Source organism: Homarus americanus, unplaced genomic scaffold (assembly GCF_018991925.1).
Source record: "Homarus americanus isolate GMGI-L3 unplaced genomic scaffold, GMGI_Hamer_2.0 scaffold23598, whole genome shotgun sequence".
NCBI classification, from domain to species: Eukaryota; Metazoa; Arthropoda; class Malacostraca; order Decapoda; family Nephropidae; genus Homarus; species Homarus americanus.
In genome coordinates, this window is record NW_024731054.1 from 4,694,919 (window position 1) to 4,761,226 (window position 66,308).

The 66,308-nt window shown below is 41.4% G+C and overlaps 1 protein-coding gene across 7 annotated transcripts; it reads left to right on the top strand.

Moving 5' to 3' along the window:
* Positions 1–22,195: 22,195 nt before the first annotated feature.
* LOC121867540 lies at positions 22,196–45,551 on the top strand. 7 transcript variants are annotated; one of them, XM_042367543.1, is made up of 5 exons: positions 22,196–22,267; positions 26,228–26,350; positions 27,001–27,070; positions 33,384–36,180; positions 43,496–45,551. In XM_042367543.1, exons 4-5 carry the CDS (start codon positions 33,434–33,436, stop codon positions 43,644–43,646), a joined length of 2,898 nt encoding a protein of 965 aa, XP_042223477.1. In that variant the 5' UTR covers positions 22,196–22,267; positions 26,228–26,350; positions 27,001–27,070; positions 33,384–33,433; the 3' UTR covers positions 43,647–45,551. The 7 variants fall into 7 exon arrangements, with proteins under 7 accessions (XP_042223477.1, XP_042223474.1, XP_042223478.1 ...); XM_042367542.1 differs by lacking the exon at positions 22,196–22,267 and adding an exon at positions 22,420–22,582; XM_042367540.1 differs by lacking the exon at positions 27,001–27,070.
* The last annotated feature ends 20,757 nt before the right edge of the window (positions 45,552–66,308 follow it).

Genomic DNA, 66,308 nt, shown 5'->3' on the forward strand with positions numbered 1-66,308 from the left:
CCATGGTGGTGGTGGTCCATGGTGTGGTCCATGGTGGTGGTGGTCCATGGTGGTGGTGGTCCATGGTGGTGGTGGTCCATGGTGGTGGTGGTCCATGTAGTGGTGGTCCATGGTGGTGGTGGTCCATGGTGGGCCATGGTGGTGGTGGTCCATGGTGGTTGGTGGTCCAGGGTGGTCCATGGTGGTGGTCCATGGTGGTGGTCCATGGTGATGGTGGTCCATGGTGGTGGTGGTCCATGGTGGTGGTGGTCCATGGTGGTGGTGGTCCATGGTGGTGGTGGTCCATGGTGGTGGTCTGGTGGTGGTCGTGGGTCCATGGTGAGGCATGGTGGTGGTTCATGGTGGTGGTCCATGGTGGTGGTGGTCCATGGTGATGGTGGTCCATGGTGGTGGTCCATGGTGGTGGTCCATGGTGATGGTCTGCTTCTACTAAGTACTACCATTTTTGGAAACTCGCGCACTGTCACCATCACCACTACTACAACAACAACAACAACAACAACAACAACAACAACAACAACTACTACTACTTCTACAACAACAACTACTACTACTACCACCATTACCACCATTATGATCACTATTACCACTCCTGCTAGAACCACCACTACCACTACAACCACAATCGACTTTAGAGGGAAAATCCACACAAAATATAGACTTGGTAGAGAAATGGGTTAGGTAATGGGGGGGGTCGAGTGGAACGCCAAACCCACGTTGGTGTGGGTCAGGGAATAGGGTGTATGGGTTATAGGTGGAAACTTACGTGACAAAGAACCAGGATTAAGCTTATATTATTTCCCAATCAGAAAAAAGCTTATCTCACTTCACAACCAGAAAGCTTACCGCAGCCATTTTGGGGGTGAAAGATGGCGCCACTGTACAAGAAATATGGATCACTCAAACAGCTAGAAACATGGGGTGGTGAGGGGGGGGGAGGAGGAGGAAGGATGGAGGGAGGAAGGATGGAGGGAGGGAAGGAGGAGGGAGGGATGGAGGGAGGGAGGGAAGGATGGAGGGAGGAGGGAAGGATGGAGGGAGGGAAGGATGGAGGAGGGAAGGATGGAGGGAGGGAGGGAAGGATGGAGGGAGGGAGGAGTTAAGGGGATGAGGGCGGGTTGTGTAGGGCTGACGGAGAGAACATACATAAGAACATGAGAAAATAAGGAGTCAATAGGCCGGTTGGCCTGGCTGGCAGCTCCTGTCGAGAGTTACTACCACTCTCTATCATCCATGGATCTATCCAGCCTCCTTTTGAAACTTTCCAGCGTTCCAGCACTTACTACAAAGTTGCTGTTGTTCCACTCGTCCACCAATTTGTGAACCAGTTCCTTCCTACTCTCCTAAACCTAAACTTATCCAACTTAAATCCGTTGCTACAGTCCTATCCTGCTCGGATATTATAAGAACTTAATCTATATCTCCTTTATTGATTCCCCTATATTGATTCTCTCTTTCACAAGTCACTTTAGGCTGATGTTGTTAAGGCTGTATACATTACAGTATTTGTTCTTCCATTGGCACGCACTTGCTGGTGTTGAATTTCATTTGCCATTTTTCAGACCACCCCTGCAGTTTATTTGATCCTCCTGTAGTGCATTTGCATCCTGCCCTGAATTAATCTGCCTGCCCTATTTTGGTGTCATCCGCAAACTTGCTTATGTCACTGCTGATCCCAGTATCTAGATCGTTTATGTAGATTATGAACAAGAATGGGCCTAGTACTGACCCCTGGGAACCCCACTGTTACATGGCCCCACTCATATTTAACACCATCTACGCTGACCCTCTGTTCTATCGGTGAGCCATGATTTTATCCAATTTAAAACTTTCCCTCGATACCATGAGCTACTCTTTCCAGAAGCTTCTGATGCGTACTCTGTCAAATGCTTTGCAAAGTCTAAGTAAATAATATCGTAATTTTCGTGAGGGGTTAGTGGGGAGAGGTTACTGGGGGTGAGGGGTAACTAGTGAGGGGCTGGGGGGTGAGGGCTGTAAGGGGTGAAGGTTACGGGGAGGTTATGAGTGAGGGTAACTAGGTGAGGGTTACTGGGGGAGGTTACTGGGGGATTGGCACCGGGGTAAGGGGTTACTGGGGAGGTTACTAGGGTGCCTGGGGGTGAGGTTACGGGGGTGAGGGTGAGTGAGGTTACTGGATGAGGAAGTTACTGGGGGAGGGGTTACTAGGGGATGAGGGTTACTGGGGGTGAGGGGTTACTGGGGGGTAAGGGTAGAGGAAAGAGTGATGAGGGAATTACGATGATCAATGGGGGTGAGAAACCGCTTACGGGTGAGGGGTGGCGGAAGGGACGAGAAGGGAGAGAGGATGAGGAGAGGAGGAGGAGTAGTGGGGTGGGGTGAGGAGGGGGTAGGGATAATCAGAGACGGGGCTTATGGACGAGAATGGAAGTGTGGAGACGAGGGGGGCTGGGGCTGGAACTGAGGTGTGAGGGGCGAGAAAGGGCATGGGGTGGAGGCAGGGGGAGAGGGGGGGAGGGACACATTAGCCCAAGTTGCAGGTGCTGACAGGGCGGCACGCCACGTTACCTGATGTTAAGATAAGCCACCGAGGCTCCCCACAAACTCCTCCCTTTCTTCCCTCCTTCCTCTCCCCTTCTCTCATTGCTGGCCAAACCCACCCTACCACCACCCCTTAGACTCCATTATCCCTCCACCCCTTAACCGCCATTGTTACTCTTGACATTATGGTGACTCCGAAATTGCCTGATGGGGGCTCTAATTACCAAGGGGACCCTGCCCAAGGGTATGAGCGTACGTTTCGACACTTATGGTGGAGGGTAACGGAGGCGGGTGTAGCGTTTACCCTCAGGTGGGGGGTTAAGGTCTGTGTTAGAAGGGGAGGATGTGATAACGCTAGAGTGGTATAAATTAACTCCCAGTGCTAGCTTGTGTATTGTTGGGTGGTCGCACGGTCGGCTGGTTGACTTCACCCCTCTTGTCGCATCTGTTGGGGAGAGGAGGACTGTTTGTGTAGGGGGAGGTTATAATACGTGTGTGGGGAGGATGTACAGTATGTGTTGATATGGGGGGGAGGTGTGTCAATCTTTACATACGAAGACAAAATATATTTAGGTATTTTTCTTCTCGTTCTACATTACGTGAGTGAGGTAATGTAGTCTCTTTGGAGGGACTACTGAGAGTGCACGAGTGGGTGGGTGGGTGGTAAACACTGTTGGTGGACGTTGTGGGTTGTGTTGGTGGGCGGTGTTAGTGGGCTGGTTGGTGGTGCTGGTGTGTTACTGTTGGTGGACGTTGTTGGTGGAAGTGGTGTGTGGGTGGTGTTGTGGTGGTAAACACTTGTGGGGTGGTGGTGGGTGGTGTTGGTGGGCGCTGTTGGTGGATGGTAAACACTGTTGTGTTAAGAACATAAAAACATAAGAAATAAGGAGTCTGCAAAGCATCGGTTGGCCTGTGCATGGCAGCTCCAAGAGTTACAACCACTCTATCATCCATGGATCTATCCAGCCTCCTTTGAAACTTTCCAGAGTTCCAGCACTTACTACAAAGTTGCTAAGCTTGTTCTACTGTCCACCAATTTGTGAACCAGTTCCTTCCTATCTCCCGCCTAAACCCAAACTTCAACCAACTTAAATCCGTTGCTCCGAGTCCTATCCTGCTCGATATTATAAGAACTTTATCTATATTCCTTTATTGATTCCTTTCACCCACTTAAATACTTCTATCATATCTCGCACTCTTCGTCTTCTAGGAATGCAAGTTTAGTTTCTTTAACCTATCCTGATATGGAAGGTTTCTAAGTCCCGGAATCATTTTCGTCATTCTTCGCTGCACCGACTCCAGTGAATTGATATCCATTCTATAATAAGGGCACAGAACTGAACCGCATAATCGAGGTGCGGCCTGACTAGCGCAAGATATAGTTGTAATAAGACCTCTGCACTCTTATTACTTACACTTTGAGATATAAACCCAATACTCTGTTTGCCTTATTTCGAACATTAACGCACTGTTTAGGCTAGGTCCGGGCTAAGTACCCTAAGTCTCTTTCACAAGTCGACTTCAGGTTGATGTTGTTAAGGCTGTATACATTATCAGTATTTGTTCTTCCACTATTAAGTCGCTGCACTTCCTGGTGTTGAATTTCATTTGTTCTTTCAGACCACTCCTGCAGTTTATTTATATCCTCCTAGTGCAATTGCACTGAATTATCTTGCCCTATTTGTGTCATCTGCAAACTTGCTTATGTCACTGCGATCCCAGTATCTAGATCGTTTATGTAGATTATGAACAAGAGTGGGCCCAGTACTCCCCTGGGGAACCCTACTGTTACACAGCCCCACCTCAGATTTAACACCATCTACGCTGACCCTCTGTGTTCTATTGGGAGCCATGATTTTATCCAATTTAAAACTTTCCCTGATACCATGAGCCTTAACTTTTCTCAGCCTCTGATGCAGTACTCAAATGCTTTGCAAAGTCTAAGTAAATAACATCGTAATTTCGTCATTATCTACTACCTCGAAGACTTTCCTAAAAACCCTAGCAGATTTGTTAGACAAGATTTTCCTTTGTAAACCCATGTTGAGAGTCAGATTAATTTGCTTTTTCTAAATGCGATAGGATGCTATTTGATGATGAGTAAAACACTGTTGGTGGGCGGTGTTGGTGTGTGGTGTTGGTGGGCGGTGGTGGTGTTGGTGGGCGGGCGTGTGGTGGCGGTGTGGTTGGCAGGCGTGCTTGTAAACACTGTTGTGGGCGGTGTTGGTGGGTAAACACCTTGTGGCGGTGTTTGTGGGTGGTGTTTGGTATGTGGGTGGTAAACACTGCTGGGCAAGCAGGTGGGCACCTGTGGGCGGTCAGGTGGAAACACCTTGTGGCGCAGGTGGTAAACACTTGGTGGGCGGTTGGTGGGCGGAAGCAGGGGCGGTGTCTGGGGCTGGTGGTGGTTGTGGGCGGTGTCGGTAAAAATCACCTGGTGTGGTGTGGTGGTAAACACCTTGTGGTGGTGCTGGTAACACCTTGGTGGGCGGTGTTCGGTGGTGGTGGGCGATGTCTGGTAAACACTGTTGTGGCGTTGGTAAACACCGTTGGTGGGCGGTGTCGGTGGGTGGTAAACACTGGTGGGCGGTTTGGTGATGGTAAACACTGTTGGTGGGCGGTGTCGGTGGTGGTAAACACTGCTGGTGGGCGGTGTTGTGGCGGTGTTGCAGGGCGGTGTGTGGGCGGTGTGGTAAACACTTGGTGGGCGGTGGCCAGGTGGAAACACCTGGTGGCGTTGGTGGCGTGTCGGTGGTGGTGGTGGTGTTGGTGGGCGGTGCTGGGTGGTAAACACTGTTGGTGGCGGCGGTGTTGGTGGTGTTAAACGCTGGTGGCGGTGTTGGGTAAACACTGTTGGTGGGGGTGTCGATGGGTAAACACTGTTGGTGGGCGGTGTTGGTGTGGTAAACACTGTTGGTGGGTGGGTGGTGGTAAACACTGTTGGTTGGGCGGTGTCGGTGGCTGGTAAACACTGTTGGTGGGCGGTTTGGTGGGCGGTGAACAGCATGGAAAAGAGGAAATACACATACGAATATATAAACTCTTGCCATCATTATATGCGGGTTGTGGTGCCATGATCATGTTATTCCCCAACAGTGCAGCCGTCGGGTAAGGGGTGGGGAAGGTTGGGGAGGGGGAGGGGGAGGGTGTGGGGAGGAAGGGGAGAGGAGTGAGGGGAGGGGGAAGAGGGTGGGGGAGGAGGCGAGGAGGGGAGAGGGATGGAGAGGAGTTGAGGGTAGGGGGAGGTTAGGTGGGTGGGAGGAGGTGGGTGAGGGGGGAAAGATGGGGAGTGAGAGGGGTGGGAGGGGAGGTGGGGAGGAGGGGGTGGGGGAGGGAGCAATGCTGCATATAAGAGAACTTCATCACCTGTACCAACAATGGTCAATTACTGTACTGTTTAACCCATGACAAACCTATCACAGATCCGGTAGGTGTACTACAGATCCCGGTATACGACAGGTCCTGAGTGTGCCACAGACCTGGGTAGTACCAGGTCCTGGTAGGTGTACCAGGTCCTGTAGGTGTACCACAGTCCTGGTAGGTGTACTGGTCCTGGTGGTGTACTACAGATCCCCGGAGGGTGGCACCACAGGTCCCAGGTAGGTACGACAGGTCCTGGTAGGTGTGCTACAGGTCCTGGTGAGGTGGCACCACAGGTCCTGGAGGGGCACAGGTCCCGGTAGGTACCAGGTCCCAGAGGTACCACAGGTCCTGGAGGTGTACCATGTCCTGGTAGGGCACAGGTCCTGGAGGTGTACCACAGGTCCCGGTAGGTACTACAGATCCTGGTAGGTGCCTACAGGTCCTGGTAGGTGTACTACAGGTCCCAGAGGTGTACTACAGTCCCGGGTGTACCACAGGTCCTGGTAGGTGCACAGTCCCAGGCTCACAGTCCCAGGTGTACCACAGGTCCTGTAGGTGTACCAGTCAGGTCCTGGTAGGTGTACTACAGGTCCTGGTAGGTGTACTACAGGTCCTGGTAGGTGTACTACAGGTCCCTGGCACTACAGATCCTGGTAGGTGTACTACAGGTCCTGGTAGGTGTACTACAGGTCCTGGTAGGTGTACTACAGGTCCTGGTAGGTGTACTACAGGTCCTGGTAGGTGTACTACAGGTCCTGGAGGTGTGACAGTCCCTGTAGGTGTGCTGGTGTCCTGGTGAGGCTACAGGTCCTGGTAGGTGTGCCACAGGTCCTGGTAGGTGTACTACAGGTCCTGTACCACAGGTCCCAGGTACGACAGGTCCCGAGGTGTGTGCCACAGGTCCTGGTAGGTACTACAGGTCCCTGGTAGGTGTACTACAGGTCCTGGTAGGTGTACCACAGGTCCTGGTAGGTGTACTACAGGTCCGGTGTACCACAGGTTGGTGGAGGTGTACTACAGGTCCCAGGGCCACAGGTCCTAGGTAACACAGGTCCCAGGTGGGCTACAGGTCCTGGTACCACAGGTCCTGGTAAACACAGGTCCTGGTAGGTGTACTACAGGTCCTGGTAGGTACCACAGGTCCCAGGCCACAGGTCCTGGTAGGGCCACAGGTCCTGGGTGGGTACTACAGGTCCTGGTAGGTGTACCACAGGTCCTGGTAGGTGTACCAGTCCCGGTGACAGGTCAGGTGCCACAGGTCCCAAGCACAGGTCGTGCTACAGGTCCTGGTAGTGCACAGGTCCGGTAGGTGTACTACAGTCCTGGTAGTGTACCACAGGTCCTGGTAGGTGTACTACAGGTCCTGCAGTACGACAGTCCTGGTAGGTGTGCTGACAGGTCCCTGTAGGTACAGGTCCCAGGTGTACTACAGGTCCTGGTGGGTGCACTACAGGTCTGTAGGCACGAGTGTCCCAGGTGCCACAGGTCCTGGTAGGTGCTACAGGTCCTGCAGGGTGTACTACAGGTCCTGGTAGGCACGTGTCCGGTAGGTGCACTGGTCCGGTAGGCACACAGGTCCTGGTAGGTGCACAGGTCCTGGAGGTGCACCAGGTCCTGGTAGGTACTACAGGTCCTGGTAGGTACTGCAGTCCCGGTAGGCACACAGGTCCTGGTAGGTACTACAGGTCCCTGGTGAGGAAAACAGGTCCTGGAGGGTACACAGGTCCTGGTGTAGGCATGGTCCTACAGGTACCACAGGTCCTAGTGTAACACAGGTCCTGGTAGGTGCACTACAGGTCCTGTAGGTGCAATGGTGGTGAATGACAGGTCCTGTAGGTGTACTACAGGTCCTGGTAGGTGTACCACAGGTCCTGGTAGGTGTACCACAGGTCCTGGTAGGTGTACCACAGGTCCTGGGGAGGTGCAAGCAGGTCCCTGGTGGTGTACCACAGGTCCAGGTGTACTACAGGTCCTGGGGATGTACTACAGGTCCCGGTAGGTTACACAGGTCCTGGTAGGGTGTACCACAGGTCCTGGTCAGGTGTACTCACAGGGTCCTGGTAGGTGTACCATGGGTCCTGTAGGTGCACTGTCACAGGTCCTGTAGGTGTACCACAGGTCCCGGTAAACACAGGCCTGGTAGGTACCACAGGCCTGGTAGGTGCACCAGGTCCTGGCAGGTGCACACAGGTCCCAGGTGCAGGTTCCGGCGTAGGTGCACCAGGGTCCAGGTAGTGCCACAGGTCCCTGGTGGTGTACCACAGGTCCTGGTAGGTGCACACAGTCCTGGTAGGTGTCACAGGTCCTGGTACCACAGGTCCTGGTAGGTGTACCCAGGTCCTGGTGTACTACAGGTCCTAGGTGTACTCACAGGCCTGGTAGGTGCAATGACAGTTCCTGGTAGGTGCATGACAGGTCCTGTAGGTACTACAGGTCCTGGTGAACACAGGTCCCAGGTGCACTACAGGTCCTGGTAGGTGTACCACAGGTCCTGGTAGGTGCACAGGGTCCCAGGTACTACAGGTCCCAGGTGTACCACAGGTCCCAGGTGCACAGGTCCTGTAGGTGTACTACAGGTCCCGGGTAGGTGGCCACAGGTCCTGTAGGTGTACTACAGGTCCTGGTAGGTACTACAGGTCCCAGGGTGTCAGGTCCTGCAGGTGTGTACCCAGTAGGTGTACTACAGGTCTCTGGTAGGTACCACAGGTCCCAGGTGTACTACAGGTCCTGGGGTGCACGACAGGTCCCTGTAGGTGTAATGACAGGTCCGGTAGTGTACTACAGGCCCTGTAATGCAGGCTGTAGTACCACAGCCCAGACAGTCCTGGTAGGTACCAGGTCCCAGGTGCACCACAGGTCTTGGGTGTACTACAGGTCCTGGTAGTACCACAGGTCCCAGTAGTACCACAGGTCCCGGTATACTACAGGTCCTGGTAGGTGTACCATCCCAGAGGTACCACAGGTCCTGTAGGTGTACTACAGGTCCTGGAGGAGGTCACAGGTCCTGGTAGGTACCACAGGTCCTGGTAGGTACCACAGGTCCCTGTAGGTACAATGAGGTCCTGGTAGGTGTACTACAGGTCCCGGAGAGGTACCACAGGTCCTGGTAGGCACTGACAGGTCCGAGGTGCCACAGTCCCGGTTACAGGTCCTGGAAGTTCTGGCAGGTGCAACAGGTCCCTGGTAGTACTGCTGGTGGTGAATACAGGTCCTGGTAGGTACCACAGGTCCTGAAGGTCTGTACCACAGGTCCTGGTAGGTACCACAGGTCCTGTACCAGGTCCTGGTAGGTGTACCAGGTCCGGTAGGTGTACTACAGGTCCTGGTAGGTGTACCACAGGTCCCAGGTACTGTGTCCTGGAGGGCACCACAGGTCCTGGTAACACAGGTCCTGGTAGGTGTACCACAGGTCCTGTAGGTGTACTACAGGTCCTGGTGTACTACAGGTCCTGGTAGGTGTAATCACAGTCCTAGGTGTACTACAGGTCCTGGTAGGTGTAATGACAGGTCCTGGTAGGTACCACAGGTCCTGTAGGTGGCCAGGTCCTGGTAGGTGACTACAGGTCCTGGTAGTGCACCACAGGTCCTGTAGGTGTACCAGGTCCTGAGTACAGGTCCTGTAGGTACCACAGGTCCTGGTAGGAGGTTCGTAGTGGGACGACAGGTCCAGGAGTACGGAGGTCCTGGGGTGTGCTACAGGTCCCCGGAGGGTACGACAGGTCCTGGTAGGTGTACTACAGGTCCGGTAGGTACCACAGGTCCTGCAGGTGCACGTGGTCCCAGTACTTGACAAGGTCTGGTAGGTGTACCAGGTCCCTGAGGGGTACCACAGGTCCTGGTAGGTGTACAGGTCCTGGTAGGTACGACAGGTCCTAGGTACTACAGGTCCTGGTAGGTGTACCACAGGTCCCTGGTAGGTACTACAGGTCCTAGAGGTACTACAGGTCCTGGTGGTGCACAGGTCCTGGTAGATGTACAGGTGGTAGGGTACATGGGTCCCTGTGGTGCAATGACAGGTCCAGAGGTACCAGGTCCTGGTAGGTGTAATGACAGTCTGGTAGGGCACTACAGGTCTCGTAGGTGGGTGTACTACAGGTCGATACAGGTCCACAGGCTCCTGTAGGTGTACTACAGGTCATGGTAGGTGTACGACACACACACACACACACCAGATATTGATGGTATTTCCTCTTGTATTCGTCACCAATAACAGTTCCGTTTTCTGTCTATTCAAACAAGAGAGAAATTACAATAGTCTGCCATAAATGAGTCTACATATGTGGTTTTCTCTCATAGTGGTAATGTAAACAATAAATGACTTACTGTATTCCTTGGTCTTGGTCAACTTGGCCCTACCTCCCTACCCATATCCCATCCCCATAACCATCACTCCCCATCCTCACTGGCCCTCATACATGAACCGGAAATTCATAGGTTAGAGTTTCCAAGGAAGGGTAGAAGGAAAGGGGCATTAGGAGTGGGAAGGGGGAAGGGGGGAGCTAGGAGTGATGTTGGTGGTGGGGAGGTGGGATGAAATTGGCGAATAGAGGGAGAGGGGATTTAGGGTGGTGTCGAATAGGGAGGGGGGGATTGGGGGGGAGCATGAGAGAAGGCTGATGGGGGATGGAGTGATGACGAGGGAATTTAAAGGGGGAAGGTGGGGAATGAAATGATACTCATGGAGATTCCATGGAGCAGGAAGAGCTTGAGTGTGTGTTTTCCCAGAGAGAATGTTGGAGGTGGTGGGTGGTGTGGAGATGGGGTAGTGGTGGTGGTGATTGTGTGCTGTGGTGGTGGTGATGGTGGTAGTGGTGGTGGTGATGTGTGTGTGGTGATGGTGGTGTGTAGTGTTGGTGGTAGTGTGCAGTGTGTTGTGGTGGTGGTGATGGTGGTGGTAGTGTGTGGTGGTGGGATGGTATGTTGTGGTGTTGTGGTGATGGTGGTTGTGGTGGGGTGGTGGTTGGGGGTGGTGGGATGGTGGTGTTGTGGTGGTTATGTGTGTGGTGTGTGTGTGGTGGTGGTGGTGGTGATGGTGGTGGTGGTCTGTGGTGGTGATGGCAGGTGGGGATGGTGGAGGTGTGTAGTGGTGGTGATGTGGAGTGGTGGTGGTGGAGGTGTGTAGTGGTGGCATGTAGTGGTTGGTGGTGGTGGTGATGGTGTGTAGTGGTGGTGGTGGAGGTGTGTAGTGGTGTAGGGTGGTGTGTAGTAGTGGTGATGTAGTGGTGGTGTGTAGGGGTGGTATTGTGTAGGGTTGGTGGTGGTGGTGGTGTCGTGTAGTGGTGGTGTTGTTGTGTGGTATGCTGTATGGTCGTGTGGTGTCGTGATGGTATGGTGTACTGCTGGTTGTTAGTAGTGGTTGTAGTGTGGTATAGTGATGGTGGTACATTAGTGTATTACGCATTGAGGCGGGAAAATATATATAACTCATTACTCATTACTTAACAAAATATTATAACTTAACATCGTCCAAGAATCAGCTCCTTAAAAACAAGAGATGAAACGTGTTGATAGTGGGCTGATTTATTTCCACCGTGTATAATTACCCGGTAGAAACACAGGTATTCCCCCCAAATGATTCCCACAGCCTCACACAGCAGCAGGTGCACCTAACAAGACACTTTTTTGTGCACTTATGTAGCTGCCAGATATAAGAATAGGGCATTGAAACAAGTCACTGAAAGGTGCTGGACATGTTTGTTAATATTATGCTTAAAGTTGCTAGACACACACACACACACACACACACACACACACACACACACACGCTATAGTCTACTACACAGTCACACTCATAATACACACTACACAATGATTAAATACATTATGAAGAGTCATTTATATACTGCTGGGTCCCGAGTGTGTGTGTGTGTGTGTGTGTGTGGCCTACCATGATTATACTGCACCTCACACTACCTATTAGTTAAGGGTGAAAATAGTAGGTAATAGCAGTCAATACCAACTGTGTTTCAGCCCGATTATGTTTGTCGTGGCAACACAATCATAAAAAATTACATGAAGGTTTTACTGAATACATACCTAACTATCTATCTACCCATCTATCTATCTTTTTATTTATATATCTAACAGGTATAATTATAACGTTCAAACTAAACTAAACTTGGAGTACAAACGGTATAGTCACTTCGAAAATTCAAGAGGGCAGCTGAATAATTTAGGGAAGGTAACAATTGGATTTCCTTGTCGAACACATAACTCAATTGAACAGAGAGCAATACTATTATAGCCCGTTGGAACATGTGATACGGCTCCTTATTAATGTTACGACCTTAACTTAGATGCATCCTTCTATATTTCGTAGTGTTGAATCTTAAAAGCCAATCTTGTGATCACTTTTGAAACCGACAGAGATTATTTTTTTTTATTGGGCACCTCCCTACATCCTTGTGTAAGGTGAAGCGCAGAAGCGTTCACAGTGCCCAACAGGGAAGCATGCTAAGTTCATGCTTGCCTTTATGTCTCATGAGTTAAGGGCGTAGAAGCCTGAAGAGTCAATGGTTTATGTCGTCAAGTTATTTGGAAGCTCCAACAACTTGTCCCTGAATACGAATTCGCAACTTTCGACTTACACCAGGTACCTACTGTGCTGCTAGGTGAACAGGGACTAATGGGGGCTAGGAAGTATGTCCAAACAACTTCCACCGGCCCGGGAATCGAACCCGTGACATCTCGCTTGCGAAGGCAAGAGCGGTACCACTCTACCACCAGCACCCCCGACAGAGATTATCAAGGTGAGATTCGGACAAGGTCAAACACGAAACTACACTGTATTGATTTGTATATAAAGAGATGGAGCAAAACAAAAATATTGTCTGGTATTTTCGTCGGATATTTATATTTTTCGAATTTCTCTGACTTTTCGTTTTCAGGTTTGATTCTTTAGGTTTCTTTGTTTCTGTCTTTGTCTTGTTGGGTTAGGTTAGTCTTACTCATCGGGGAACACCTCTTCTTAAATATATTTTTGTAAAGTTTCCGGTGATAAGTTTGGTTAGATATCGTTACGTCACTTTTTCCATTGCATGTTTTTACCTACAATTTCCCTTTGCTTCAAAGCCCTGCCCACTTTGTGTGATAAAAATTTGCATTTTTAAGTGAAATCGAAAAGTAAAAAAAAAAAATTCGAAATATATAATTTTTTAAGGAAAACGATGTAGAGCAGTGGTCCCCAACCTGTAGTTCGAGCCCGCGGAACTATATTATGGAGCCCACAAGGGTTTATTAGAAAATTGTGAATTAGGTGGGATTCTTTGTGAGAGTGAAATTAATGAAAATGTGTAATTACTTGATACAACTGTCGTGTACAGGACGTGTGTATTAACCCCAGACCGGGCCCAGAGAGAGCCAGCCTTCTCACTGGGGTAAATAATTTAATACATACGTCCTGTCCAAGAGTAAATGTAAAAAGTATGTAAATGGTAACAGTTAGACGTGTAAAATTTTAAATAACTGTACAGTATATATGATTTTTTCTTCAATGTAGATCTAAAGTTTGGGGCCCTGAAGATGTGAATTACACGAAAGCGCTTGGGAACTTCGTGTTTTCTTCCTTCCTTGTGGTTATCAACAAATACCTAGATCACGCACTACAGTCACTGGGGGGGCCTGGGAAAATGTAATAATAATAACAATAATAATAATAATAATTAGTTCATAGTCAATAAAATGTCTAATACAAAATACAAAATTAAAAATAAATTAATTATAACAATAATAATAATAATAACAACAATACTGATAATAATAATAACAACAATACTGATAATAATAATAATTAATAATAATAAAGAAGCATAAAGGAAAAAAAGATCGGTAGTGAGAAACGATATATGTACAGGGTATATGAATATGTTGTGTTGTCAAAGGAAGAGAAACAATTGAGACCCTGCAATTGTGTGTAAATGAGGCAGAAAGTCAGATCAGCAACCTGGGACTTGGTCACAATTTTCGTGATGCCATATGGCAGCAGGGTCTACCATTAAACAATAAATTATGTTTCCAATAGCTTCCATTTACAATGATAATTGTGGCCCAGAGCTTCACGGAACCCCTTGCCATATTAAATAGAAATTAATTAATTTGATATCTGCTACCAAGGAAAGCAACGTTTTTGAAGAGTCCTGTTGGAATCTTACGTGTGTTTTAGGGGGGGGGGGACGTGAGAGGGCAGGTCGGTTGTAAACAAACAGGCAGACGACAATACGTCGACAACGGCTGATATCTAACCTAACCTAATGTTTGAGGGTAAATATATAAAAAAGTAAGCATTTGCACAAGAAACGTTGCTTTTAAATAGCGATTAGTAATTAAAAAAATTACATATTGCCTGTAACTGCCTAGCTTATACTACAGACGGGCAAGGGGTGACCTAATTGAGGTGTATAAACATCTTAAAGGGCACTACTCAGTCGAGTGTCCTTACCTGGAGCTGGCGGACGCTCGCCCCACAAGAGGTCACAGCTCAAGGTTGAAGAAGGGCAAGTCCAGAAAATTGTGAGGGGTATCTTTTTCGGAGGGAGAGTTGTGAACTCTTGGAACAACCTGCCAGAGAGCGTTGTGACGGCACCGAGTGTGAGCCTTTCAAGACCAGACTTGACAAGCATTGGAGCAGGTTCAGATACACTTAGGAGCCAGAGAATGCCCAGTACTTGCCAACAGTGCGAAACAGAGACGTGACCGATCGCCCAAGCGGCTAACGAGCCGATCTGTGGTGGAGAGGATAACAGTATATTGAGGGTAGTCAGTAACACAAGAAGAGGAATGGGTGAAAGACGAATATTAACCGCAACATAGCTATCACATAGGCTTACTGGTAATACGTTTAAAAGTTAAAAGAGAATCATAACTATGACAATTTGTAAAACGTTTGACTTCTAATTTGCATTAGGTACCCCAATTTTATTTCAATAGAGAAAATGGATTATATAGTTGCACGACAAACTATTATATTTTAAATCTCCTCCAACAGTTTCATTTATGTTGGTAGTGAGCCAGCTGGTAACGTTCGTATGTTTCCAATTAAATTAAAGGGATATTACCATAACCTATCATAGATAGGTAAATATACAGATAATTAGATACACAAATATAGATTAAGATTACTGAATAATATTTATTCAGTTAGTATTATAATACGAAGTCAATCAAAAAACTTATTCATCTGCAGGTATACGGTGTACCTATCTATCATTAAAACCTACAGTATCTATCATCGATACAAATGTGTCGCTTCCACAGACTGAGAAGAAAACGGATACTTTTGCCATGACTCGCTGCTATCCACACATCTCAACACCGAGATCCTCTACCTAGGGAATTTCAATGTCCATCACAAAGAGTGGCTTCCCTCTGCAAGGGATGACCCAGGTGGAGCTGAGGCACTCTCTTTTTCCTTATTTAATGATCTGGAGCAAATAATTAAACACCCTACACGTGTTCTAGATCGACACGATCAACTTCCTAACATTCTTGATCTTTGTTTTACCTCTAACCTCTCAGATTATTCATACTCAATTTCTGCCCCTTAGGGTCTTCTGATCACAATCTTATGTCTATTAAATCAAACTGGGCACGACCAACCCCACCCCAAATGCCAACCATGGCACTATCGGAGGGCAAGCTGGCAATCCTTGCGAGAATACTTCTCCGACTTTCCTTGGGATGAATGATGCTTTTCCACTCAGGAAGCCTCGTTATGTGCTGATAGCATTGCTGGGGTCATACAGGGTGGTATGAGTGCATTTATCCCATCTTCTACCAAAACTTTCACTATACAATCATGGTTTGATCGCTCCTGTTCTCTTGCATGTCGGGAGAGAGATAGGGCATATCAAGTTATGAAACTATCTCCTCCTATTACCCACACCTCATTCATTACTTCTAGGAATCGTTGTAAGTTTATTCTTCTTAGGGCCAAGCGGAATTTAAAATAAAGAAAGACCTCTGTCCTGACTAACTCTTCTTCCAGGAAATCCTTCTGCACCTCCTCTCTTCCGACCTGATAATTCTATAGCCAACTCATCCCCCGGATAAAGCCAATCTCTTTGGCACCTTATTCTTCTCTTACTCCACCTTAGACGATTCCAACTTTTTCCCTCCTACTCCTGCTCCTCCTACTGAACTTAAGCACTTTCCTATAATCTCCACTCGTAGGGTTGCTGGAGTGTTATCCAAGTTGTATGTGAGTAAGGCGCATGGGACGGACGGAATATCTCTCGTGTTCTGAGGAAGTGTGCTAAAGTTCTGGCCCCTGTGCCTGCTCGCCTCTTTCGCCTTTGCCTCAAAACCCAAACTTTTCCTTCTTCTTGGAAGCATGCCTCGGCTCAGCCCAACCCGAAGAAGGGTGACCATTCTAATCCCTCTAACTATCGCCCCGTTGCCCCAACATCATCTCTCTTTAAGATTTTCCAAATTATCTTAAATTTAATTTTTTCCATCACCTTGAACGCCTTTCTCTTTTGTCGAAACTTTCGTCGTGGCCCTCGACATCTCCCTCTTATGGTTTCTCCCCACTTTGTTTTCTAATTTCTAGCTTCCTTGAGAACCGATCCATGGCAGTTGTTGTCGAGGGAACGTTCTCTCGCTCTTTCTCTACCAATAGTGGTGTCCCACAGGGTTTTGTTCTTCCACCTACTCTCTTCTTTCTTTTTATCAATGATTTATTTCACACTACGACTAATTTTATCCATTCTTACGCTGATGATTCTACTCTTCACTCTTCACAATTTCCCCTTCCTCCTAGCTCTCAAACTAGATCTGTTTCTAGAGCTGATATCATGACATCTATCAATGCGATTCTGTACAGCATCTCCGAATGGGGAGGTAGAAACTTTGTTAAATTCATTAGTAATAAAACTCAGTATTTACCAATTACACTTTCCAAATTAAATGATCTCCCACCAATCACATTTCAGGACGCAATAATTCTGCCAAATTGTAAAATAGATGCGCTAGGCCTCACCATTTCCTCTAAAATGTCATGGAAGCCACACATCCACAACATTGCTAAAGCTGCCTCCCGAAAGCTGGGAATGCTGTACAGATGCCGTAGCTACTTCACTCCTGAGCACTTGCTTCAAGTTTATAAGGGATTCATTCGTCCTAACTTTGAGTTCTGCTCTCATATCTGGGGTGGCTCTTCTTCTGTCCAACTGTTGATAATATTTCTTTACTTTCTCATCGCCGCAATGTTGCTTCACTCTCTCTCTTTTACAGGTACTTTAACAGGCATTGTTCGGTGGATTTGGCATCCTGTGTACCGCCGACAAGGCCGTGGGCTCCTAACACACGTCTTGCCCGCAGTGCCCACAGTTTCTCTGTGGATGTCGGTCACACTACAATAACCCGTTATAGTAAATCCTTCTTTCCTCACACAGCCAAACTGTGGAATGCTCTGCCTTCTTCTGTGTTTCCATTCTCATACAATCTGTCTCGCTTTAAAAAAATGGTTTTCCGGCATCTTTGTGGTGTAGATAAATATGGTCTTTTTCTTTTCTATTTTTAATTTCATTTTACTCTTTATTTTTTTGCCCCCCAGACCCCGTTGTGGGTCGGTGACCTGTGGACCGGGTGGGCTATTACCCGTACATCTAATACAATATATATACAGAGAGCGCATTGTGAGTTTCCTTTCTCCAACCCATCCTGAGTGTGAGACAACATCACGAAACCCCACACTCCCACAACACCTCCCACGTAGCTCCATTTCTCACCCAAATTTGTGGGAGACTCCCACGAAGTGGCAACATTGCTGCTTCGATCGTACAAAAAGTTGTGGGGTTATGAGATATTGGTTCTCACTCAGGATGGGTTGGAGAAAGGAAACTCACAATGTGCTCTCTGTATACATATTGTATTGGATGTGCAATGCAGCTTGGTGCTGGGAAGTGGCAGTGTGGTTACAAGCGTTGAGTAGAGAGAGCTGGTTGGTGAGGGTGCTCAGAGGAGGACACGCAGCTTGTGGGGCTCCATAGTCGCCGGCGGGAGCGGGAGCCACCAGGTAGGAGCAGAGGAGGTGTTGCTTGCTGGTGGCTGCAGGTAGAAGAAAGAGGGAGGTCACGGCGGGGTGAGATCTTATATAGCGGGATAGGCGTGGGTTGATAGTTGACCTCCTCCTTGTTAGGCGGCGCTGGTTGCCGACCTACTGTATACCACTAGGCACAGGCTGGGGAATTCGAAGAGGGTTGGCTAGTCATCGACAAACGGCGGTTGTAGGGGAGGTATCCACTACAAAGTCTCCTTTAATTTTTATAACTATATCTCATTGTCTAGTTCTGCCCTTATGTTGGCCATACCGGTACCTCTTGTCACAATTTTTTTTTATTTACTAATGCTACAACTGCCAGGTCTCTCTGCATTTTCAGTTCTTCTAGATCAGAGACTTTCAGAGTTCATGATATACCTCCAGATTCTGGGGTCACTAATTCTAAGGGGAATAACTTCACTATATTCTTAATTTTATAGGTTGCTGCCACCAGACCCTCTCTGGGCAGTATGTAGCTCGTTAGGCAGCGGGCAGAGTGAACTAGGCATTGGGTTGGGTTTTTCATTGACCAAATCGGCAAGGGGAAGAAGGGTGAAACAATAACATGCCTTAACTAATTTATTCCTTTTAAAACATATTGCATTCCGTCAAAATACCAGAAGAGTTGGCCATCCTCAGAAGAACAACTATGATTTTGTTACACTGTCTTACAGACGTCTTACATTAATTGCATGTCATTAACATACTCATTCCTCATAACGATCATTGACCTCCTTACCTCGGTCATCCCGTCTTACAATAACACTCAACACATCAGACTGCTCCACCTGTATGGAATATAGCACCTTAGGTTATCATACATAGTAGCACCACCTCACCTCCCTGTAGCACCATCTCAACACACCTGTTACACTCCACACCTGCAGGTATGGGACTCCTTGTAATTTCTAGGTACACATATCAGGCACCTCGTTTGCACACCGCCCTCGGTGGGTAGAGACGAGAGCTTAACCAAGAGACATGCCAGTACTGTTTCTGCGCCTGGTATTTTAGGTCGCTCCAGGTGACGACCGCGGAGTTTCTCAAGCCTTCCATTATGTATTCCTACTCATTTGTGGTGGTATGCCGGGAATCCACAGGTTCACAGTGGAGTAGTATAGCTGTGAGTAGTCATCTTGTAGTGGATTCCTCCCCTACAAGCGCCGTTTGTCGCTGAGTAGCCGAACCTTTTCGAATTCCCCAGCCTACGCCTCCAGCGCTGCCTGACGGAGCGGGGGTCAACTATCAATCCACGCCTACCCCCGCCTTATAAGACCTGACACCGCTGTGACCAGCCTCTTTCTACCCACGGCCACCAGCAAGCAACACCTCCTCCTCCGCGCCAGCCTGGCGGCTCCTGCTCCGGCCGGCGACCTTGACGTCCCTCAAGCTGCGTGTCCTCACTCTGGGCACCCTCACCAACCAGCTCTCTCTACTCAACGCATGTTATCATGCTGCCTACCCAGCAACAAGCTGCATTGTACATCCAATACAATATGTATACAGTGAGCACATTGTGAGTTTCCTTTCTCCATCCCATCCTGAGTGTGAACCAATATCTCATAACCCCACAATCTCACATGGTGGGGCCAACACGAGGTAATGGCCGCCGTTCTGGTGAGTTAAAAAACCCGGGAACCTGTGTTGATGAGAGAATAGGTGCCACCAGTGGCGGCTCGTGCATAGGGCTGCAGAGCTGCAGTCCCCCCAGACACTCACTGCCAGGCGTATGATTCCTTTAGAGAGACAGCTGAATAATACACTACCAACAAATATATCATTTTATATGTTATTTAATTATTTTCAATAAGGTTGCTAAGTGAATTTTCATTAAAATCAGACCAAAATTTAAGTTACTTTCATAGTTGCTGTCAATGCTGTACGATTCATGTCTGTTATTAATTGGCGCCGCCGCTGCACTTGAAGCAGCTCAGTCTCATACAACGTGTGGACGGTGTGGTTAAATCGTGCTTTCTTTAATTACCCTTTGACCATGGCAAATCGAGTGAAGTATTTGCAAAACATCAACTTTTCCCAGCTGACATTAAATGAAAAGACTGAAATCAAAGCAAGAGGAAGACCTACACCAGTTTTATCCATTGAACAGAACAGTACAAGCAGGAACAAAGAATATACACGCCAGTTTAACATGAGTGTTTATGGCTCTGTGGTTGTGACGAGGCAAATACTTTATTCTGCTTATTGTTTGGTGGGGACTCGGCATGGACGAAAAGTGGTGTGACTGACTTGAGGCATTTGCCACAGAAAATAGTGAAACATGAGCAGTCAGCCAAACATGAATAACATGATTAATTTATCGTTGCTGGGTAAAGTGAACATTGCAGCTCAGATTGACACAGCATACAAGCTCTCAGTTGCAAAACACAATGAACAGGTGAAAAAAAAACAGATGTGTTATCCAAAATCATAAACTGTGTAAAATTTTTGGAAAATTTGAACTCCCTCTTAGAGGACATGATGAAACAATGAGCTCTAAGAATCCGGGAGTATTTCGTGGATTAGTTGATTTTGCTTGTGAACTGGATTCTAGCTTAGCTGCTCATTTAAAGACCGCTACAGTTTTTAAAGGAACATCTAAATCAATACAGAATGAACTTTTAGAATCTATGTTGGAAATTTGCCATCCCTTCTACCACCAACACTACTACCATGCCCTGGGAATTCGTGGACATCAACTACAACTCATACCTGAGGTAGGTCAAATTTGTGTATCCTACTGTTGTGTGAGGCTTGCAGTCCCTCCATTTTATTTTTCACAAGCCGCCACTGAGAAATAATGCCTGATGGGCCGTTATCACCCACCCCAACACATTACTATTTCACTTTATACATCAGGCAAAGTTTTAAACTGTAATAACTGCTATATAAGTCTCTTTTTTAGGGCTGAATACAGCCAAATGAAGTTAACTGACCTGTGTTGATGAGAGAGTAGGTGCCACTGAGGCTGGAGGTCCTGCGCCTCTCACGGACGTAGGCCTACAGTTTCCAATCTTTAATTTTTACTTTGATTTCTTATGGTTCTCACATGAACACTTTCCCGTTTATTGTGACCTGGTGTCTTATAAATACATATCTTAATCCTAACATACATACTGTACTAGAATACGGTTCGGGTTTGACAGTTCCTGGGAAATTAATTGGGCTATATCAACAACTCACACCTGTAGGCCGGGCACAAAGGACGCTACCCTGAAACAAAAGCCGAATGTTCATAGCGTGGGTATATCCACTTCATTTAAAACTGTAATTAGGGATCCTCCTCTCACACCTTGCACTACTTGAACACAGACATAAGATTCTCTGATCACTGTACATGTCGTGGGTATCAAGTTCCCACCGATGCATACAAGATATTTCCTTTCAAGTATAGTTTCTGGGTCACTGCCAACACCTCACAAAGTTCTGATACATTTATCCTTTTTCCAGATCATTGTTCTCGTGTATTTTCATATGTTATCTGCTGAAGTTATGATCGCTAAACGTTCACAGACGTAAATAGTATGACCTTCAAACCACGATCTACACTTAGTCCTACAGTACACTAGTCCGACTCAACTGGACTTTCCCAACCATCCTATATATACCTTGAGTTGTCCTTAATGCTATGAGTATATACAATTACTATTATATAGCCGTACCTGGGTACAATTCAACAAATGATTCAGTAACATTGAGTAGGTGAGTTATCCCTTATCAATGTTTCCCGTTTTCTGATATTCTACAAGCACGGTGGATTTGAATGTTATATAGCGTAATAAGAATTAAAGTTTTTTTTTTTTAGGAATGACTATGATGTGCGCAGTACAATAATTCTGACTTGAATGTTTTTAAGAACAGCATTGGACAGGCCAAGTCCACGATTGGACCCTTCACCGAATCCCGATCCCGTACCCTTCCAGTTTAATTTTTAGAATTTCATGAGGTTAAACGGCCGCCGCCTATAGGCAAAGGCCCGTGATGGACTACGGTCTCAACAACACATCATGAGGGTACGCTGTCGAAACCCTTGGCAAAAATGTAGGTATATACAGTATTGTTGATATTGCCATCTTTACAAGGTTATTATTATTATTATTATTATTATTATTATTATTATTATTATTAGTATTATTATTATAAGTATTAGTATTAGTATTAGTATTAGTATTATTATTATTATTATTATTAGTATTATTATTAGTATTATTATTATTATTATTATTATTATTATTATTATTATTATTAGTAGTAGTAGTAGTAGTAGTAGTAGTTGTTGTTGTTTACTAATCCATATATAGCAGATGCGGCGCAAAGAGCCAAGACTTGGCTTCCATAAGCATTGTCCAGGTAAATTCTTGTACAGTATTTTCTTATACAGAATAATTATGAAACACGATACAAAATACACAAAAAGAATGTATTGCGTTGTTCATAAATATATATTTCATAAATTTCATCATCAGCGGTTTATTTCTCATGTGATAATTGTGTGTGTCAGGCTATAGAGGTTGAATTGCGTAGTGGGAATGGGAAGGTGTTTCTTTCTGTGTGTTTTGGCTGTTCCTTGGTAGAAAGGCTGTTGCTGATAGCCCCAACACAGATATGTTTTCAGTAAACTGTAAAATAGATCACAGTGGTTCAGGAATTACATATAGAGTTCAGGTATGCAAAGAAGGTAGACAGAAAGTCGACCCAACAGAGAATAGTGTAACAAAGGGTGTTAAAAAATATATTTCCTGTAGGATCTTTACTAATGATGAATTTGTTTTCTGTACAAGACGTTATCAGGACCAACCAGGATCCGGACAAAAGCCCCCTAGGACAAAAACAAAAAGGGGTCAATTCATGATAGTACCCATGTTTCGATTTTTCCATAAAAAATACCTTTTTCCTATGGTTCTTTTTGTGATTCAAACAAATCTGACCTTCGTTTCTGGTGCTAACCTAACCAAAACCTGGCTGCTATCCTAAATTGATCCCCCAAAAGGTAAAAATTATAGTTTTGGTCATCCCTGTATTAAGATATCCAAGCCTACCTAATCTAACTGATAAAATTACAAACAATGTTTCTGTAAAATTTGCTTTTAATTGCCCAACTCCACAAAGACAACAAAATTATGTTTTTCCGATGGTTTTTGATGAGTTTTGGACGATTATGACCTCCATATCCACTGGAAATCACTCGTTTCAGAGGGATACACCCCATTTTGTCGTCAATCCACATCGTCACCGACCCAACTCGTCACCAATATCAATTCCGTTTCGTCATCACTAACGGTCGCTGGTATTGGTGACAAAGTGTAAGTTATTATTTTACACGAACAGAAACTACATATCCATACAGACGACTCGAGAAGTATTGTGTTATTATTATACATGAATATTAGTTGTTTAATAAAGAAAACGATTCAAGATTGGTAAATAAACAAAATACAGAACAAATGAAGGTGATTTGGCACGACCACATGAACCACTGAGCAGGGAGATGATTGCAGACATATTAACAATGTTTTTATTTTATTTTTTCGTCATTAATAAATTGTCTGAGTGTTTTTTATTATTTTCTATCACAAGTAACAGTTACTTTCGTGTATATAATGATGGGAATGAACGGGGTGACGAAAGGGGTAAAGCAGTGGTTACGAAACGAGTTAAAATAGTGGTGACGAAGCGGTTTTTTTTTTTTACGGGAATTAGCCCACCCGGGCACAGGCCAAACGACCCACAACAGGGCCTGGGGGGCGAAAAAAAAAGAACAAAGAAATTAAAAATAGAGAACAAAAGGTTATATTGTGTTAATCTATACCACAAAGATGCCTATCATAGCTATCTTACAAACTTGGGGGGGGGGACTCATGGGGAAGCAAGGTTTTGTTTTTTTTGGGTGGGGAGAGGGGGTAAGCAGAATTTGTTGTGAAAAACTAACCTAACCGGTAAATTTTCACTTGTTGCCACTATACAAAATTGAAGTTGAAACTTTTTCCAATGGTTTTTGATGTGTTATGAACTAATTTTACCTTCATTTCTGGTACTAATCAATAGATTCTGAGACTGAATGCAACTATAAAGTTCCAGAGATTCATTTAATGGCAACAAGTGAAATAATACCACCTAACCTAACTTAGTTTTTTTCAGACGATTTTTTAATAATAATTGAGCTGTTTCTCAGTATTCCTTTGTTTCTGGTGAAAATTTCATAGAAAAAAGTGTTTTAAAACTGTGTAAACTACATGATAGGTATATAAAAAAAAATTTGCCAAAAGTTTTGGGGCAATTAAAAGCAATAATACCATATTACTTGTTCAAAGTGGGCAGGGCTTAGAAGTAGAGGGAAAATGTGGGGTAAAATACTGAAAAAAAAACACTAAACAAACTTTTGAAAACCTTACTTAACCTTTAAAAATCCTAAGACTATAAAAACCTTACCTTACGCATGTTTTTGGTGTTTAGTAGATGATGGTGATGTTTTAGGTGCTCAGATGAGGAGCAGTCCATAAACTCAAACGTTTACTTTTATCCTCTTCGCCACTGATCAGCTCGTTAACCGCTTGGCAGGTCAGTCACGTCTGTATTACGCACTGTTGGCAAGTACAGTACTACTGGTCTTGCACTGTTTATCAATTCTTAACATTTATACAAGTTAAGAAAGGTTAACCCTCTTGGCCTCGCACGACGCCATTGTGGTGTCGAACATTAAAGACGAAAAAACTTACACTCAGCCTCATGACGCCAATGTGGTGTTCAATGTGCTATGTTTTCAAATAACTCAAAACTATTCAGTGAACCTGACTGAACTTTGGACGCCATTTGACAGACGTTTTCTTTGTGTGGGTCTTATCACCTTCCCTGAGATGGTCTTGGTCATCGTGTGAGTGGCAGTGCAGCATGAAGCCAGTGTCACTATGGCCATTAGGGTGTGCTGCTTGGCCCTTTAATTATTCCATGAGTTTTTGTGTTATATTATTTTTCCTTATACCATGATATTCTAAATGCCTTGTTCTTTATTTTGGTATATAGTACATATCAATGAACACCATTATACAAGGAAAATGTGAATGGAAATCGAGATGTTACTAAACAATTTCCTACTTTTTCAACTTATACTCGAAAAAAGTGGCTTAAATTTCAAGAATTTTCATTTTTTTTATGGTTTCATACAAATTTTCCTAGAATTTTATGCTAGAAGAGACCCCATTATAATTAATAAAACAATTCCATGGCAGTGAAATGAGCCCTAAAAAAATATATATATTTTTTCAGCGATTTTTTGGCTAAAACCTCCGAGGCTGAGTGTAAGTTTTCATGCACGTATGTGTCTCAGGCTGCGAGGCTGAGACGGTTAATTAAGTTTTCAAAGGTTTTTTTGGTGTTATTTTTAGTATTTTAGCCCACATATTTCCTTCTTCTTCAAAGAACAACCCTCTTTGAACAACTATTATTGAGGGTAATTTTATCAGGTAGAATACTCTAAAAATATATGTTTGTGATGGAAACACTACAGAATAAATTATTTTTTTTCACTTCCTCTTTATGAGACTCAATATATATGTAGGTGTTGGAAACTTCTAAATATTAACCTAACACCCTTCTCACGTGTATCCAGGCCGAGGCTCGAACCCTTGACATATTGGTGAGAGTGATGCTCATTACCACTGTACGACCAGTACCAACCACTACTAAGACTATGAGAAGTTCATATACAAACGCTACTGTATTTCAAGACACCCATAGGAGTCAGCAGGGGTGGGTTGTCCGACAAAAAATTAGAAAACATTTATAATTTGATGAAAGAAAAACAGAATACCTGAAGATTTGCACCCAGTTTATTTCATCTGAGGATTAACTACCCTAATGGTAATCTAAACTAATCCTTTCAAGCAGTGGTAGGGTGGTACAATAAGGTGGGGGTGCATGTTATTAATTACTGTCAAATTTGTCACTAGATTTTGCAGAAAATACTTAAATATTTGCCATTATGTCAACTTTGTCCCGGTGAAAAATCCTGCAGACATTCAGGGCTAAGGGTGAAGGGAGGGAGAAGAGTGCAGTTCAAAGCAGAGAATTTTTATTTACGGTACTTTTATCATCTTTGCCACTGATCGGCTCGTTAGCAGCTTGGGTGGTTGGTCACATCTCTTTTATGCACTGTTGGCAAGTGCTGGGCATGTACTGGCTCCTGAATATATCCTGACAGTAAGTTTATTTATATACTACAAGCATATAAGACTTACTACTGTACTATGATCCTATCAAATCAAACCAGGGAATGTTCACTTACCACAGCTGTTTTATCATTTTCATGGACAGGTGTGTGTGTGTGAGGGACATTATCCTGGTGGACAAGAAGTTACCCCACCATGTGATGATATGATAGAGCTACAAGAGGCGACAAATATACAACTTTTGACTGTCAGCGTTTCAATAATTATGGTGGGTGTTTTTAGATGCAGTTTTGAATGCTGATTACTTTCAGTTCTGTTCATTTTCTTTTGTAAATGCTTAGTTTTCTAGACATAGGCAAGTTAAGATAGAGGTTTGGTTAGGTTAGATTAGCACATGATTTCAGCCATTTTTATATTTTTCCACAACATAATACAGTATCCCCTTATAAAATCAGTGGAAACTGGGCCCTGTATTTCTAAACCCATTTTCAATGAAAAATAGCAAACGGTCGCAATCCAAATAATTACCCAAGAAGCTATAAGCATATGGCTCACAGTAATGGATGGAAGTACAGTATTATTTGTACTGTAAATTAGATTATCTGAAATTAGAAATCACATCTCTTTCCTGCTGAACCACCAGCTTCATCAGGTAAAATACTTCAGATCTCATGAAGATTAGGAACAGTCTCTTATATTTTACTTGGTATTAGTTTACTAGAGTGCATGTCATTATGAGCCACTTAAGGAAAAATTTTATAGAAGTAAACTTGTTTGGAGTACCTACGTAGCCGGGTATATTTAACGAAATAACTTGCTTAGCTCGGTGCCCTGACGTAAGTGTACAGTATAATGCACAGCTGATGTCCACAACTGATACTAAACCTCATTGATATGTCTTTTATGTTTATGGTGTAGGTAATCCTGGAGGAGTTGGCTAACACCAGAAGGCGTTGTTCATTTTTTCACAGATGTTCATATCATTATCGTAAGTATTTTAAAAGAGGCGACATTTACTAGAACCTAATAGAACCTGACCTAACCAAACAACCTAACGAACTTCATAGCTTGGGGGCTCTGTCACCTGACCCCCCACTATATTAAGCATAAAATACTTGTATGAAACCTTCAATAACTCTGCACATATGGGGCTCTGACTTTGCCGAGTCATCCCAAAGTCTGACTTATCGAGGCACTCCCCCTCCTACAAAAATACAACAGTAAAAAATTATCAACCCATATATATCTACATGTAATTACTAAATGTAAAAAAGCACTTACCAGCACTGCAGGCGAAGAATGAAGCATCATAGTAGGTGACACAGATGCATGGTAGGTGACAGAGGCATGGTAGGTGACACAGGCATGGTAGGTGACACAGAGGCATGGTAGGTGACACAGAGGCATGGGAGATGACACAGGCATGGTAGGTGACAGAGGCATGGTAGATGACACAGAGGCATGGTAGGTGACACAGGCATGGTAGGTGATGCAGGTGGCCAGATATACTGAGATTTTCCCAGATAATTGTACATATCTCGGCATATCCCGAGTTATACTAAAACATTCCGAGACCATATCCTTGCCGAGTTATATGAAATTCCGAGTTACCAAATGCCGAGTTTTCGAGGATTTACTTTTTTTTTTATATCTGGTATCCATGAAAATAACTTTGTTGAAGCGTCTTGGTGTAATTTTACTTTTTTGTGGATGTGAGAGTACGCTTGGACTGAACGGGTCGGTTGTAAACAAACTGCGCAGGCAATAACATGCACTGACTCGGCAGAATTTTTGGAGGCGTATCTACGGTAAATAATAATTTTCTTCGCGTATAAAGCACGTAGAGACGTCATTTTAGTGTCATATGATCAGTTTTCACCGTGTTTTACCCACGCAATTTCCCTCGTCATTCATGTCCTGCCCACCACAGGTGATTTATGAACATCGATAGAAAAAGGTAAAATATAAATAAATACTTATAATTAAAATAAAAAGTTGTCGCTTTTTTTTAATACTTACTATGTAGTATAATGATAACATCTGTGGAAAAAATTAACCAAATGGAACAACATCTGGTGTTAGCTATCTCTACTACAGGTATTACCAGGGTATGATTTTACCAATTGGGTTCCTGGTTCCGTGTCTGAATCTGCTACATTTGTTTTTATTTTTGTTTTAAAACAATTAGAAGTGAGGGTTAGGTTAGGTTTAGTTTCCTTTTAAAATTATATTTCAATAAAGATTACTGGAGACCTCAGATACTATACTGTACTTGCATTGTTATTTTATGTGATGATATTGTTGGGTTAAAACAAAGGATTACTAACATAACATAAATGTTGTGAAAGTGGGTACCCGGTTATGTAAGCTCTTCAGAACTTGTTTCTTACCTTTCAAATGTGATTAAAAGTTTGGAGGAATTGTAACTTTACTACTTTTGTTTTCTGAATTTTGCCATGAATATGAACCTTGATGGACTACAAGAGAGCTCAGGCTCTCAACTGACTCAGCCATGTTAATACAGGGACCCCCAAGTTTGCGGATTTTTATTTCACGGTCCTCTATTATTCGCGGATGACACCCTGGATGTTCCATTCTCATGTTTCTTTATGATTTCTTTCTTAGTTTCAAGAGTTATGAGCTTTCTCACTCGCTTTGGACGATTCATTGTTACAATTGTACACTTGTATAACAAAATATTTATACAAATAACTCGTATTTCCACATCAAAAGACGAAATTTCAACAATAACAGTGGTGCACTGGCTACACAATGAGACAAAGATGGCACCTGACGCTCTTGTTGTGGGTCGCAGTACAACAATATTCATGCGCCAGACGAAATAGTCCTGTATTCAGCCACGTTCGTTGTAGGAGTTGCTTTCGTTATAGCATTCTCAATTTTATAGGTAAAACCGTTCGTTATAGGAATATTCGTAGTAGGATCCGTTCGTTATAGCATACCCCACTGTATGTATATGTATATATATATATATATACATATACATATACATACAGTGGTCCCTCGGTTAACGAGCACAATCCGTTCCAGCAGGTTGCTCGTTAACCAAAAAACTCTGTTAACCGAAACCATTGTTTCAATGGGTTTTTGGGTAATTGGTTCCAGCTCACCGAAAATTGCCTAAATTCAACAAAAAATGTAGAAAAGTACACTTACTTTGAGGTGTGTATGTAGAAGGCTCCTGGATGTTGATGATGATGATGGGAATTAGAATGGGGGTGGAGGAGAAGGGAGAAGAGAAGGCATTGGGGTGGAAGAGATGTCACCCCATGGCACCATTTCACCCATAAAATTTTAGTTCTCTTGGTTTAATTCAAGATTATTTTATTTAAATCAACACTGCACTGCATTATATATTGTCAATATGTAAAACAAATTTCAAAATGACCAATAATTTGCTGGAAACACAGAAAAAAAGCATTTAGTTGAAGAGAGTCTCAAGCAAGGTTTTACCTCCACTGAAAACAGAGAGAGACTAATGCCTGTCTGGTGTGTTAACAGGCTGGATGGCACGCCAGAAACTAGTTTCTTTACCTTCAATTATGTTCAATAATTGTTAAAATGACTAAAAAAGTTAATATTAAACTTTTAAAATTATTGAATAGTATAAACTTCTTGATATTTACTAAAATAGTAAGGAATTTAAGCCCTAAAACCGATTACTGTATTGGCAGACTAATACTACAGCTGGTGGACCGCCAAATGCAAGCGAAAACATGTTGAAGTCGGCTCGTAAAAAACTCGTTAATCGAGGGATTGCTCGTTAACCGAAGTTAAGAATCTTATGGAAGGTAAATCGTTAACTGAGTTAACCGAGGGATCTGATATATATATATATATATATATATATATATATATATATATATATATATATATATATATATATATATATATATATATATATATATATATATATATATATATATATATATATATATATATATATATATATATATATACATGATGCAGTATAAATAAATTAATACATATTACAATAGAAAGAATTGCGTAAATACACAAAATAGATATAACACAAGCCTTAGTGTTCAGTGTCCATTCTTCTTGAGATCCAGTAGGTCACGGTCATGCAGGTTTATAATATATACTACAGTACACTGTACTGTATATACCATAAAGCAAGTATCTCTCGCTTAATGAATGGGGTAGGCTCCTTGAAGACCATGTGTGAGGTATATTTTCATATCTCTATATCAGAACAAATGGTAAAAATAGGCTTCAGTTCCCAACGACAAGGAAAACCCAATATTATTCCCCGAAAACATGAAATCGGTTCACAAACAACAACAAAACCTACAGTACTTAAATAATGAAAAATAGCCCCCAAATATTGTAATTTACTACCTAAGACATTTAAAACATTAATAAAATACTATCTATACAGTATTAAAATATACTGGCGGTGTGGCTGCAACACTTGCCCTAGCAATGCAGTCCAGCTGTGATGCTTCCTCTGCCGACCCTTAACAATGGGGCTCCATCCTGCTGTCATTGGCACACAAAGAAATGTTTATACCCTTTATATTTTTGACCTAATGATAGTTTTATTTTATTAATTTTTTTTTTTTTTATATGTATGAAGTTTTTCTTTTATTAATTTATTTAATTTTTCACATATGTATGAAGCATTATGTGTGCATGTAGATGAGTAAATAAGAAAGATAAGAGTATCTACCCAAAATTACGGGTTGAAAAATAACCATAATGTAGTTCTCCTGCTCAGTCTGCTAACTGTCATTGGCAAACAAAGAAATTTTATTCCCTTTATGTTTTTGACCTTATGATATTTATTATTATTTATTATTATTATTGTAAACGCCTTAGTTAAGGACGTTCAGGTGACGGGCAAGTCAAAGGGAATGATTGAAACCCGTCTTTTGACGCATTAAATATTTATTGATGTGGTCAAAACCTGGAGACAACAAGGCGTTCATTAGTATTACATGGTGATCTATCTGATACATAATTAGTTGGTCTCAGACGATTTCATCTTAATTACAATTGATTATTAAGCATAGTGACGTGATACAAAGTTCATAACTCTATTAATCTTAGCTACACTTCATTTCGCATTGTCTTAATTCTCCAGATAAGGCAGAAACGAGTAGGCATAATTAGTCCACAATATTTCAGTACTGAGGGGTATGTCATCACTTTGGCTGTACTTACAAGTGCGGATCAATGCGAACCAGTATGGTGTTCCAAGGGACAATAGTACTGTGTAAATTGTTCCAGCACAAAAACTCGGCCAGAATTGGGAGTTGATGTTTACCACAGAGGGCTGGTGGTTGCATGGTCCTCACAGCATCACTTAAGAAGGCGATCTGCATCATGGAGGCCAGGTGGCCACGCTACCCTTTAAACCATACACTCAGCAGAATCAGAGCATCTTGTTTGTGCAGGCCGCGTGTGGGGAGGGGGGGGGCACGTGGTCGCAGGTTGATAGATTGAATGTTTGTTTGGGTAAGGCAATGCCAGCACTGTAGTTACTGTGTGTGCATGTAAGTGAGTTAAAAAAAAAAGGTGAAGAAAGTTGTAAATATCTACCAGAAATTATGAGTTGAAAAATTACCATAACATAGCTCACACAGTAAGGTAGAATATATCTCTGTGAATCTCTCCAAGATGGCTGCTCAGCTGACTCCCGGTGGGCACACAATATAAATTTTTGCTTGGACCAAAATTCATTAAATAAGAAAGAAGTGTTAAATTAAGAAATTAGTACAGGCGAATTTTTGTTTCTTGTACATTCTTAAAGCGAGGGATATCTTTACTGTGCAACACAACACTATCACTCACAGTTGAGGAAACATGTTTCCTATTAGAGGATTTTCCATTTACTGGTGATTTAGGAGTGCAGTATTGTTAGCCATCATGAATAGTTGGTGGGTGAAAATGTTGAAGATAAATAAAGTGTAAATGCTCAGGCACTAGATCCAAGTACTGTACTGTATTGTACTGTACTATACAGTACAGTAATGGTGGATGCTGACTGATTTTGGTAGGCTCACTGGCTGGCTAGTTAAAAAAATGGATGATTGAAGTTTTGGAATGTTTGAGTCTGGATTATTGAGACCCTTCTGTTTGCTGAGGCCCTTGGGTTTGCTGAGCGGTAAAGTACTGTAAGCCAGGCTTGATCATGTGGCCAGCCGCATTGGCACAGAAAATGAGCGTCACTCTGCCCTTGGCTACCTTGAACCCAGAGGGACGCCTTTCCTGCTTGTTTCTGTGTGTTCTACCAGGCATTGTCTTCAAATATAAATCAGATTCATCAGCATTAAACACTTACTCTGGTCTATAGCCTTTCTCTTCTATTATTTTCTTCAACTAGGTGGGAAATGCACCTACGGCTGTGTGGTCAGCTGATGCAGCCTGCCCAGTCAGCTTCAAATTAATGGCACTAAAATTGGTTCAGTCACTGCACTAGCCCCTTCACCACCTGTTGATTCGTAAAAATGATCATAATGACTTAGCCTTTTCACAAATCACATTGCTGTTGATTGTAACATTTTTGTGGTGCTGGTCCTCAACCCAAATGTTCAGTGCTTTCTCAGTTCTCACTATGTTCCTGTCACAAACAACCTGCACCACTTTAGCACTTGCAGGAGCACTTGCTTGAATAGTATCACAAATTACTTGCTCATTTTTCTTGATATACCGCACTGTGGATTCGTTCACAAGAAACAACCGACCAACTGCGGCAGCACTCATCCCCTCCTTTAACTTATCTAATGATTCAATTTTCTCTGCTAGGGTCATCGCTGACTTTTGCCGTATATGCTTCACTCCACTAGCATCACTAGCACTGATACTAGGCAGTCTTTTAGGGGCCATTTTCACGAAGAAACACAAAAGTTTTGAGAGTATGACACGGGATGCTTGGTCACAGGTACTGGGTGAGGGCAAACAGAGGGAGATGAGACGCTGCGGGTGCATGAGGTGATTCGTTGCACTGCAGGAGAAGACTCGCATGCTAGCTACCCGAGTTGCCAGCTGCTTACCGTGAATCGCCGAAATCGCGAATCGCAAATCCATGAATGGAAAGGGTCTACTGTAGATAACTAGTAATTTTTATCATAAACTAATTTAAACTGCCCTTTTCTCTTTCTAATACCTACTGTACAGTATTGCATTTTTTGACTTATGAGTAAAACTGTCTCATAATTGTTTGTATTGGTTACTTAAGTACTTTAGTTATATATTATTGATCATCCTGCATAATGATATTGTTAATTAAGTAAGATTATTTTAACCCTTTTCAGTGAGTGGATTAGAATAATGTACAAGGATTATCGAGGAGCAGCTGTGCAGGATGGACACTTGTAACATGATTACAAAGAAGATTGGGACCCTCTTAGCCCCCTTCATCCTTACAGTGATGATGCCAACCAATTTACCCTCAAGCAGGATGCCCCGAGGTTTCACACAGGAAGACCTTGAGTTTGGTAAACTTCTTAAGGGTATCTCAAAAATAGGCCAAAATGTTATGATTGATATTGTGCGTACAATGTATTCACATCCAACTGTGAAATCTGAAAGAGGGACGATGCATTTTCGAGTTTATTTAAAGACGGTTTTGAGCTGGAGCTCAGGCAAGGTAAAGTCCAAATTTACAAAATTGGATGAGCCATTTCTTGATGAAAACTTAATGACTCAAGAATTTGATATATCATTTGGCTTTAGAGTGATCACTGAGGTACTTTTTGACGTTTATCCATTGAGTTGTAATTGTAAAGATCAAATCAAGTACCTGAAGACTCTGAGGAATAAAGTAAGCCATAAATACAATGATCCTGATTTAAATTTCGAAACTGAAATTGACCAACTCAAAACATCCCTCAGGGAAATTTATGAAGGTGTTGGTGAAGTTTTGAAAGTAGACTTCACAAAAAATATTGCAAGCATGGAAAGATTTCTTCATGATATCTGTGATTCTCACTTTCGTCAAGATGACATGATAAGTTACGAAGAAGACATTCGAGAATTTAAAGAGAGCAACGAACATAAGTTGACTGTCATTGGCTGTAAAGAATTTAAGGAACAGTACTGTAAATGCAAAGTACTCAATCCATGGACTTGCTTGACCGAACCTAATGCATCAGTTTATAAGCGTGATATTGGTGGAATATTTACACCACTTACAATTAAAGACTCAAACACAGAAATTGATCTGAAAGAGCTTCTGACAGTGAAGAAAAGGATAAATGGTAAATTGAAAGTTCCTAATGCTTTGTTACTCCTTGGTCCAGCTGGCTGTGGCAAGACCTCTATATGTCATTATATTTTGAATGACTGGTATGGAAAAGGAGAGAAAATTGCAGAGTTAAAGAACATTCATTTAGTAATTCTTGTAGAAATGCACAGAGTAAGATCGATGGACCTACAGGAATATCTTATAAAGCAACGTATTTACAAGAGAGACAAAGAAATTGAACCTGAATATATAATTGACTCGGATAAAATAATATCAGTGTTGCAGGGCTTGAATGTACTATTTATCATTGATGGTTATCATGATGGTAATGAAAATTCAAAGTACATAATGGAAGAGATCTTTGCAAAATTTGGTGATCAGCGTATAATTTTAACAACACTCCCCGAATTTTGTGAAACTGCAGCTATTCTGTCTAGAACTTATAGTGTAGAATATCTCTCTGTTGAGATTAATGGCATTGATGGTTGCAGGCTAGAAGAATTTACTGAAAACTTTTCCAAATCAATTGTGGTTGATGAAAGTGACTACAAAAATGAAAGTGAGGAATTTTTGACACTCATAAAAAACAGTACAATTCTGAAAGAATACCTTAAACTTCCTCTCACACTTGCACTTGTAATTTATCTCTGGCGATACGATTGTGACATTCTAAAGAGAGTTAAATGTGCCACAAGCTTATATTTTCAACTCTTCTCACTTTGTCAGAAGAAATTGGTAACATGTTTACATAATCACGAGACAAACAACAACTGTGTCTGGGATCTTATGAAGTGTCTGGGTAAACAAGCTTGGTCCTCACTACAATCACAACAGTCATATGGTAGTTTTCTATCGGGGTATCAAATAAAGGAGATCGAAGAAATGTGTGAGAATCAAAAAATTGATAAAAAACAATTTATGTCTGCATTTCTTCTGAGTGAATTTGATGAGGATAGCAGCCCTGATGAATATAGTTATTCCTTCTTAAACAAAACTCAAATGGACTTCCTTGCTGGTGCATATTTGGTGGATCAAGTGAGAGAAAAGAGAAGTATTTTGAGAAAGATTAGTGAATGGCAGAAGTATCATGAACTCATCTTCTTTTTAACTGGTCATATGGCCAGACAGAAGATATTGGATGATAACATATCAATCATATTTGATTTAATAAATGAAGCAGAGGTTGATGATAAAAATTTTAACTTCTGGTGGAGAATTCTTCTAGAATCATGCCACAATAAAAGTTTACGACGCATTATTTCTGAAGATAAGTTAAGCCAAGATCACTGGGAACTAGATCAGTACCAAGTTGTGTCAGGGCTCAAACTTCTCGCCCACACTCCAGTAGAACTAGAGAGTCTCAAGATTGAGATACCCGGCGATGTTGAGCCTTATGATATTCCAGAATTACTTGTTACGATGCAAGAAATGTGTTGCTATCGTAAGAAACGGAATCCCACAAAAGTAGAATTACACCTTGTGCGACATAATGAATATAGTTGTGATAAACTGTCTGATGACTTTATTGGCGCTCTTTTAAAATGGGGTCGCCTCACACATTTTACTGGCAGCCTCGGAGAGCAAGAGAAGAATAAGGAAACCTTGGTTACCGGTAAATGCTTCAAATTGAAAACTGCCAGTGTCAGAATAACAACTCCCAGAGCCCTCAGCTCTCTAAGTAACAGCTTGTCCAACATATATAAATCTCTCAAGCGCCTTCACATTATCCTCGCCTTCTCCCAAAATTGTGACCCTAAATCACTGCCAAAACTAAAATTTAGTGGTGACTTGGAAATCACTGTGCCAAACCTAAAGGATGAAGACAAGGAGTGGTTAGCAGCAGTTGTCCAGCAAGTGTGTGGTTGGTATGTATAACAATAATTCTCTGTACTGTAGCTCATTGACCTTACTGCACACATAGTTTAATTGACCTCAGAGTCAAGTGTTAATGCTGATAAGTATTTGAGGCACGTATGACCAGAGTGGACAAAATGCCACTATGGTCAAAATCAAGATTTATTCACAAAAGTATAGGGATTTTGCTATTAAGTTAAACTACCCACTCATCATTGCGTGCGGGGCTGGCAGTGAGGGTGGTGGGCGGTAGATCAGAGAGAGGAAAACACCAGAGGTCTCTTTCTTTTCTTTTTTCCCACTCTGGTCGTACAGGCCTCATTATAGATACTTGTACTCAGGGCAATGCTGGATTAAGGTAGGTGGAGGCCCTGAGACAAATATGCTTGTGGAGGCCCTTTCATATAAATTAAATTAAAATATCTTTACTTTTTCCTACCAGCTACACGTACAAGTGTATGTGTTTATGTATGAAAACAAATTTTACGGACTAAATACAGTATTAGTGGTGGCAGGTTAATAATTGAAATATATCATTACAAATTGTGTACTTTATTAATATGTATTAATCCATTTTTTTTTTTTTTTCGGGAATTAGCCCACCCGGGCACAGGTCAAATGACCCACAACAGAGCCTGGGGGGGGCAATAATAAAAAAAAAAAAGAACTGAAAGAAATTGTAAATACAGTCAACCCTCACTTTACGCGGTTAATGTAACCCACAGGGTACCGCGGAAAGTGAGAAACGCGTAAAGTGAATAACATAACATATGGGATTAAATGAAATAGAGACCAGCTGACCCCCAAACTCCACTTTTTCCAACACAATACCTATGTTCTAGTAAAAATAACATCTTAATTTTATGATGGTACATGCACACAATTAATACTTAAGAGAAATAGAGAAATACAGTCGCCAAGTTAATGTCAATTCAAATAATGGACACGACTCCCTCCCCCTCTTCTCACACTACACTGCTGGCTCTTCCCTCTGAGAAATTTTGGGGGGAAAACCAGGTATAGTAATAAATAATACCTCAAACTAAAGTTAGGATAATATAATTGACATTGCTGGATTCCTTGTAAGACCAGGAATATTTTGAATATAAATGTCATATATTTTTCACAAAAGATAACATATTTACTCAGATTAAACATTACATCTAAAATTTGTATGTCTAATGCAAAATCTATGATGTTTATGTTCAAAATGATCATCAAATTGTAAGAATTCCAGCAATGTAAATTATATTCTGGCCGGGTAATTTGTATGAATTTTATGAGCTAAAACAAATATCTTCAGTTAATAAAAAAAAAAAATATTCTTCACGACACTATCTGTCAATCAAAGTACCCCACCTTGCCTCCCCCCCTCTTCCAACCGTGCGGTCAGTCCCAACCCTCCCCCCCACCTCCCACCAATCCTCCCTTCAAGAGAAAGAGTGGGTGAAAAAAATAAATTTTAACATTTTGTATTAAATAATACCTCAGATTAAAGTTAGGATAATATAATTGACATTGCTGGATTCCTTGTAAGACCAGGAATATTTTGAATATAAACGTCATATATTTTGCACAAAAGATAACATACTTACTCAGAGTGAACATTATATCTAAAAATTTTATGTCTAATGCAAAATATATGATGTTTATATTCAAAATGATCATCAAATTGTAAGAATTCCAGCAATGTAAATTATATTCTGGCCGGGTAATTTGTATGAATTTTATGAGCTAAAATAAAAATCTTCAGTTAATAAAAAAAAAATATTCTTCACACGGTAACAGATGGTCGGTCGCCGGTCCCTCCCTCCCTCCCCCCCACCCCCCACCAACGTCCCTACTAGATAAATGTGTGGGAATACCAGACTGTTTACCTTTTTAGTAATAAATAATAAATCAGACTAAAGTTAGGATAATATAATTGACATTGCTGGATTCCTTGTAAGACCAGGAATATTTTGAATATAAATATCATATATTTTGCACAAAAGATAACATATTTACTCAAGAGTAAACATTATATCTAAAATTTGTATGTCTAATGCAAAATCTATGATGTTTATATTCAAAATGATCATCAAATTGTAAGAATTCCAGCAATGTAAATTATATTCTGGCCGGATAATTTGTATGAATTTTATGAGCTAAATAAAAAAATTATACTTCACCCGTGTAAAGGGGTACACCCACCGCGGAATGTGAGCATCCTGGGTTCTGGCAGGGCACCGCGTAAACGTGGAAACGCGGAATGTGGGACCGCGTAAAGTGAGGGTTGACTGTATAGAAAAAAGGTTATACTGTATTAATCTACACCACGAAGATGCCGGAAAACCAGATTTTTAAAGTGAGACAGATTGTAAGAGCATGGAAACACAGAAGAAGGCAGAGCATTCCACAGTTTGGCTGTGTGAGGAAAGAAGGAGGTACTATAACGGGTTATTCTCGTGTGACCGACATCCACGGAGAAACGATGGGCACCGCAGGCAAGACAAACATAATGTACATGAATTAAACTTTTTTTATTTGATATCACATTAACTGTATACAATATTCTAACTTAGGTGCATTGAAACCTTATACAGTGGTCCCTGTATTTCAGTTTGGAAAATGACCTCTCTCTCTCCAGAGCAATTTGTTACCACAAGACTCAAATAGAAGTACGTCTATGTTTGGAAATGTTGAATCTAGTTTCTGATCACAAATTATATTGAATGTGAAGTGTTAAAGGCTCATCTCTTTTTTCTTGCCAGGCAAAAGTTCTCTTACAATATAGCGAAATTGAAGTAATTCTGTAAGAATGTTTCTCACCAGGTCTGATGACCTGTAAGTTTCAGTTACTGTACTTTGACTTATTGTGTTGACTTTTGTGGTTTGGTGTACAGTACAATATTGTAATGACAAGTGTGCAATATACACTGTACAGGGTCTTTTTTATACAACTTACAGTGAAATATTTTATAATGAGGAATTTTCCCCCTAAGAATTAATGAAATTAGGGCTACTATATGTATTCCACCATGTACAATAGTACCCCTTGAAAGCTCAGGATATGTTCCTAGATAGAGAGGTTTCAGCAAATTTTATAGTACAGTGGTCCCTCGGTTAACGAACGGTTCGATTAACAAAATTTCAGTTAACCAATTAGCTCCCATAAGGTTTTTCAGTTCGTTTAACGAAAGCCTTACAAGAAACACGTTTTTTTGTGCACTTCAGCTGATCGGCTAGTCCGCCAATACAGCAATCGGTTGTATGTTTACATTCGTTTCCAGTGGAGTAAATATCAGGAAGGTTGTACACCTTAATATTTTTGCATTTTTTATATTAAAATTATTAGTCATTTTAAAATTTAGTTAACATATTGATAATATAGACAGTACAGGGAACAGTTTTTGTGCACCCATCAGCTGATTGAATCACCCACCAACGCTTCTCAGTTTAACTTTGTTTACAGTTGAGTGAACATCGAGTTTGGGCTCTTGAATATTTTTGCATTTTTACATTAAAATTATTGGTCATTCTGAAATTTAGTTAACATATTGATAATATACAGTGCAGAAATTATTATGAAACATGAAGAAGGCAATAAAACCAATGCACTCTGTAAAGAATATGGCTTGTCATCATCGACTGCCCTACAATCAGCGTTTGATAAGTAAACAAAACTGCCGGGAATACGACATACACACCTCAAAGTAAGTTAAAATACAGTATTCTATTGTGTTTTATTTATTATTGTAAGGTATACTGTACAGTACAGTACTGTATTTAGTTTATATTTAATGTTTTGTTAATTCTATTACCGGTATACAGTACTTTGTATGTATACTTTTCTGTGAGCTGGAACCAATTATCCAATATCCCATTGAAATAATAGATTCGGTTAACGAAATTTTCGGTTAACGAACGACTCTGTGGAACCAACTGTGTTCGTTAATCGAGGGACCACTGTATATGATAAGCCGATACAGGTTGAAACTCTATTCCAGCACCCTTGAGAACTGACCAGTGCCAAACCACAGAAAATGACCCCCAAAAACCCTTAACCAAAGTACAGTCCCCTTCACTAGTGTGTTTACAGAGGCTCGTCATATAAACATTCCACAAATCATTACATTGAGATATATGTTTTAATATTGTTTATATTTGGTTCCATACTATGTTTACTATTGCAAGTTTCCTTCTGTCAAATGTAAACAAAAAACAACACTGCCACACTGCACAATACCTGACTAGCCTCTGTAAATGCACTAGTGAAGGGGACTGTACATAGGAGAATAGGAGAGGTAGCATCATGTGGGTCCTGTGTAAACTCAAGTTGACAACTTTATTTACTTGGCCCTGCCCCATTAGTCATCTGGCTTCCAGAATACATAAAGATTATTAAGATACTGTATTGCTTTTCTTATCCAAATTTATGGGAAGAAACTTACCGGTAATAAATTTGACTTTTTTTTACTTCTGAAATTTGTACAGGAAAGTCTTGAATAACAAGGATTCATATTTAAAACCTTTGTTAATTTAGGGCCTGATTCACTTTCTACTGTTATTTTATTTGTATGTATGACGAAAATAGAATAAAAAATAAAAAATAAATTAAAATTTCATATAAATAATGAATAATTTCCGGTATTTATTATATAAATATAATAAAAAAATAACACGCCTTGCACACGGATGCTGCCGGGCTGGTGAGTGATGGCGCCGCATCACTAACATAAACAGTCACTCCTTTGTAATGATTGTATATCAGACCAGAGCTTACAGCCCAGAGAAGAACAACACATATAACAGTTAGTAGAGGAGCAAGTGTTCACCCACATAGGTTGACCCGCCCTTCGTAATTAAAGTGAGATTATGACCTGAGCCAAAGGGAACCAGAATTCTCACCACCACGCGATCATGACCATTTTAACTCAAGAAACTGCCCTCCAGCCTGCAACACACACCTGAGCAAACACAGCTGTTCAGACCTGCCCAGTTTAGTGTTAATTAAGAGAAGTCATCTGACGGCTTGTGACCTCCAATATAAGGGGCCTGCAGCAACTTCCACGAGGCATTATTATTATAACAGGGAAGGGGCCGACAGATCCTTCCCAGAGACAGACAGGCAGAGACAGAACACAGAGGAGGACAAAGTCCCGCTCATCACTAGTCGAGGTCGGGAGGGAAACTTCCCTCCCCACACCGAGCCCCCAGCTAGCAGAGTCTCCCACAGGAGATATAGTCCAGCACTCATCAGCAGCACCTGTAGACATCCCCCAGCCGTTGGGCCTCCTTCAGGTCACACGTGAGTAATTGTCAGAGCGATCCGTGGGGCAAATTACTTACGGTGGGAAGTGTGTCCATTTCGTGTTTGTATCCGAGAGTCATTGTCTAGTAACGTAAATATAATGATCTATTAATGTGTCCGTACCATTGAGTTAACTAATAAATAGCTGTACTGTACTTGGAATTGGCTTTTAGAAAATTCCCCCTAAGAATATATATTAACAGGTAAAATAACTAATCGGCCACGCTACCAAACTTTCCACACTTTACAATCCTACAACTATAAATTCTTACTTTACTTGTAACTCCTAATTTACCCTCATTACACCTTAGCGAGCATTTTGTTTCCACGTATCTGAACAGGAACACGAGAAAAGCTTCAGGTATCTTGCATGCATTTTTGTGGCCATATTTAACACAAGCAAGAGAGCAAGTGATGATAATGCTGGTTCAAAAGCTAAATGAAAGTGTATAAGCTTAGCCAAGAAACTATAGTATTTACACACTAACCTGGCCCATATGCCACACCCCTCTTCTATACTAATAGCTGATTGGTTCATAGAAAAGTCAAACTAAATGCATTCACAATTGGTAAGCAGACCTGTTATTATCTAAAATAATGTTAAATATCTATACAATGAAAATAAAAATGATTTCAAGGCATTAGCCCTTCAGAGAGGATGTTAGAAAATTGTAAATATCTATCATAAAAGGTCAATATAAATACGCGCTTATATACTCACATTCCGGGGGAGGTAAAGCACTCGGGAACCAAACAGTTATTTGTAGCTATAGACGAGGGTCGTGGCTCATGGGCCAGGTTAGCGTGTAAAGGGTATAGACGTGATAAAATTATATGACAAAAAGTGAGAGGTCTGTGGATATTTTGTGCGCTCTGAGGATGGTGGAATCAACAGTGAAAGATATCCGTAAGAAGCAATGAACTTATTTTCTGAAGTGGATCCATTAATAGAACGAAGCATTAAAATTAACTGGGACGTGAAAAATGCATATGACCTTTACCTATAGATTCAGATTTATGATGAGAAAAAGAAAGCAGTTGTACAAGGTTCAGCTACAGCTACACCATCAAATTCAGCAGCAATAGTTTCAGCATAAACTACAAGTTCAGCAACAGTTTCAGCAACAACTACAGGTTCAGCAACAACTACAGTTTCAACAACAGGTTCAGCAACAGGTTCAGCAACAACTACAGCTTCAGCAACAACTACAGCTTCAGCAACAACTACAGCTTCAATAACAACTACAGCGTCAGCAACAACTACAGCTTCAGCAACAACTACAGCTTCAGCAACAACTACAGCGTCAGCAACAACTACAGGCTCAGCAACAACTACAGGCTCAGCAACAACTACAGCGTCATACCCATGTTCTGTAATACTTTACTATACATAATTAATAGAGTAGTATAAGAATACACAGCTTAAGGTACTACTTCGTGTCCATATTATACACTGTATACAATATATGATTGTGAAATATACAAAAAGTGCTTTACAAAGTTCAATACTGTATACTGTATACACTCGCAATATTCCAAGATATGGTGACACATTCTCGAAATGGTGTAACACATGTGACTCACATGGGACGCGTGGGAGGTTCTGCCTGTCTCTGGTGATTGCCAGGCTAAGCAGTTGAACATGTAACATCACCCATTGATGATACACTCTTGGAATTGTGTAACACATGCGACTCACAGGATTCATAGGAGGTTCTGCCTGTCCCCGGTGATTGCCAGGCTAAGCAGTTGAGCATGTCATGTCCAGAGGATGGTTTGTGTATGGAAGAAGTTATTCTTTGTACATAAAATAATATATATTGTACCAGTAAATAAAAGAAAAACTACTGTGTTGCCATTTGGCAATCCTGTCAATAGTTAATGTTTACTACAGGTATATGTACACTTGATGGTCCAACTGTGCCCCCACACCCCCAGACTACCCTGTTTGGGTCTGGCCCTGGAATAGTCCAGTACAGTCCTCTCATACATGTACTAACTATACTAATAAATGTTTATATTTTATTTTTCAGGAGAAGATGTGAACATTTGACACTGTCAGATAGTGAAGTTACATTCTCAGGAATAACTTGGCTTTTGAATGAGTTGGAAAACTTGTGCAGTCAAAGAATTTCTATACAGACTAATTATGAACCTAGTGACCAAGAGATGAACAGCCTGTAGTGGAAATTTCACCTACAACTACCGTTTGTCGCTGACTAGCCGATCCCTTTTCGGGTTCCCCAGCTAATGCCTCGTGGTCTAAGGTCAGCTACTAGCGACGTCTGACAAAGCGGAGGTCAGCTATCAAGCCATGCCTACCTCCGCTATATAGGACCTCACCTCGCCGTGACCTGCCCTCTTCTACCTACAGTCACGCAGCATTCAACACCACCTCTGAGCTCTCTCTACTCCACGCTTCTAACCACGCAGCAGCTTCCTAGCACCAAGCTGCACTGTACATTCAATATAATATGTGTGCAGAGAACGCATTGTGAGTTTCCTTTCTCCAACCCATCCTGAGTGTGAGACAACATCTCGAAACCCCACAAGCCTATCACGGGAGGAAATGACTATCGGCCATTTTTTTAAACACTCGGGGCAGCAAACCCGAAGAGCAGTCCTGAATGTCGGGTTACTGTTTGGTAACCCGACAAGTGGATTCGTCAAATTCGAATATCAATCCCAAACATCGGGTTACTATTTAGTAACCCGAATGCCGCAACTCAAGAGGGTTGGTACGCCTTATTCAAGATAAATATAAACAAACCAGGTTGATCTGCACGCCAAATTGAAGCAGAAACATGAGTTGTGGAGATAAAAGTTCGTCTTCAAAGGAGAAGGCAGACACCACCACCAATTATGCCAGCATCTGCACCAGCAGGAACACTTAGATCAACTGATCCAACATCAGGATCACCCGTGCCACCAACAGTAGCATCAACATCCAGTCACAGGGGGAAGAGAATGAAGCAAGTGAACAAGAGGAATGAATGCTTCATTGCCATTATTAAGGACAGTACACAAGAACTGAATGGTGCTATATTGGAGGTTTTAAAGGCCTTCATTAGTATGTACAATGCATTATCAGCACAATCTGTGTGTTATATATTTAGAGCAAACATTAGAGTGGTGGACCAGTGGCATGTCAAGAGTGCAGCCATAATTCCACCTCTGGCTGTGGGCAATCAAGTTAAATTATGGAGACTTTACCATCAGTGTCATAAATGATTATTTATAAACTGTGATTTTTTCTATCTCTCTGTTTACTATTTTTCTTAGGCACTTAATGGAGAATATGAAGTATTTTTTATGTTCCAACATTTATGTTCTTTTTTATTCTTTTGTGAAAACAAATACGCAGATTCTTTCAACTTAATTTGTGATATAATGTCAGATACAATAAACAGTACTGTGTATTGTACACTCATACTTATTGGAGAAATTTGATTGTCTTTTTTAATCTGTTTACAGTTTTATTTTTTTTGCACTTAATGGAGATGTAAATCATATTTTGTACTGTCAAACATTTGTTATAATTTTTTGTTCTTTTACTTTTTGTGAACCAAAATAGGTTCAACATATTTTTTGCTAGAATTTCATATACAATATACTGTGTATTATATACTCATACTTATTTGGGAATTTTAATCATTCTTTTATTTCACATTTCTTTTGTACTTTAATTACAATTTCAATACATATACAGTACAGTACAATACTTCTAACATCTTTCAAGAATGATAATTGCTATAACTGTATTTGCAATTTCAAATTAAGTATGATTACTATTATTTTATATACAGGACTGTACAGGTGCTGTGATAAATTTGGTTTTACTGCTTTTTCTTATTTAGAGGAACTAAAATTATTTAGGGATTTCTCTGACTCTTGCAAACTATTTTAGTACTGTACAGTATAGTATCTGTACTGTGATATATTTTTCTATAGTCATGTTTGAATTGAAATATTGTTTCAAGTTGTAATGTGATAATGTTTGGAGGAAATAAAATGTGTTAGTTAAAGCCAAAAAATTTATTGGAAAATAACTTTGATAATAAAATCTATTATCTAAATTTTTTTACCAAACCAATAATGCTTCCATTTGCCCTTACACTTGCTTTACTTTCAAACAAACTACATTATACAAATCAAAACCATGTATCAATTACACCCCTTTCTACATCGATGTAGTTCAGCTGTGTTCCCTCCAGGGCTTCTAACAGGGATACGAGACCCATAAATGCAGCCAAATACACCAGACATCCCTGCAATGGTGTGAAATTCATCTACAAGGTTTTGTATTTTGCCTGATTCTAGAAAGTGGATGTAATCTTTTACCATAAGGGTCAAAATAATTGCATAGCTTCTGACAAACTTGCTAACTGATGACACAGAAATCTTCAAGCATTCTGCCATACTAATCTGGAAGCTGCCACTGCTAAAGTATCTCAATGCAGTTAGGAGTTGCAGGTGTGTGGAATACTGCATCCTGTAGTGTCATGGTCACAATGACTGCTGGTCTGTTTGAAACCTGTTGATTCATATTATGCTCCACTCCCGCAAAACATGTGGATAACTGGTGAGTTATCCCTAGGAAGAAACGCGGTTTCCCTGGCTTAAGGTGCCGTCCATTTTCTCAGACTTCCTGAATCCAACCCACCCATATAGTAGGATATATATTTTTTTTTATTTACTGTTTTGTCTAACATTGCATATCTTGATTATGGTAAACAACAGGGCTCCTATGATGATACATATTACTGTGTTACATTTTAAATTCTTCAGAGAATCACCCTCCGTAAAGTGCAACATACAGGTGATATCCCCGTTAGCCGGAATAATTGGTGCAGTACTCTTCCAGGGATGAGAGACTTCCAGATAACAAGAAGACTCTCAAGCCATGAAAAAATCCCACATCCCTAGAATTTTTCCGGTTACATTTAAAAGTTTCCAAGTTTAAACATTCTTTCATCCTCGGAAACCTGGGAAAAAACTCTGAGGATTTCAGGAAGTTTTCATAAAAATTTCCAAAAAATGTGCCTGATATTTAACCTGGAAATTTGCTCCAAGTCCGGGAATCAAATTTAAGAGATTTTTCGGAAAAAAAAGAAAAGAGTTTCGACCTTGAAAACTCGTTCACAGGCCCGGAATGTTGAAAATTTTCCCGGAAAAACTCCGAGCCAATTTCAATTCTGAGTACGTATTAAAGAATCCTGGATAATGAAGATATTACTGCACTGTAATTATGGCCTGGTAGTATTATTGTACACTCGCAACAAAAAGTATCGGTGCATACTGTAGTGTGAACAATTTGAGACCAGTGACGATGGGTATTGGGAAAGGCGAGTTGTTCCAGCCGTATGTTGGCAGCCCTGTAATCCTGCTGAGCAGCTACTATGGCCTGATCAAGTGAAACAAACCGTTATAAATAAGGTCGGGAAGTGATAAATTGACAGTATGAAATGTGAGGAGCTCCCTGTTAACAAAATTATTTGTGATGCTTGTGAATATTGCCACATTAATTTATGCTACCAAATAAACCACTCAATCTGGTCGTCCTGAGGGGCGGTGCAGCGTGAACGGCCGCTCCGAGACCTGTCGTCTGTAGCACCAGTTTGGAGGTATCACCGAATCCGTCGTGCAGCGGTGTTCTTGTGGACACCAACCAGCTGGCTAATATCTGTGACGCCGAACTCTTCGTTATGAAGGGCAATAATAGCTCCTCGTGTTCCCTCTGAGGTTTCCATGTCGTCTGGCATGTGTAGATCTCTACTGCTTCATATTGCCTCTGTTTTATACCCACGTTCACCGAGACCAAACCCTCGCTCATCATTCAGTCGACACAAAGCAATAATCCGAAAAGAGAAAACAAGCACACTGATTGCCAGCCATATGGCAACACCTAGTGAGGGGGGGGGGTTATGAGGATACACTTACCAACCTTCCCGACATATCACAGTGTATACGTATCGTTTGAAGTCGTCGATCTCACCCTGCACCGATACTTCTTGGTGCGAGTGTACATGGGAGGTGGATTTGGGGGTTTTCATGGGTGCTGAGTACTGCCTAGTGGTGATGTGCCCCCCCCCCCCTCCTTTTTTGCCTCACTGCATAACATTGAATAAATACTCAATACACTTCTAAACAAATACAAAATCGAAGATTTAGAGTGTCGGTCTACAACGATATACAGTACAGTGTATTTAGTCTAACCTAACCGAACTTTACCTAACCTAACCTAACTACACCTAACCTAACTTTACCTAACCTAACCTGATCTAATCTGACCTAAGTTAACGTAACCCAATTATCTTGTAGACCGCACACTATAGTAACACCAGAATTTTTTGCCTTGTCCTTCTTGAACTCTTGGCATATGTGGTTCAACTCGTTCAAGAAGTTCATGGATGCATTCCTTGGACAGCCTATACCTCTTAATGAACTCAGAGATAAGCAAAAGGATTTTGATGGTCTAATAACAATACCAGAATGCTATAATGCCAGCCTGAAAAAAATTAGACAAAATCTAATATCTATTACCTATATATTGCGGTAACTACAGTATATAAGATAAATTACTTTTTATAATAGTTTACAAGCGTGTTTCATAGCTATTACAGAGAAATTCTTTAAGAAATTTGTCCATAGTATATTTAATTTTTGTTTATTGTTGTTCCGGTGATGCAAGATAGGACTGACGATTTAAATCGAGTGATTGAAAACATCATTAATCAATTTTGGCACTTTTTTCTAACCCTGAGTTCGAACATTTCATCTAAAAAAATATTTTACGTAACCTAATCTAAACTTACAAATATTGGTAGTACTTAAACACAACCGGAACAACAGCCCAAACAGTGAAATATAGCAGGAAAATTTCTTCCATGGTAATTATCAGTGGGTCACATATGACACTTGTAAACTATTACTAAAGCAACCTACCTAGTATATTTGGCTCATCTTATATCTTTCCTATATAATATATTGGCGAATTGGAAATGGCATAACATATATCTATCACAAAGAAAAGTGCATTTTTTAACATACTTAAAGCTATAAGAGGATGATTGTAGGAATGCAACGCTTGGAACCGGTTATTAGGACATTTAAATATTTGTTTTCTTTATTATCTCATCATAATTTACATATATTATATTTCAGAGACGTTTTCTACTCATATATATAACTAGTTTGAACATTCAGGATAAGTCTTTTGGATGCCTACCCACAGCCGAGGACTTATCCCGAACTTTCCAAATGCTTAAAAAATGGCTGTAAATCACTCATATGACGTAAACAATCTGATTTGTGAATTAAACTCTAGAAAAGTGACTAAAGATCTACATAGCTATTGCTAGTACTGTAATGGAAGGTTAAGGTGAGAATCAACTTAAAATTTGTTGTAAGACTGTAGTTCTGCTGATTGTAGATGTGAAGGTGACAGATCTCAGGTATTCACAACAGCAACAGGTCTTTTAGGAAGTTATATTGAAGGACTGTCCATGTATATAGTGAGCAGATAAGCTGTAATGTGTGTGGGCAGCATTGCGGTGTGTAGAGAGTGGATACTGGGTGATTTGAATACTGCACTGTGTTGATATAGTGAACTCTTATTGTTATGCGGGGTTGCATCCCTTAATTGTTATGCACAGTAGTTATAAAATTGCAGTCATGAATCCATTTAATCCATTAAGAAATGGGAAAATAAGGAATAGGGTTGAGGAACCACTGAAACCATCCTGCTAAGGGGAAAGTGAGTTTAGGTACAATATTTTACTTCTTGTTTTTTTACTTACTTTTATCCTCTTCACCACTGATTGGCTCGTTAGCTGCTTGGGCGATTGGTCACGTCTCTGTTACGCACTGTTGGCAAGTACTGGGCATCCACCGGCTCCTGAATGTACCTGAATCTGCTCCAGTGTTGGTTAAGTCTTGTCTTGAAAGAGGTCACACTCGGTGCCGTCATAACACTTTCACAACCCTCACTCCGAAAAAGTTTGCCCTCACGGTTTTCTGGACTTGTGGCTTCTTCAATCCTGAGCTGTGACCCCCTGTGGGACGAGTGTCCGCCAGCTCCAAGTAAGGACACTCGACTGAGTAATGCCCCTTGAGATGCTTATACACCTCAATTAGGTCACCCCTTGCCTGTCTGTAGTATAAGCTAGGCAAGTTCAGGCGCTCCAATCTCTCAGGGTAGCTGAGGTGCCAAAGTGCAGACACCAGTTTTGTGGCCCTCCTTTGAAAATTTTCAACCAACTGACAGTCCCTAGCATATCTTGGGGACCAGACAGGGTGACAGTACTCCAGATGGGGAAGCACTTCACTCTTGAAGATCGTTACGAGGGACGGACCGTCTAGATATCTGAACGACCTTCTTATAAGACCCAATAATTTATTTGCCTGATTTACCTTCTTCTCGCAATGGCCCGAGAACTTCAGCTCATTGTCAACATACACACCTAGGTCATTCTCACATTCAGTCGCAAATAGTGCAGTTTCTTCATCCCGTTGGTACGCCCCAGGTGCATCCTCTTACACTTCGTGACATTGAATCTCAGCAGCCATTTCTTGGACCATTCTTGGAGTCCACAGAGGACCTTCTGCAGCTCTTCACAGTCTGCTTGGTTCTTGATTTCCCGAAGTAACTTGGCGTCATTGACAAACATTTGTATGGATGAGTGTACAACGTCAGGCATGTCATTTATGAAACAAACAAACAACAGCTGGCCCAATACACTGCCCTGTGGTACCCGACTTGTGACGGGTACTGATGATGATCTCGTGCCATTAGTCACCACACACTGCTTGCGGTCATGTTTTCTATCCACGCTGGGACATTTCCCCGAATTCCGTACCCTTCCAGTTTGATTTTCAGCCTTCCTTGGGGTGCACTGTCGAAAGCCTTGGCAAAATCTATGTAAATATTGTCGATATTACCACCCCGTTCCAGAATATGGGTCCAAATATCCAGTACCTTGAGCAATTGTGTTAAGTATGACCGCCCTGGCATAAAACCGTGTAGGCAATCCTTTACAAGGTTTTTCGTAGTAGATGTTCCATCGCGGCATCTCTGATAATACTCTCAAGTACTTTACATATTATGCTGGTCAGACTCACCGGTCTATAGTTGTCCGTGGAGTGACGATCGCCCTTCTTGAAGATAGGACCACATAAGCCACTTTCCATTCGCTGGGGACCTTTCGTTCATCCAGGCATTTACAAAACAGGATCTTCAGGGGCTCGACAAGCTCGTTGCGCAACTTTCTTAGCACTCTAGGATGCACCATGTCAGGGCCGGGACTCTTATGGACCTTTAGCCTGGGCAGTTTATTTCTAATACCCTCTTCTGTGAACACAATATGGGTCAGTGCTGTGTCGAACCATCTGTCCTCAAACGCAGGAAGGTTAATTGCATCCTCTCTTGTGAACATTGAGGAAAAGAAGCTGTTCAATGCCTCAACTTTATCCTGGTCAGAATCTGCGTAACTACCATCTTCAAGCCTCAGGTCTGATACTCCTACTCGCGTTTTTAATTTCGACTTTGCATAGCAGTAAAACGCCTTTGGGTTTGACTTGACTTCGCTTGCAACCAGCCTCTAGAGCTCCTTTTCATCCCTTCTACATTCTATCTTTGCTTGGTTTCTGGCTCTTGCATACATCCTCCTGTCCTGTTCATCATTTGACCCAACCCACGTCTTGAATTTCTGGGTTTTCTTCTTAACTTTGTCGACTGCCGCATGGTTCATGTGTAGGGATCCCCTTGTATTCCTAGAGGCACTGGGTTTGGTCTTGAGTATATATTTATCGATCAAATAGGTCACTTTACTAGTTATGATATTCAGCGTAGTGTCTGCGTTCTTGTGCCTTAATGAGTCAGGCCAGTGGATACCCCTCATCTCTTCTCTCATCCCGTTGTAATTTCCCTTGTAATATTTGCACCTTGGCCTGGCCTTATCTTGAACTAGGTAACAGTTAAATCTGAATGACAACTGTATGGTGACTGGATTAAGGTGTTGCAGTTTCTCCACCATACCCTCTACGTTTGTTATGATGAGGTCTAATGGCTTGGGTGTTTGCTCCCCTCTGTAATGTGTCGGGTCTAACATGTTGGATCAGAAAATTATCTCTCAGAGTTTCCACAAAAAGAGTAGCAGGGTTATTCAAGTCATTTGGGGTGAACTCGTGGTCCTCCTTTGGATGTTTTAAATCAACTGGTGTACTACCTTAAAAGTGAATGGAGTAATTTATATGGAACCTGCTGACCAAGGAAAAATTTAATTACTATGTTAAGAAACAGCTAAATACCGTACAGTACTGTACTGTATATACATACAGTAATTTATATTCTTAATATTCATCAAGAAGTAGATTTGGGGCTACTAATACTGTATAAAAAACATCAAGTATTACCACACTTTTATTAATTTTATTATTATTTTTATCTGAAAACATGCGCACAATACCATTGTAAATTTTTCGTCGTAGATTCAGCAGCCGTATACAATGGAGTTTATTTACTAGCTAATAAATGATACTATAAACTTATGCATTCTAGTAAAGATGCTGAAGTGGATGCTGATGTAAGATGTGACCCGAGTCCTTGTCCTTGAAGGTTATTGTCTAGGTCACTAAAACTGGGTGTCAGGCTGTTAGAGATCACATTATGTTTTAGCGGGTCACTACATCATTGATATACCACCATCGATCTTCACTGTCACATACAGTGTAGTAGGATTTAATAGGCAATAATAAGGCATTGAGTTAGTGTGCTGTCAATCTGAAAACTTAGTCCTTCTGCTTAAACTTAAAATATTGTGGGTGGATGTTCACTTTCATAGCTCCTCTTTGTAAACAACTGTGTACAGTACAATGACCTACCGACCAGATACTGTATATCCAAGACTACTCATGATATGCTAACAGATAACTTGTCATTTTATTTTTGTAAATGAATATTAACCTTAATCTTACACCATATTCTCTGGTTCTGATCACCAGTAAGTGTGATTGTTTTCCTTCAATTTGCTGCAGATATTTAGCATTTACATATTATACAGTATCTCCTTATTTAAGTAGGCTAATAGTGTAGTGCAGGGGTCACCAAACTACGGCCCGCGACGTCAGTTCATCAGGCCCGCCGACGGTACTTGAATTTGCTTGATAAAACGTATGGAACACGACTGATGAACATTTGACAGCAATTTTCTTTATTGGATGCAGCAATTCCAAACCAAACATTGATGATATCTTGAAAGCCAAACGTCAGTTTCACAAATCTCACTAACCTTTTTTGCTGCTTAGTTTGTGAGATTCGGATATGTGCACACTAGGTCTGATGTAACTATCTTTTTGCTAACGTCGCCTTCTTTGATAACTTTTTAGTAAATAAATATGTTGGTTGTTTGTTTTTTGTGCATTGCACGCCACTCACCCATGATTAACATGGAATGCTAAACTTAGTTTTTCGTCTTTTTTCCCAGAGCTTTCGTTCTGGCTTGCAAGTATTGAACAGAATGATTATGCGGCCCGCGCTCGTCATTCTTTCAGTTATCCGGTCCACTGTGAAAAAAGTTTGGTGACCCCTGGTGTAGTGTATAGAGTCTTGGAATGTATGTCAACATACGGACAAACTTCAAGATATGAAACATTTTGCTATTTGACATATCTTGGCTCATCCTGGGGAACTATCCTGCACACCACGTCCAGCAATATTCTGGTCTCTGATGGATTGCTGGGCTATTCAACAGTCAGGATGTATGGACTGACAGTGTGCATGTAGTTGTTTTTTTTAGTTTAGTTAGCAGCACTGTATCTCAGGGATCCTGTAGCTATGGTGAATCCATAAAAGTCACCGCCAAGTAAAGATTTTAGCTCGTAACAATCCCTAAGTGACTGTACAGTATATGGTACAGTATACATAGAGTAACTTTGGTGCTATTTTTGGATGTTATTTTTGCGCCCTGATTTAAATTAACCATTACCTTACATCTTCAGTTCAGGGAATATTCATCGCAGGAACTATTGTGAATCCAACCCAAGGCTAGTTCAGCAAGTTAACGCACTGCTTTTCATCGTTTCAGATTGCTAGTTTTTGTAATGATTTATAATGAATAATATACAGGTATTTTGAGATACGGAATAAATCTTAAAGATTTTGATGTCACATAGATGATATATTGAAAAACAAATTTTAAGTATGTATTGTATATAAAACATTTTAACGGGTGGACATGTTTGACTAAATATTACATCACTGACAGATCTAGTGATGCATTCACAAACATATTCTAAATATACAGTTATCACAGTAAATATATATATATTTATGGATGTACACCAGTTATAGACACAGGTATATCTAATCTTTATCTGTTTATTTAAACAATATATATATATATATATATATATATATATATATATATATATATATATATATATATATATATATATATATATATATATATATATATATGTGTGTGTGTGTGTGTGTGTATTGTACAGTATGAGGCTTTGCATATAGAAGGTGCCTAAGTGTCTGAAAAGCCAATTTGAGATACTGTAGTGATACAGTATTTTTATATTCTATATTCAAATCTCAATCAATTGGTATACAGCACTTACTTATGCCCATATTGTATTGGAAGCCTATGTAATTTAGGTTTGAAAAATAGCGTCCCTGAGTCACAAGAGGGCTCATTAGAAGGGATGTACCATTCTCGTATCAGCCACTGCAACAATCCCACATGCTGCTGTCAACAAATTACTGCACTATGGTCTCTACCCATGCTCCCCAGCCACTCCAGTTAACCAACATATCTTCTTGCACTCACATGAATGTACAGTATATTTTGCCTGTTTTTTGTGATTTCAATGTGGATATTAAAGGATTAGTGAACTGATACCTTAGTTGATAAGGCAGTTCAACCCTCCTCTTCCATTATCTCACCATCTGGTGCCAAGAAATGTCCTTGCAACCCTAAAACTTGGCTTGTAAACAAGGCTAAAGAGCAGTGGAATCTCGGCCAGTCATAAGAGTCAACAAAGACATAGGATGGAGTGCAGGGCCCATGTGTAGCTGCAAGTGGTGGTGTTTTGAGAAAATCAGAGAAGCTGACCTCAAGATGATTTGTAAAAATATTTGGAAGTTAGGGTACTTCATTCTGCAAAATGCCCATCTCCTGTATTCAGGACTGCAAGAAGGAACAGGATTACATGTTTATTTGGGATGAGACCATTGCCAAAAGAGGTTCTTTGGAGATGGCCAGTTGCCTATACAAATTAATCAGTGATATTGTGCCCTCAATAACTGACACATTCATCATTTTCAATGATAACAGTGTAGGACAAAATAAGAACTGCCTGTTTGAGATGGGTCTTTACAAGTGGCCTTACCTACATGACAGCAGATCACAACTTTGCCAAAACTTAGAAGGTGAAAAGTAACCATATTATTTTCTCCAAAGCAAACCCTTCTAGGTGATAGTCATGCATCAATCTGACTTCCTGGACTATGTATGTTGCAACAGCATACAACACAGAAGACAGCCACGCATCACAGAGTGAATGTGTACTTAAGGATGTCCAATCTGGTGATCGGACATTTTGGCCATGGTGAGACTAGGTTAGGTCCTAACCACCTGGGCCCAACAAACGTCCGTGGCCCAAACGTCCTGCATTTGTCCAGTCTGTGCATAGAAGGGTATGTTATTCTATGACTCTGTATTCATGTTGTCAAATACCAAGATGTGTTTAAACTGTACCATATAGGCATAACTTTAATACAAATTACAACATAAACATGAAGATACCTCGAGAGAAGCAACAGATATTAATTTGTAAGGGGTGACTTGGGCAACTGAGGCACTTAAACCACTTACCGTGTGAGCCCATTCCTTTAATGTCGTTATCTCAAAATGTCAGTTCAGCACTTATTCACCTTCTATAGGTGAAGCCTTATACTACAGGTATAAAGACGAAAGCTAAGGTGCTCCGTTGTTTCCCTTTTCCCGTGTGATTTTATCAAGATTTATCTTATCCACGTTTTCGTTGTGGAGCTACATGAAATATATATACAGGCTATATATATATATATATATGCAAGTAAATCATGTAGGTGCGCGTGATCTAGGTATATGCTGATAACCACAAGGAAAGAAGAAAACACGAAGTTCCCAAGCGCTTTCGTGTAATTCACATCTTCAGGGGTGAGTACAGACTAGAGAGAGTAATCAGCATATATATATATATATATATATATATATATATATATATATATATATATATATATATATATATATATATATATATATATATATATATATATATCATGGTGTGGGGATTAGTGGATGACATCATTATGACCTGACCTCATGTTTTATAAGGTCACCCTGTATATTTAAGCCTCGCTTTGTCCATGTAATCCAGTTGCCTCTGAAGATGTCTTGAATAAAGTCGAAAGCTAAGGTGCTCCGTTGTTTCCCTTTTCCCGTGTGATTTTATCAAGATATATATATATATATATATATATATATATATATATATATATATATATATATATATATATATATATATATATATATATATATATCACACATGGGACACATCATGTATACAATACATTGCATCACAATTTGTGCTTACAATCTGTACAGTTGAAAAAACTCCTGACCTAAAAGGCAGTTAAACATGTTAAATACAGTACGTTGTCCACCAATTCTGCCTGTTTTCAGCAGTTTCCTCTATCTGTCTACCTGCACTGTCGCCCAAATAAAGTGAAGAAAAGTTACAAAGAGAAATGACATTGTCTCGAATTCATTAAAATTCATGGCCCTGCCTCAAGTATTACTGTCGATAGATGTGTCTGCACTGTTATGACCCTCCTTTCACTGCTTACCCAGCTTCCATAACTGGTTACCAGCAGCCAGGGTCATATGTACAGAAACAGTAGATATCTCACAAGTGTCATTGAATTACTACTGGCTGCCCTGCCAGTTTCCAGTAATTTCCCGATGATCAGTATCAGTGTACAGACAAACAACAGATTTCCACCAGGTCACAGAAACACACTGGTGCACTGTAGTCTCCTTAAATAGTCACTAATTCTTCACAACACTGTTCACAGGGTAATGGCTTCATAGTTGGACTTCTCACTTTGACTCTATAGTCAGCACACTACCAGTGTACAGTTTCTTAGTCTTTTCTCTCTATATTGATCACAACAAATCCACAATACTTGCACTACAATTATCTTCAGTTGTCCTACTAGGCTTGGTCTTGACACTCTGAGCAGAAACAATTGATTGACTATGTCAGCTTATATTCCTCATCATCAGAGGATCCCAGAACACCCCAGCACCACCCAGAGACGCCTGGGAGTTTCTAGAACGTTTTACTCTTAATTGAGGCTTACAATAAGAAGTAAATCATAACAAAAATGATACCATACATTCTAGAATATTCTTACATAAGTAATACATCAATAAATACAAGAAAATCTTCCTAAACTTGCAAAAATAACTGCTGCTTGGGAAGGAAATAATCAAAACACCAAAGGAATTTTCGATTTACGGAATAGCTAACGCGTTAGCTATTCTGTATGTGCAGACGCTGCTTTTGAGCTGTGCTCATGGAACATTCAGAGGGAAGATCTAACACCTGGATCAGGCGTTAGCCTTGAGCAGCGACCAAGCTGCCCAAATAATTAACAACCAACCAGGGAGTTTCTCCCAAGTACACACTGTGTAAATAAGCGGATCATTGCCACTTATGGAGAATATTTTGGTTAATATTGAAGAGTTGTAGGCATGTGAGACAATAAAAAACTGTAATATAATAATAAAAATAATTCTATACTGATATGGTAGAATAGTGGATAGGACGTAAAGCAAAGCGTATGGCGTAAAAGAATTGAAAGGGATTTCATCTAGTTGAAACCAGTTTTGGCTCCGCCCATTTTTACGTGGGCGCTGTCCAATTTCATTAGTCGCTGGTGACTTTTGTGTAAAATACAGTACAGTATAGTCTGCATTTATGCGGCTTTTGTTTACGCATTTGGTCATTTACGCTGTGCCTTGCCAGAATGAAAATGCTTTAATTACGCGGTAAATTTGGTCATTTACGCGGCGAGCGGCTGGAGAGGTCCTGACCGCCTCTCCATTTTTTACCCACGTGGTCCATTCTTGACCATACGCCGGGAAGCGGCGCGGTGAGTGGTGAGCATTAGGCCGCTCTTACGTTATCTTTGACGTATCGGACTGTGATTGGGCCACGCATCCTTATCTCCCTCCGCCGCTAGCTGTGATTGGTCTAATGTAACATGACGTGCCCTGCCACCAGAGGGTAGAAGTCGCTGACCTAGCAGGGCCTGTCTCATTGTTCTCAGTCCGCATATACAGTTCTCTCTTGTGCCCGCTATTCCCCTCACAACTCACAATGGCTTCCGCGGGACCCCCACCACCAGAGAAAAACATTGAATTACCCGGACCAAGCCATGATAATGTGAAGGAAATCATCGAGTTGGGGGAGAAAATTAAGCTCATCCTTGACAACGACCCAGACAAGCATCGGTATGAAGCGTCTAATAACCATCTGACGAAAGTTATGGGGCCGTATATCCAGATCTATCTCGACAACATCGATGCTAGTCGTCAACGTAGTATTGAGGACTTCCTCGCCCGCAATCCACCACTACCACAGCCAGCCCAAGTCAGTGATAGTGATATTGACAGTGAGGATATGGACTTTGAGGGGTTTTCTGGGGGGCCTTGCAAACCTCTGCTAGTAGTGAAAGTATAAGTGATTCACCGGAGGGCAACTAATCTGCCCTCTGCCTCAGAACCAGCCATCATCCACGTGTGCCGACCCATCTTTTCTATTAACGTAAGTGTTAAAAAACCTAATCTTATTGATATTTCTCTTAATTATTAATTGTGTGTGCATACCATCATAAAATTAAGATGTTATTTTTACTACAACGTAGGTATTGCGTCGGAAAAAGTGGAGTTTGGGGTTCGGCCCAGTCTCTATTTCAATTAATCCCATATGTTCTGGTATTTCATTTACGCGTTTCTCGTTTCTCGCAGGCCTCCACTGGTGCAATTGACTGCGTTAATACAGACTATACTGTATAGCTAATTACTCAAATACAGTATGATGAAAACTTTAACATCATTACTCATAAGATACTTTAAATAAGGGTGAACAAGTTGATAAAAGTTCTGTAATTGAAAACAAAATAATACTTAAAACCAACCTGAAATAAGTTGTATTGCGGGTTTATGTATGCTAACAGCTGTGGCGAGACGGAGAGCTACGTAGTGTGGTTTAAAGCTCCCACCCTGGACTCCCGGAGTCGGGGACCACCCACCTTTACAACGGGCCCAATTTTTTGCGTTAATTATTGTGGACTGATGGACTTTTTTTTTCCTTTTTTGTCTTTCTTTCCATAATTTTCTATATATTTTCTTCACTATTTCTTTCTGCATTGTGTCCAAATAACAGTTCTCCTAATTTTATTGTTTTCTGAAGACTGTTGTATAACAGTTATTCCCAAGACGCAGTACAATGTCGTATTTTTTAATGACAGTCCAGGAAAGCTAACGCGTTAGCTATTCCATGCTTCTTAAAACGCCTTACAATAAATGCCTCCAGTTTACAAGCACTATAATACCAAATTATGCCTCAGCATAACAGTACAGCACCATATCACAAACTGGGCAAGAGTTTGCTTTTTAAATTTCATTATACAGTACTGTGCCTCATAACACAGACATAAGTATAGAAGAACAGCGCTTATTTACCTCCATTATATGTTGTTTTCATACTTAAGCCCAAAGTATATGACAGCACCTAAAAACACACTCAAGTGGCATAACCTTAGAATTAAGTTTGTTATGAGAATTTAAAGTGTCAGCACAGTAATAAGTGAAAGTGGGTCCCATATGGCTGACAGCTCATTAGACAGAGTGTGTATATAGCACATTGTATGCGTACTAAGCGTTCGGTACATGAAGAGGCAGCGCGGCCGGCATTGTACTCGACCACCTTCACTTATCAAATTGTAAGGTTAGGTACCTATTTACAATTTATAGTTGGGTAGATTTAGGAAGGTGCCTCACACTCTCAATACAATGCTCAGAGGCAAAATGTACACTTAAAAAGGTACCACAAACTGGACCTTCAAACCATTTATTTGTTTATTTACAACATTTTTGTTGTACATTTCCTTAAAGCATATGTCATGGAGCAGCTCAACTTAAGCTAACGATAAAATAAATGGTTTAGTGATCCTGTGCTTGACCTTTGGGAGCACAGTGTCAACAAACTCTGGAAGAAGTGACGGTGTTGTGCGAGTTAAGTGAAGAGCATCAATGTGTTTGGGAACAACTTACCGATATCCCTTATGCAAAGACTTGTTGATGTGGTTGTTTACGAGAGAACGTTATTTAAACAAAATGTATTTACTAAAAAAATATACTGTACATGAATGACTAGGAGGAAGAGCAACAAATGAACTGATTTCTTATGATTTTTTTAATTCACAAGGCTAGATTTTATTGTTATTAATGATATTAGTATTATGACTACAGACACTGTACGTACTATTACATTTATTAATATTATTATTATTATTATGGGTGAGAAAAATTAGGTAATAATTAATGAATGTTCTTTGGCTGTGAAACTGCGACACTTTAAAACATAATACTGTATAGACTCTCTCTCTCTCTCTCTCTCTCTCTCTCTCTCTCTCTCTCTCTCTCTCTCTCATTTGCTAGAGATGACAGGAGGCCATTTTTGAGCTTTGTGTAGTGGAAGTATTAATAGTGTGTGAAGGAAGTATTAACTGTGTTGCGACCTGTGGTGTAATGGTCAGCTTGCCCGCCTCCTAAGCGGAGTGGACCCGGGCTCGATCCCCGGGCAGGGTGAGACTATGGGCGGTAATTGGGGAACTGGAAGCTAATCGATTTGCGGATCGTGTTCCGGTGTAATGGTTAGCCAGTGCAGTTGGCGAGTTGTCCGGTCTTCTTGGACTATTCCTTGACAATGGGTCATGCGGCTCGTTAACTCAGGGTGTGGTTGTTGTGTTGGCGACAGCTTCTACACCTTAAACAAATTCATGCCTAGGTGGCCCTTGGGCCAGCCATCCCCGTTGCACGAGGGGCAATCATTATGTGAAGGACCAATGGATTTTTTTTAAGGGATTAGTCAACCCAGGCACAGGTCAATGACCCACATCAGAGCCTGGAGGCGAAAATATAAGAATAATAACAACAATAATAATAATAAAAATAATACAAAATACAGTAATAAAAATTGTACAAAATATTAAATAAAAAAAAAAAATAATAATAATAATAATAATAATAATAATAATAATAATAATAATAATAATAATAATAATAATAATAATAATAATAATAATGAAGGACCATAAATAAATAAAAAAAAATCGAAAAAAGATCAATAGTGATTAACGATACATGTAGTGTTATGCCGAGCCATAATTTGGTTTTCTAATGTTTGTAAACTGGTGTTTTGATTATTTTCTGTCCCAAGCAGCAGTTATTTTGGCAAGTTAAGGAAGATTTTCTTGTATTTATTGATGTATTACTTATGTAAGAATATTCTAGAATGTATGGTATAATTTTTGTTATGATTTATTCTTATTGTAAGCCTCAATTAAGAGTGTAGTGGACTTCTCCCCTACAACTGCCTACAACTGCGTAGCCGCTGCCACCAGCTGCTACCATCTTCCCTGGCAACCAAGCGAGCGGCGTCACCAGATGCTACCATAACCTAGCAACGGAACCAAAGACCGGCGACTTTCTCGGGTTTTCCCAACATGACTCATAGGTGACTCACGGCTGCTGGGTATATAAGCTCTGTCTCTCCATTGAGATTCATTCTGGCCTCTCTTCTTGAACAAGCAACACCTCCTCCTCCGCCGCTGCCTGGCGGCCCTCGCTTCTCCTCGCCTGCCTGGCGGTCCTCGCTCCCGCCAGCGAGCATGGCGACCCACCAGCTCCAGCATAGTGGTGCTAAATCTAAAAATAAATCAACTTATCAAGTAAGACAATGACAAGACCCATCTAAGACTTATGCAGCAGCTGCTCAACCCAGGTCTGATTCAGACCAGACAACTGATGTGTGGTGTTTATACCGTGAGTCTCCCACCCATACTACGGAAGAATGTTCAGCACTCCGATGATGTAAGGGGATAGGGATTGACGTATTACAGGTAACCAAACACCGTGGTCGCGTCGTCGTCGTTTTCATAAGAAGTCGTGGGAAGACCATCGCCAGGCTCAGACCGTCGTGGATTAGGTACTCTAGTACCGAAGTACGACAACACTTACAGTAGGTTGCAGCCTCTTTAATAGCAGCGCTGAACAAACCGAACGTGTTATCGGTTTCAGGGAGGGTTGGATCAGTCAAGCTGGCCCTGGACATTGATACGGGTGCACGTGCGAATGTCATTTCGTTAACGTCCTATTAAGAACTTCAACGAAGATCCCCTCACCGAACATTTTTAATTCGACCTACGGACACTGACCTTTCAGGTGTTTCCGGTACGCAGTTGGACATAACAGGAAAGGTAACATTGCCAATACGTTTTTCTAGACATGGTACGTCCTTTTCAGCCGGTTTTTATTTAGTCCGGGACTTTCATTACCAGCTGACAGATTAATAGATCTTTCAACTCTTCAATCCAACTTGATAGGTGTTCACCCAAGCAAACATTCTATCACGGTTAATGGTGTTTCCTTCAGTGCCATGCGCAAGTCAGAACCATTATTCTCTGCAAGGGTGAATGTGTTGTCTACCGCTCCTATTACGAGGAAGATGGATCCTGAGTCAAAGAGTGTTCATGACACCACAAACTCACTTACCCAGCGTGATTATAGTAGCAAAAGTTGGACGATTGAGCCTCCAGTTTTAACAGGAACTCTCCATTTTCGGAATGAATAAATCACCAGAGCCACTGTTCTTTTACTTCATGGGTACACGGGGACTGACGTGATCCGTCTTATGGAAACATGCAGAGTTAACGGACTATCATGTGAATCTACATTGACTTCGATTCGTCCTGGTGGTTTAACTGATTTCTTAGTGCTCAACAGAACAGACGCTCTGAGAATATTGAAAGGATGTTATTTGTGTGAATTTCTGGTTTATCAGAATCATGTTGCTTTACAGCCTACACAGTTTCCAATTGGTAGTGTTTCACCTTCAATTAAGCAAACCAGACAGGAGAGGATAGATCAAGTATTACCATATGTTGGGGTGATTGATCACCCTCAAGGCAAGACTGGTCTCCTGGAGTTGCTTGCTGCCTATGGAAACATTATAGCTTTACCGGGATAACAGTTAGGTCAAACAATTTTAACCTCACGTCACATATCCTTAAAACCAAGAACACACCCAATTTACATACCAGCTTACCGACTACCACAAAGCCAGCGCACTGTAGTTCAGGACATGGTATAGGACATGTTAGATCAGGAGGTTATCGCACATTCAAAGTCGCCTTTCAACAGTCCTTTGTTTTTACTACCTAAGGAAGATGGAGGTTGGCCCTCAGTCATCGATTTTAGGCGAGTCCTCGAAAGTACTATCCCGGATAGATACCCAATGCCTGTCCTGAGTGAAATTTTGCAGTCTTTAGGCAAGGATAATGCTGTATTCAGCAACTTTGATCTGCTTAGCGGGTATTGGCAAATTTCTCTTTACGAGAAGTCTCGAAAGATTACTGCTTTCAGTACTCCTTTGAGCCATTTTGAGTTCTTACAGGTGCCATTCGGTCTCTAAAATGCCCCTCTGATTTTTCAAAGAATGATTAACACCTTGTTTGCTGGTTTAATAGGCGCCACAGTGTGTGCCTACTTAGATGATTTAATCGTTGTCAGTAAGGATGTAGACAGTCATATTGATAAACTAAAAGAAGTGTTCCAAAAACTTTCTACGGTAAGACTAAAAGTCAAATTGTCTAAGTGCGATTTTTTTTAAATCCAGAATACAATTCCTTGGTGATGCAGCTGACGGAGATGGAATTCATACAGTTGATGCCAAAGTTAAACCTGTAGCACAGTTTCCACGTCCTACAAACATTGATAAGGTGCGTAGTTTTTTAGGTTTGTCTGGATATTATCGTTCTTTCATTAAGGGCTATGCGTCGTTATCTTCACCTTTGACGAAGCTTCTTAGGAAGGACGCAATTTTTGTCTGGAATGCGGAACAAGAGGATATCTTATTGCATTGAAGAACGCACTTTCCAATGCGCCCATTTTAGCATTCCGTGACTACACTCGACCATTTGCTCTGTGTACCGACGACTCGGGACAAGGACTTGGCGCTGTACTTATGCAGCGAGACACAAGAGGTAAACATCGAGTGATTGCTTTTGCGAGTCGAAAACTTAATGATGCTGAGACACGTTATTCAGTAATGCATTTTTAAGTGTTCGCTGTTGTTTGGGCATTGAAGAAGTTTAAAGGCTTAATTTTTGGTTACATTTCACACTGATCACGTGGCAGTTACAGAGCTGCTCCACAGTAGGAATCTTTCAGGCAGATTAGCGCGCTGGTGTTTGACCATCCAAGAGTTCGAACCCGTCTTCCAGTATTTACCTGGACGTGCGAGTGTGGTCGCAGATGCCTTGTCTAGAAATATAGCACCGATGATGCCTGTATGTTCGTTCACTCTCTCACAATTGAAGGATGAACAACGACTGGGTCCTTTGTGGTCTGCAGTCATTTTTGTTCTAGAGTCACGGTCTAGAGTCACGGGGAGGAGAACAATCTTCCAAAGTTACCTATGACAAGACATACTCTATCGTTCCAAGCAGACGACTGAGGTATGATTACGCAAATTGTTGTACCTTATACCCTTCGAGCAACCATTTTAACATTGTATCATAAACTCCCCAAGCAGGTCACCCGAGACGTGACAAATGTCTGGCGGAGGTCAGAAAGAAGTATTTGTGGACTAAAATGAGAAAAGATATTGAGCAGTACATTGTTAAGTGTCTATCATGTGCTCAACATAAGGGTACTACTTTGTCACCGGCTCCAATTCTACAATATCCTACACCAGAACGTCCGTTTGACACAGTCGCCATAGACTTGTTGCAACTACCGAGGAGTCATCAAAGATCCTCGGACGTACTGCTGTGTGTGTGCATCATTTTTCTAGATTTATGATTTTAGTCCCACAAAAGGATAAAACAGCCAAATCTGTAGCTTTCGCTCTAGTTATGCACCTCGTATGTCCGTTTAATACTCCCAAGGCTCCTCTCTCCGATAACGGATTAGAGTTCAAGAATCAGTTAGTAGCAAAACAAATTTCCCAATATGGTATGCAGCAAAGTTTTATTACAGCCTATCATCCACAGGCTAATGGCCTTGTCGAAAGAACCAATCGTAAAATCATAAAGATTCTTCGTCCGAAAGTGAATCAAATGCAAAATGCATGGGAAGACTGGTTACCACAAGTCGCTGCATCTGTTAATGGGTCGATTAATAGCTCCACGGGTAAATCACCTTATTATATCGTTTACGGTATTGACAAATGTCTGCCCTATGACGAACTTACAGGCAAGCCTTACTCCGTGTACAATGTTGACGATTTTGCGACCAAGCAAATGAGCGTTTTTACAAATATTCATGGACAAGTACGGAAACAATTAGCAGCTCCATGCGCTGAAATGATTTATAAGCAACAGAAACAGGCTAAACCTACAACATTAGAAATAGGTGATGCTGTTATGTTAAGAGAACCTGAAAGGATTTCCAAACTTTTGCCCAAATTTGCGGGACCATTCCGCATTATTGCTAAAGCGGGCAATAAATAATTGTTTTTTAAACTAAATACACAAACGTCAGACGTAGTACACGTGGACAAACTTAAAAGGGTCCATCCTGACTTACTCCCCAAGAATGTTAATGATGTCTCAGACACAAATGGTCAAACAGTAAGCACATCAAGTACATCAAGTGTGAGTAATAATTGTCGTTTAAAACTACGTTCTGCGAAACAGTATTTAAATGCATCAAACTTTTTTTTTACAGTATGACTTGGGTCATCGTATTAATGCTCCGTGTTTATGGATACGTCTCCGGAAGTTCTCAAGACAGGTGCTCTTGTTGCACCTTTGGGACGAGTTCTCATTGTTGAAGATGTCGTGAACATAAAGTTGCACTGACTGCTCAAGCTTCCACGCCAGATGGAGTCTATTGACACCCAACTGCAGACAGTTGGGACGTCCTTGATGATCTAAGTAAGAATCCTAACAGTTCGACAATAGTATCACAAACTGTTAATCTTCAGCTACTTCGTCACAAGAATCTTCACAAGACTATCGTCGCAGCTGGACGTTCCATTCCAGCATCTCAGGATGATCTTGTAAAGAAGGTGCTGTTCTCAAACGCGAAGAAAGCGAGGATTGTTTAATTTTGTTGGTCTTATGCAAAGAGCACTGTTTGGCACTGCGACTGCCGAGGATGTAGCTAAATTAGGAGATCGTTTGAACATTGTCGACCAAGCCGTTCTTAAACAAAATCGTGTTATAACTCCAACTTCTCTTGCAATTAATGCCTTGGAATCAAAAGTTAATGCGATTATTTAAGTCAAACCATTTATCTACGGTTGTTTATAATTGAATGAATTCAGTCCCTACATAGGAGTGGCTCCTTTCCTTTTCTGAGTATTTGCATGCTGCAGAAACTTCAGCTCAAGCTTTATTCAATGGTAAAAACGAGTTAATTTTATGTATTGTAGATGCAGGGTTAGGGCGTGTGGATTCACAGCTTGTGCCTGTGCATATTCTTCTTGAAGCTTTACAAA

Bases quoted from the DNA above. Each gene is read 5' to 3' on its own strand.
- LOC121867540 (XM_042367543.1), top strand. From the start codon at position 33,434: ATGGACACTTGTAACATGATTACAAAGAAGATTGGGACCCTCTTAGCC. The intron at 36,181-43,495 runs GTATGTATAACA...TTTATTTTTCAG, and splicing joins GTCCAGCAAGTGTGTGGTTG to GAGAAGATGTGAACATTTGA.